Source organism: Nesoenas mayeri (assembly GCF_963082525.1).
Source record: "Nesoenas mayeri genome assembly, chromosome: 1".
NCBI lineage: Eukaryota > Metazoa > Chordata > Aves > Columbiformes > Columbidae > Nesoenas > Nesoenas mayeri.
In genome coordinates, this window is record NC_137541.1 from 104,480,874 (window position 1) to 104,552,962 (window position 72,089).

The following is a 72,089-nucleotide window of genomic DNA, read 5'->3' on the forward strand; positions in this document are numbered from 1 at the left end:
TTAAAGACAGTGGTTTAATAAAAAGATGTTCTAGTGGAACGCTACTTTAGTAGGTTCTGAGCTCATGCTGTGTCCTAACACTGGCTGCATGTGAGCTGCCTTCCCATGGCTCCCTCTGCTAATACTGAATCTAATGGTTAATTGTAAATATTACTTCTTCTGACTACTACATAGGCAGTGCCAGTGGGCTGCAGTCATTGCCAGTTTCCAGAGGATTAGAGGGAGTGTATAGTGTCACTGCTATGCTTGATTTTGAAAAAATCCTGCAAATCTCCCAAACCTTATAAAATCAGAGACTCGTAAACCAGCCTCCTTTTGAATGTTAGCTTGAGTATACTTCAGATTTAAAGGAGTCAGAAGTGGCAAAATCTGCTTTTAGTTGTTAGTGAGTGTTCTCTGTGGCCTTTCTCAACGGGATTCATCCATCCCCTCTTTCTTGAGCTTTTGTGATTCCAGGTACAGTTGGGGCATGCTGGGGTTTTTCTCTCCCATGTGATCTTCTGTTCAAAGGGGTGTTAGAGGCCATGGATGTTAAAGAGAAATAAGATGACAATTGGATCGCTTTATACTGTCATCTGCGTGCAAAGAAGGGGTGATCTTTTCATGTTTTGAACTCAGCATCTTGGCATAGATTAATGGGAATGACTCATGCTCTCCTATGTCGTTTGTACCTTTTATGTGAAGCTGATCCGCTTTAGACTCCAACTGCTGCTACCAAACCCCTTTCTTAGTGCTCACTGCAGAGCTGTTTGCAAAGTTCATCCAGCAAAATGCTGAACAAAACTGCTCAGATCATTGGTACTGTGTAGTCTAAATGAGAGAAAGGAAAAGATAAAAAATGAGAAGTAATTGGATATAGTTTAGTCAGTGTGTAGATACTCCTCCTGGAATGTAACGTTCAGGTACGATAGTGTAAGGAAAAATATTCTTCAAAATCAAAACTGTTTCTTATTACCAAGTAGGTTATATCTCCAGCAACTGTTTCTCAATCTGTAAATATGAGCAGTGATTGCTTTAGAATAGATATAATTATATATTCAATGGAATGCATAATTTTTCCCAATGAACCATAGTTAATTTTATCTGAAAATTAGTGATTACCATTTTGGTGTTAATTACAGAGTACTAAATACATCTTCAGTGTTAAAAGATAGGCTTATCTCTGGTTTCTATACTCTAAGTCACTTGTGGAATAATCAATGTCACTTTGTGATTTTAAAGGTACAAAAAAAATAATTAGAAGACATGATTGAAAATGAAGGAATAATGTTAAGATTAGGACCTCTGGCAAGTAAAGAACTGTCTTTCCCTTAGCTCTACATAAGGGACCTTACCCTAAGCGCAGTTTTTTGCACTTACGTGTGTGAATATTCTGTGAGTGTCCATGAGAGACCTGGGTCTAGAGGGAGACCTGAAGGAAGAGAATGGTATGAGCTGTTTTTATTCTGGATACACACACTTGCTTCTGTGCTTTTCTCTGCGTGCCACATAGGTAACTCACACCTAGGGAACCACGCAGGAGATTATATGAGGACAGAAAGAGCATGGATGGTCTCAGTGAAGCATTATACAGAGCGGAAAGCTTGTGAGTGGAAGAGTAAACTAACATCTCTGAAAAGGGATGCCTGTTACACAGAAAAAAATCCAAGTCAGTACAACCTTTCCTTCCATGTGCAGCTCACCTCATTTCATGATGGATCTGTGAAATGTGGATGAGAAATGCTGACAGCATTTTCTCCAAGTGAGGGAGAAAAAAGTCTTACCTCCTGGTATATGAGTCACGACAAAATGATCCTGGTGAAGACATTCTTCCACATGCCTCATTCTGAAAACATTTAGGTGCAAAAATGCACTTGAGTTTGGTCAGAGTTCAGTCCAGCAGACTCGGATACAAACGTTTACTGAAGTGCTTTGCTAAGTTCCTGTTGTGGGGTAGGATCGTGTGGGCTGGAGAGGCCAGCCTCGTGTCTTTGGGAGGAGCTGACTCAAATGTATAGATGATCCAATGTTTTCATTAGTACCAGTGGGGAGATTTGAATGTGGAATAATTTGCAAATGAAGAAACCAGACGGGGCAAAATGTATACCCAAGAAACATTAGCGTTCAACTTCAGAGCAACTTCCGTGGGAGCGTATATGTACTCATTGCAATATCCTGAAAATAATTGCATACATATGTATGTTAGCCCCACCCTCCAGTGGTATCAATAGACTTAACCTAAGTTCGATGCTGAGTTGCAAATTAAGGGAATAGACTTTAAGTGTTGAACACATGGCTGCCATCCAATAATTTCAGTATGGCACCCACCCAAGAAAGTGCTCCAAGGCAGCCTAATCAGGACAGAATTCCTGGCAAAAGTACATTTTGAGACAGGGCTTGCTCTCTTTTTCCAAAGTAGAAAACTCCTTTGATGGCAGGCACAGAGAGTGTTTAAGAAGATTCTCAGGTGCCTTTTTTTGCAAACTGAAACTCAAACTCAAAAGAGCTGGGAAGGAAAACTGCAGGACTCTTTTTTTAACACTTTTCCTGATCCAGTTGGGCAGTGGAGGCTGAGTAACACCCAGCTGATTTCATTTCAGTTCTCATTTTTTCACTTCTGTCAATAGGCACAAGCCCATAACTGATTGCAGAAGGTTTTCATTCTGCTCTGTAAACATGAATAGTGCCTAAGACTTTGACTGTGTCATAAAGCTGAGTTAAATTCTCTCACAACAGGCTAGCCAGATTAGTTATCTACCATTATACATTTGAAAATGCTGGCTTGGTTTTTATGTTGGGGTTTCACCACCACCCCCCCGGACACACTATGTTTTTTATTGCTTCCATACTGCTCTTCATGCTTCGTGCAGTCCAGTTCTAGCTAATGGATATACTCAGGAGTTGTAGTTTGTGGCAAAAAAAACCAAACACCACAAAAAACCAATGTGTTGGAGGAAAGATGGGGACGACTCAGTAGCTCAGGAGCGGTGTGACTCGCTTGGCACATCCAGCGGCTGCAGACAGAGGCTGGGTGTCCCGGGCTGCAGGAGATACAGTGGCTGGTGCAGCCCTGCAGGTTCTTCACTGGTGGATAATGGAGATGGGACCAAGACACAACGTTCTCCATCAGCTCAGTGAGGTCTGGTTTTGGAAGAAAGTTCTGCTGGCACCATGGAAACGCTTCACCTCCTTCTGATTTCACAGAAAGCCAAATGCATTAGACCCGCCAGAAATGTGACATTCAGGAATAAAAATGGCACAAGCCACACAGGTCAGATAAGTGAGAACCTGCCAGGAAAGACCCACCAGGATGAATGCAACTGAGGAGCTTGAAAAATAACAATGAGATCATGTTTGATAATGAATCTTGGTTTTGCAAGATTAGTTTAACACCTAGGCTAATAAACATGGTGTGCTTTTTCTTGAAAAAATCCAAACAGCTATTCTAAACATAAGCATATTCCTCCTATATTCATTCCAGACACTGAATTTTTGCAACTGCCTGAGCATATGATTAAAAACAAAAAAAATCAACAACACCCTAGTCACCCATATATATCCATTCTGCAATTAGGAGAGATGAAAAAGTAAATAAATGAAAGTGTAAGTACATTAGTAATCATTTTATGTTTTATTTATAGCATGCGTAAGATAGATTGGAAAGCCTGTATTTTATAAATGAAGATCTCTCTTTTTAAGACTCTTGTTATCTGATTCTTGTTATCTTGCCTATCATGTTCAGCAAGTAGAATAATAATACCAATCCAAGAGAGGAATGTAATAAAACTTTTTATTAAAGCTATATTAAACATGGGCTACTGTCATAGGTGGATTTGGAAAGTTCAGGCCAAACTTAAGTGTTTATTAGCTGCCAGATAGCCTAGAACATTTATTCTGGCCTCCAGTATTCCAAGGAAATAACTTCTTGTGTTTAAAAGATGAACGGGCCACAGGCAAACCAAACATCACATGAATCTGGCAGACAAAATGACCCAGAACTGTTAAAGAAGTTACAGAAACTGCATCTTGGGAAATTATTCCCAAAAGACAATGGCACTTCTGACATGCCTTGGGCCTTCCCTGTTTGGAGCCTGCCTTGAAAACGATGCAGAAGTGCGTGCCCAGGCCTTGAAATAGTGTGGAGGGGCCGACACGTATGGAAGCAGCAACGGGATGATGCTGTGATGAGCTCGGAGGTGACGGCCCAGAACCCTGGTGGTGGATGATGTGCAGGAGGAACAGGAAACCACACTTAGCAGGGGTTTTCAGAGCTGCTGCATTTCTACAGGAGAAGAAAGGCCGGAGCAGAGGTGAACAAGCCCGGCCAGCTGGCAATTACGGCGATAAACCAAGTAGGAGCCAAGGAAAGGTACAGAGAGGGAGGCAAGACTGCTGAGGGAAACAGGGAGAGGAAGTCATGACCAAAACAGGAGACAATGGTTATATTTCAAAAGAAAAAAGTCTTATTACAGCATTTTTTAAGGCACCAGGTGCTGCTTCACCTGCAGTTACGTGTAAGCACATCTCTGTAGCAACTGGATGCATGTTTTGGGCTTGTGTCCTTTCTTTGCTGTGACTCCCACAGTTTTTGGACCCTACTATTATTGATTTTCAGGCTGAAAGATTCCAGCAGTAAAGTTAGAAACCTGTAGCCATTAGACTAATGGGAGATCCCTAGAGAGAGCAAACACTGCTATGAAGAGAATTTATTAGCAGCAGGAATAGAAGCCTGTATCAGCACTTTACTGGTGGATAAATCAGTGGGTTTGCTAATGATGTTTCGGTTCTCTTGATTGAATTGGATTTGTGAGAGAGAAATGCAGCTGCAGACTGAATTGTTTCATATGACAAGAGAATAATGAGTAGCCAATCCTGAACACCCAGAGTTTCTGTATATATGAGATAATTTAGCTTCCGATTTTGTTATTATTTTATATGCAAATGAAATTATCAACGCCTTTATATAATAACTTCCTGGATCACATTTATTCTACACTTTTTGCCTGTTGGTGTGTAAGAGAAATTTCTTCCCCTTGTTTTAGCCAGGGTTTAACACTAAATCCTAGTCCTGCTGGAGCCTGTGGGAGTTTTATTATATTATAGATAGCACCCGTTCAGAAGACATTGAAAGTGAACAGAAAATACTGGAACTGCCTGTGGTTATGAGAGTTCTGTTATTTATTTGGAGATAGGGCCCATTACCTTATGCTATTATCTGCATGTTACATGTGCCGGGTTTTGCATATTTGATGTTTACTTAACATGCATATCAGGTTCTTTTAACAGCAGTGTTTTGAAGATGATCTGGCTAAGTGCCCTCATCAGCCTCTTGCTAGGTTGTTCTCTGGGGTTCCAGCCAGTAAATCTCTATGTGGTTTAAGCTCTAAATAGGCTACTGCTCCCCCTCAGAAGGATCACGCTGAGCTGAAGCGATGCCCACTGGAAAAGTAGAAAATGGGATGCCAGCTGGAAAAGAGGGCTGAAAAGAGAGAGAAAAAAGAGATAAAATCATTTGTAAATTGAGAAACTGCCTTAGCAACGTCCTCATCCACTGGCTGGGAATAGATCATGGTTGCCTGGTTGGTCTCTCAAAGGACTGAGCTCCTAAATCACAGTTATGCCTTGTCGTTGGAGAGATGGAGTTGACAGAGATGTACTGTTAAGACCCTATAAAATTAAGCAGAGGAATTGTGAGGTCCAGGCCCTGTATCCAGTAATTGTTCCTCCCACTAGGGGAAAGTCTTACAAAAGCTTTCCCTGGTGCTCAACAGGACCGTGGCAGTTTCATTGCACTGTGAGTTCAGAAGGGCTTTGTTCACTAGTAAGATGAGTGGGGATATTTACTGTGGGTGATTGACTGGAGTCTACCCAGAGTGACGAACTGGCAGTGACACCCATCCCACCACTTGCACAGCAGTGAGGGAGGTTCTGTGGTTTCATTAGGAAAAAGAGGGTCAGCTTCCCTAAGCCACCGACAGCTCAGGGACAATGCTGTGGGGTTTCAGTACTTTCTGTTTTCAGCACTGATGGTGCCAAGAGGCACTGATGTTTTTCTGGTCATCTAGATTAGTCCTTCTCATTTGTTTTAGTGGCTGCTGAGTGTCTGGGCAACATTTTGTGCCCTACATGTGGGAGGGGGACAGAAGTGTAGGAGCTGAGATGAGAAAGCAGAATCAGGCTGCAGAAGAGCTTACACTGGGGTGAAGGGATACAGCTGGGTAGGAGCCTTGGTGAAAAAGATGAGGGAGCAAGAAGAGAGCATCGGTTGACTGCAAATGACCGAAGTAGGAGAAACCCTGGAAACTGCTCAGCTGGGTCTTTGGAGACCTCAAGTATGATGGATGTTGCCATAAAAATGCATCACAGTGCACATCCACTTAATTGCAGGTAGCTTTGTGGGGATGGCAGTGGTGGGAGAGGCAGTGTAGGCGCTTTTTCGTACATTCAGATGTTATTTCAAGCCCTGCAAAGTGCAACTGCTAAGCCTTTCAACATCTTAAAGGTTGCTTTTTTTCAACACTTTCTCTTCCCAATTATAATTTTGGGCACCCTATTGGGAAAAAAAAAATCTGCATTATACTTGAGATTCTGTTGCATGTTTTCTAGCATTATAGTGGTTTCATGCTTCAAAAGCATGGCACGAAGTTAAACAAAATTGTTCAATTACTGTTTTTTAATATGGTATTTTAAAGTTTTGACAATATAAACTGCGGGCATGTTTATTCCAGCAGGATGTGGTATCTTCTTGGGCTGAAGTGAACAATTCTGTTATGCTGACAGGGACTATGGCACTGCAGGTTATGCCTGGAATGACAGTTTCCACAATGTAATGCAAGACACAAGTGCAGTTAATTATCATCAATGTATTTACCACAAAAAAGCTTTAGCCATGGCCACGCTGTAGAAACGCATTTCATTTTGCTAGACTTGAATAATGCAAGTAACACTGCTGGACTAAAAGAGATACAGAAGGGAAGAGACTACAAGAAAGGCAGCTCTTTTTCCCCTTCCAAACAAGATTTAACTGCTGTTGACAGGGCATGTATAGGACATCTTCCTAGAGCACAGCTGTGTAGTAAAACACACTCGTGAAGGGTAAATAACTAATCTCTGTAAAAGTAATCTATAGAAGCACTTTTGCAATCCGGAGATACATGTTTATGCTCTCACATGGCAGCTGTACGTGACCTGAAGCGGAATTTGCGGAGAGCGCACTGAGCATTTATTTTATCAGTTATTTTCTCTATTTTCTTTGCTGGTAGAGCAGTTCTGGGATAGGGACTTTTCTGGATTAAGGACTTTCTCTAGCACAGCGCAGCTGTTCTTTCTGGTGTGTTCCTGAAATCAATTCATCATCTGGCATTTATGACATCACGGCCTGTTACCCAGTTGTGTCACATACATCACGCACTCAGCATCATGGCTTTCAGAGCAAGAGCAAGTCTTGAAATGGGCAGTAGGGTTTGCATGTTTTGGGTTCAACAGCCGGTAAAAGAAATAAAATAATGTAATACAGACCGCAGGACCAGCATATAATGATAAAAAGAGCCCCCATGAGTGCTGCTCAGCTGCAGGGCTTCTCAAAGGAGGTGCCAAGTAAGGACTTCATGTGTGCCCCTGCAACGCCCAGGGTGGTGACACCAAAACAGGACCACAAGGCAGCCGTGGCACTGCTGAGACACAGCGCTGTGGCAGAGCAATACTAATGAAAACATCACATTACGCTTAGGAAGACTAAGTATAACAAATACTTTCTTGTCTCTAGCGCAGGGTGATCTGGCATCACTGGAAATCCTAAATTCATCAACACATACAAATTGTTAAAAAGTCATGATTATTCCTGTCTTCCCAGATATAATAATTATGTATTGCTTATTATTTTTTTGATCGCTTTTGGTTTACAGTCCATTTCAGATTTATATTCTACAGCCATGTAAGGATTATTCTGTTTGGAGCAACTCATCCAACTTCTGTGTTTTGAGTGCCTAACTGGCTGAATTTTTAGGTCAACCTCACCACTTTGCATGAGAGGAGGAGAGTGGGAGGGGAGCCTTTGGTTATTACTCAACCACTTCATGGAATACGCTACAGACCAGAAGTGTGACCTTTGATGAATTATTTCTTAAGTAAAAACATACTTCAAGTGTTTACTTCTGTCACAACGGTAACTCCTTTTCTCTGCCCAGGGGGAGGATATTACAGCACCATAATTAATACAAAAACTACCCTCAAGATACATAATCTGTACCTGCATTTAGATTTTTGGAGCTCTCTGACAAAGGACAACTTAAACTTGTGTCAGTCTTGGTATTTTATTATGCCTTGCAAGGGAGAAGTGGGCCATGCGGTCTTAACTAGCAGAAGTGAGGGTGCCAGGAAATGGAATTTGTTTTAAAGTGGAGCCTAATTAGTTTCTGAAAGGGATTAGACGATGTGGTTGCTGGAGGTAGTAAAAACTAGACGTGATGACCCAGGAGATCTTTTTCTGTCCAGGGCAAAGGATGGGAACAAGACTTAGCTATGTGAGAAACAAAATTAATGTAATACAAGGCACAGACTGTTTCTTGCTGGATGCTTGTACATGTCTAGACCAAAAGGGCTGACTGAATCTTGGGTCTCCAGTTCCTGCTGGAGTCCACACTGCAGCAAAGGGTATGAACCTGAATCATGCAAGTTATGCTCCTTGGCAGAGTGTCTGCAAACCTGCAAGCTCAAGACATGTTTACATAGAAAGTAGTAATGAAGAAACCAATTAGAAATGTTGAGATAAATCCTTCCATAGGTTTGCCCAAAATCATAGGATCATACAATACCAGGTTGGAAGGAGCCACAAGGATCGTCTGGTCCAACCTTTCTTAGTAAAAGCACGGTCTAGACAAGCTGGCCCAGCACCCTGTCCATCTGTATCTTAAAAGTGTCCAATGCTGGGGAATCCACCCCTTCCCTGGGGAGATCATTCCAATGGCTGATTGTTCTCATCATGAAAAATTTCCCTTCTGTGTCCAATCAGAATCTCCCCAGGAGTAACTTGTACCCATTACCCCTGCCTTTTCCATGTGACCCCTTGTTAAAAGGGAACGTCCATCTTCTTTGTAGCCACCCTTTAAATACTGGAATGTGGTGAGCATTACCTTCTGTGTTCAGCAAGGAAAATAAACACATTTTTCTAGGTGTCTTGTGATAAAAGAAAGCTGGCAAGCATGGCTGATGAAAGAAATGCAAAGGGATTGTTTTTATACCAAAGTAGGAAAAATCCTTGAAGGCTCCAAATGCTACTAAAATGTGCTCAAATATTCTCTTCTGGCAACACTGCCTCATGAATGCTCACGCCTGTGGAGTTTGCCACATTGCATAGATAGATCTGCTCATCCAATTGTGTAGTGGTTCCCTTAATCCTTTTTGCAATAAATAAATGGGGTTACATTAAACAGCTTAGCAGTAGGGCTCTACCGACTTGACTGGTTTTGACTTACAGCAAGGGAGTGATCATGCCATTCAGAGCTGCTGGCAAACCTTGATGGCAATAAACTTTGGTGGACTTGAGCCACAGGAGTGATTTCTGTACCTAGAAAAAAGTAAGCATGGGATAGCTGAAAGCTGAACCTCAAGCACTAATATTTCAATCTTGATCTTCACTTGGAAATGTTCTAAAAATGGCTATAAATAGATCAAAGGTAGAGTCAACTTCCTATGCCATCACCCAATGGCAGCTGTCTAGAGGACAATGTAAGAAAATTCCACGAATAAAGCAATATTTTGTTACCCCTTCCCAGCTTCCAGTATGGTGCAGCTTAGGGACAGCCCAAGACAGTGGTGTAGCTCAATTTTTAAAAGCCCCTGACAGACTTCTGATTCACATCTTCAAAAAACTCACATTTTGGTAAACCACTGCTTTTATCGAAAAGTCTAAAAATTAACGATGATCACCCTGAACTGTATTTGGAAAAAATCCCTACCGAGCCATTTCACTTTTCTCATCCCTCCCCACAAAGGTATTTCTTTGGGATGGCTGTAAGCAACAGTTGAGGGACAGCAGTTTTGTATATTCTGGCTTTTCAAAAGGCTTGGTAGGCAAAAGATCTCAGTGTAGTTTAGGAAACCAGCAGTGGTATTGCATTAGGCCGAAAAGTATTTTATTTTCAAAAACTATGTATATTCTCGCTTATTCTGTTTGCTGACTTTCTTAGAAGAAAATGATTCATGATGAAAGGGGAAAAAATCCTTCTGTGACTGTGTAATTAATAGAATTCAGGCACAGAGAATCTTGATTATACACTCAAAGCTCAAGATGAGCAAGTCTTTTTCCACTTTTGGTCAAGCAAGACCTCTGCGCTGCTCCTGCCCTTCCAAAATTAATAGTTGAGGTTGATGCACGTGTGCTCACCTTCTTCAAAGAATGGACCGAGTCCAAGCAATTCTTCTGCTATGACAGCCAGGTTTCCAAGAGAACGCCCGGATAGCAACATCACGGTCTAACACCTGCCCAGAGCTCCATGGCACACACCTCTGCACACTGGCACAGCAATTCCAGGGACACAACAACATATGAAGGGATGTGAGGCCTTGAACGTCACACTCTGGCTATAACCACCTTCAGGAGCCACCGAGGCTCCCTCACAGGCTGCTGTTCTACCTGGGAGAAAGCCCCTAAGAATCTTTTTCCTTTGGACTATCCAGACGGGATCACAAAGGACAACACAGCAGGTTAGACAGGGTAGATGGCTGATGAATTAGCACACGAACAGGAAGACAAAATTTTGTCACAGCAATAATGTATTATTTATCAAATAGTATATTCCCCAGTAACTTTTAACAAACCAGAAGGAAAATAGGGTTCTGGACATTTCCTTTCGACAGCCTGTATTTCACATTTTGGGCAACAATCTCGGCCCCTCTGTAATACTTTCAGCCAAAATATTCTGACCAGCATGCCAAAAATCATACTTAAAAATCCAAATTCCAGCAGCTGAATCAAAGAGTGTTCTCAATTTCTATTAAAAGAGCTGGACTCCTATTAATGCAACCAGAGATGCAGATGCCAATATTTAAAATAAATTTCATACAATTAATGAGAAGCTTTTGCAAAGAGAAGAAGATGTGAGTGATCAAATCCATATAGATTATATATGTGTTTATTCTTCACAAAGGCTGTTATGGAAACTTAGGTTGCTTTTTTTAAAGCTTCTTCTAGGTACAAGATGTCTGTGGCTAGTCATTATGCAAGGCTACCATCAAAAAGGATGACTACTTTCCAATAAAGCTGATTAAAAGAAAAGTAATGCTCATCAAAATTGCTTAATCTCTTCTCAGTTTGCCTGCATATACAGGTACACTAAACTGTCAGGTGCTTTATGGCGAAATAATTCTAAAAGGAGGAGTCTTCTTCACAATGTCACCAGTGCATAAGAGTAAGCAATTTCTCTTTCGGTAGGAAACATAGAGGTCATTGCTTCATTTATATGTTAAACTTACAGTGTGCCAGTTCTGAAAGGTTTTTTTACATTTATTTAAAGAATGTTTTCTGTAGAAAAGTCCTATTACTATTCCTCTCCAATCTTCAAAATGTCTTCGACCAATTGCAAACTCTTCTTCTGAAGATGAGGCTGATTGGCATGTTTGCGTGTAGCAGATGAGGAAACCTGTTTCTGAAATTAAGACTAATTGTTCGTTTGACAACTTGTACTTGTGACTTCAGGGCATAATTCCTTCTACTGGAACTGGGAAAAGCTCATGAGAAATGGCACCACCAGCAAGTGAAGGAGTCCCTTTGGGCAGGACTGTACAAGCAGGTGGTGGAACTGAAAGCAAAGGTGCAACATCCAGGACAAGGAAGAATCAAGTCTGCAGCACCACAGTTGTGTTCTAGTCAAGAGGCTGGCACAACATTGTATTTGGGGGAAAAACAGCACACATGGTCCCATAATTGAGGATTGCAGCATAGTATGTATGTGCAAGAAAGGCGAATGCTACAGACATTCTGACTGAACAGGCATTTTTTAGTTGCAGTTGCATCGCTTCCGTGAGCACATGTTTTTATGCAAGATATTTCTTAGAAACGTAAGATGACACAGGAGATGGAATAAAAGAACTGCAACACAAAACCCCCAGGTTCCACTGAACTACCAGCAACAGCCCATCACCTGAACTTTGGGAGCAGTATAGAGATTGTCAGCAATTCTAAGTCTGCAGTAGTGTATTCCCCCCTTTCAGGCCCTAGCACAGAGTTCATAGGGAACATTTCATTCAGTTGTTTCTAGTTCCAACCTTATGAAGCATATTACACCTTAGAAACAGTTAAAAGAACCAAAGGCAAGGGAATTTCTTGTGTGCTTCATCTGAAGCAGGAAAGGAATCAATGTTTGTCTTGTATGAGGTCTCTACAAACACTTTTGGAGACCAGAATTTCTGCTTCTGCTAGTAGAACCAGTTGGATGGAGAAACAACCACAGCAAGAACTGGGAACTGGGTTGAAGAGTAAGAACAGCTCAGTCCCACCCATAGTTTCTTTCTTCTGTACTAAACTGTGCAGGAGAGACACCATCACCGCACTGGAAATATTTCAAATAGGAACAGAAATATCTATGCATGTTAATCTGGGACAGTGTTTTCCCCCAGCAGTTGCAACAGCCCTCCCATTCATTTTGTACCATACCATGCGTGTGTGGTATTGTCTGGCATTCCTGCCGAAGTCCTGTCAACACTCTTCATGCTTCTCAATATGTTAAAACTGTCCTTGCTCTAAGTTCAGTCTTCTGTAAACAATACAGCAGCTAAAAGAAAGCTGCAGTGCTAAATTATAGAAGTTTATTTACAATAACATAAAAATAAATTACAAGGTGTTAAAAAGAGAATTTATTTGGTCAATAAAAGGAAGCCCAAACAAAACACTGAGTTTCTGACAAAATCTGCCAAAAACAAAAGTGAAGACAAATGAAGGACTGTTCATAACCCTCTTCCCTCTCCTGTCTCACACAAGTTTTTTCAGATTAATCACACCCTAAGTACTGGAGACTGGGAGCTTTTAATTTCAGCATTCAATTTAACTCCATCTCATTACATCTAAAGTGAAGGAGGTGGAACTGAAATGAAAATGCTGCTTGGAAAAAACATAGTAATTACTAGTAAAAACAAAGCTATTCCAAATCACACCACAGACTTGCTTTGGTGGCAGAGGGCACAGCAAGTGCTGGTGTGTATTACAAACTACACATGCTACAGAGATACACCACCACACACAGTGGGCATGAACTGAAGTTAGAATTTCAGTTGTGACTTTCCTCTGTTGCCAAGTAGGCACATGAATGTTTGTCACAATTAAAACAGAATAAAGTTCCTTTGCCCTGGCAAATGCTGCTTAATAGAACTACAGCCCTTCGGCACACAATGATACGTAGCTGCAGTGCTTCACAGAAAGTCCTTGGAAATGGTCAGGGTATCATTTTCTGAGGGGTCACCAGTACTGTGGGGACAATTCTGCCTCTCTAATATAGACCACTTGTGTGCCTCACTCCACCTGGTCAGCTATTAGCAGGGCAAGCACAACTGACCAAAAGTAGAGCGACCAAAGTGGAGCCCAACAGCCTGAGCAGATGGATGAGCACACACAGAGGCACATCCAACCTGCTTATGTTTAAGCTTTGTGCATGCAATAAGCAGGTGGGCACTGGAAAGCTGCACCTAAAATAAACATAGCCCTCAGGGCTACATAGCTTCCGCACCTCCAAATATAGCATCCGGATGTACCCATAGTCTATCAAATTAATATGTCTTCTTTAAAGCTTCAAATCCATTAGATACTTTTTATTAGAATGGCAAAAAATCACTGTAGGCACTGGCCCCAAGAGGACTTTGTCCTCTTCAGTTTCTCTCTGTCAACAGATAAGGGCCACATCAAGCTTCTCCCTCACTCTCCTTACCTCTTTTCATTAAAACATTTTTCTATATAATGTTGCTTTAGAATTGAACTCCTGCCAGACAATTATCAGCCTGGAAGAAAAACTTCCTGCTTTATTAGAAACCTTTGAAAAATAATTCAAATTGCTGTGCTACAATCATTTGATATGTTGTATCTTGGCCAGTGGTCTCCTTGTCCTCAAAAAATATGCAAGATCAGCAGACATAACACTTCAATCTGTGCTGTGTTCAATGGGATCCAAATGCTACTATGTTAAATAAGACTAAAAAATGGGATCACTCCATTTCCTAAATGGGAAGAGCAGACAATTCATATAGCCTTTTTCGCATCGCTTTAAAGTTTTCCCAGTTCACCGAGTATAAACATCATTATGTTTCTCTCAAGAATGGTCAACGTAGGCAGGTATCAAAAGTGTGAAACTATAACTTTAGAGAGGTCCCTCCTATTACTACTTGACAACTGCATGTAGGTAGAACAGATTGTGATCACTGCTGACAGACAGTGTAAAAGGACTGTGGGGCAAAGTAACATGATGCCCTTGACAGCCTCTCCCCCAAAACCCAACCAAACCCCAAATTTGCGGTCTGTTCTTTCAGCAGCACAACCTGAGGCACCCTTCCCTACAGCTCTGCACCAGGTCAGAGCACAGTCCAGGTACTCACAGCTTAAGGGGAATAATGGGCCAGTATTTGGGCTGCTTTTTGTCACAGTTTCTATCAAAGATGAGCTGCAAGGCTGCCTCCATTGCCTGGATTTTGTCAGCTTCAGCACCATACAGTTTCTTCATTTCTGCCATTCGCCTCTCCCCAGGTCTCTCTGTGGGCGGCTCCACAGTTCGCTCTGTCCTGTGAAGGTCTTGATCAGCATTCACGTACTGTTGCTCAGCTTCCAGCTGCTGCTGTCTCCCTAGACAAATAAACCACAAGGGATGTAAATTACCAGACTATCAACAAATCATGTTTTATTTTAACTTTTTAGTATTACATATTCGTTGAATATTAAATATTATAATTTGTGCTGGATCTAGAGGGATGAGATCCAACATTCTAAGGTGCTGTCAGCTTCTGCAACTTAGAAAACAAACTGCATGGTACTTGTCCTGCTGTGCTCATTATGCATAATGGCAAATTCCTACTAAGTATCATGATGAAGTTGGACTGGAAAAAGTGGGGAGAAAAGAAGAGATCCTGGAATTGAATCCTAAAACTGTAGAAAACATACATATACCCTGAAAAGAAAAAAAAAAAAAAACAAACAACAACCAAAGCAAATACCTCAAACCCCTCACTCCCTACCCAAAAAAGCCCCCCCGCTCCCCGCCAACCAAAACCCATAACCAAACAACAGATTTGTTTCCAAATAAATTACTTCATAGCTGAGATAAGGAAACAATGCACAGGAGAACACAACTTTAGCTGAACTATTGCCAAGCAAAAATGTAATCAGTTACCACTCTATGAAAATGAACAAATTGGTCTGTAACATATCTGCCATCAAGTGCATCCAATGAAATACAGCTGTAAGCGTTGTGTTTAGGTAAACTATCCAACCTCATCCATTTCTCAAGACTTGTGAAGTTCAAAACTGACAGCCTTACTGCTATTGCTTCGTAGACAAACCAAAACAGCACACAACATAAATCCCCACACCACATTTTTTAAAGAGGATTTAAAACAGCTCAGAGACGTGAAACATTTGGACCAATCTGTCATCAAAAATCCTCTTCGGTAAGCCCAATCAGGGAGCAACAACTCGATTTTACGTGCTCAAACTTACCTCCATTTCCTGGGTGAGGCTGTGATGGAACAAATAATGCTCTGTGCAGCTAAAACAGCAAAGTGCTATACAAGACTCCCTTCCTATGGGGACCTATCTGCCCACAAGATGAAGAAAATCACCTGGTGGTTGAACTCTTCTGCCTACCAATAATGAAGGGCGGTTCTCAAAACTTCATCACAGAAACAGTTCTGTGCTAATGACAGCACTTAAAAAAAATAAAAAAAGGCAAAACCGAAACAAAAAAACAACATCAAAAGGGACAGAGTGTCCACAGGTCAGGATGCATTAGTCACACACAGGACATGCTTCTCAGCATTTGGTGCCATGTACATCTTCCCCCCTTCCCCTAAGACAGGGATTTAGCTTCCACAAAACACATGACATCTGCAAACCTTAACCAAAAGTTAAGTATCCTGACATATCTGTGTCAAACATCTGCAGTTTATTTTTACACTGGAAAGTACTGTACAGAGCAGCCAACTGACTGTCTGTCAGCCTTCCTAAATGAATTATCCTAAGTACCTCATTCACAAAAAAATATGTATTTTAAACAGTATAATCAGAATTTTCAATTCTGGCATCTTTTTGTTCGATAGTGACAGAGGAAGCTTTTGTCCTGGCATTTCAAACACCATCTACAGTTTTGTGTTGGTAGTCAAAGGGCAGGAGGGCTTGAGGAGTTCTCAGCAATCTATTCCAGAGAGCTGTTTCACTTTCTGTGGTTTTGCTTTAAGGGCACACCCCATGAAGTGGGCTGCACTGCCAGAATTCATGAGGAAACATACATTAGAGTCCATATGTGTTTTTGGAAAAGTCAGATTTATTTGGTGTCAGGCCATTTTACCCACAAGGTCTGAATTAGAAGAACCAACATTGCCTACAGAGGGCCCAGCACCATGTGGACAGGCTACAGCACCCAGGTTGTGGCTACACAGGTCACTTGCACCCCACTGAAACAAACTGCCTGGGACCCCAGACTGCCCACAGTGAGGTAACAGGCTTTTAAAGGATGAACTTGATGCAAATTACACTGAGTAGTGTTAGACAGAAAAGAAAAATCTATGCTGGATCAATACTGTTTCCCACTGGAGGTTACGCAGCAAAACTCTAGCATGGCAATGAACTGAAACTTTATTTGTTGACTCTTTTGGGGCACAAAAATAATTCATTGTACGTTTGTATTGCACACAGAAATTTTTTATTCACTTGTTCCATAAATCCATGCTAGAGACAGCTGCTTCCTCGCTTGCTTGCTACAGAATGCTCTCTGATAGCTCATTGCACACCGTAGCACTTAAGAAAAACTAATTTCTCTAGAGATAGATAATGAATTCTTCTGTTTGGAAATTAAATGGGTCTCTAGCAGAAGCTTTATGATGGATAAGTGGATTACAGTTCAGTGTACATCAATCTCCATTTTCTAGCACAGAGTAGTTCATAAACCCACAGATCCTAATGTTAACAATCCAAATAATATCAATTTAAATTCCATTCTCAAAATTACCTAATGAACTTTTGGAGTATGTTTTCCTTTACACTAATCAGATACACTGCCCTTAACTTTTTAACTTAAGTTCTGCTATTGCATAGCTACTAGTTAAAAAATCCCCACAGAAATTCTGTGACAGTCTTAGACAAGTAAATCAGCTCTACAGAATGCTGAGAGAGGCTGGGGACAGCAATCTGCTAAAGGGACCCACTGTTTTTTGTACCAAAGGCTGAGTTTGAACACAGAACACAGCAGCTGCTGTGGGTAATACCAGTGCAGCTGCGTGGAATAGGTTGCAGTTTTAAATCAATTATTTGTGGAGAGATACCACCACAATAAACTCCACCTTCAGTCACAGCACTAGTTGCTGTCATGGACAATCAAAAGAAGAGAAGCCATGGAAATAAATGGGTATATAAACTACCACTTTTCCAAAAAGAGTATTTCCCGCCAAAAATAGAGATAAGATATAGATGATAGCAGAGGAAGTTTTGCCCTGTTGAGATGCACAATAAACTTGCTTTGGTGGGGAGGGGGCTGGGAAGTAGAACTGCTCTTGTTTCCAGCAGTCTGACACATTTTAAAAACAATACAAAGCAATGCAACTTTAGCTAAATGTGCAACTATTTCTTCATCAAAAAGATGACAAGCAACATCTGACAATGGAAAAAAAACCCAAACAAACAAAATTATAAACTGTCTATAGCCCTAAAACTACAGAGGCAACCAGAATTTCACTGAAGTAAGCACCAAATATTCATCCATGAATTAGGTAGCAAGGTTTACCAAAACACTGATTCTCTGCCTGCAGCAATGAAGTCCCCAGCTCATTCTCAATCAGAGATTCACACTCTAAATTTTTAAGTCGTTGTGCTGCCATGTTACAAATGTGAAACAAAAAATTTTTTACACAATTCTAACTTCCTTCCACTTCACACACACTAAAATAAATGTGCTTTCTTTTGCAGCATTCCTCTTCAACTACTGGCAAGCTTCCCCCAGTCACAGAACAGTATTTGCAAATGTTCACAAGGCAAGGCAGGCAGCTGAAGTGGTGGTTGGTTCCTGCACAAAGGAAAAGGCATCACTGACATTTTCCTAACTAGTCACTTCCAGGTCTTCCCAAAGATGCTCTTGCTCTCTTAAAGCTCTTTTCAGAATTAACTTATTCCTGACAAGTCCAGTTCTGCTGGAAGGCATCATTACCTGGCCAAAACCAGCTGAGACATCTTCTTCCAAACACAATAAATGGCCTTTTTCTTCACCTTTAAGGAATATTGAGATCTCTACCTAGCTCATACTGCATCTTGGGACATCATCAGTGATTCCAGGCCTTTTAAAAGAAAGTTCTGGTTTGCTGTGTCCCCGCCCCCCACACTTTTCCCGCTTTTCATGGATGACTCTTAACCAGCGGAAAAGTGAACAAATATAGACAACTAACTCCACCCTCAGGGACTGCCAAAAGCGGGATAAACAGTAACGAGTAACTTCACTATTCACTGCATTTGAGGCTTCAATGCAGACACAAACACCCTCTTACATACTTTCAGCAGAACTATGACCTAAGCCTTTAAAGACATAAGCCATTTTCCCCATAGGCACTTAGAAACTCAGATGTCTTGTTTCTCTTATTTTATAAAAAGGAGATTGTCATATATTTTCTGTAGGTTTGATCCAATTTGCTCTTCTTTCTTTGTAATATCCTTTGAGAAGCTTAAGTAGTAATAACAAAAACAAAATCCTCTCTGGAATTAATCATTTTCTTATTAATAAAAGGCCAACCAACCAAACAGAAACCCCGAAACAAAACAAAACACAAAAAACCCCCCACAAAACAAGGAAAAAAACCCAACAAAACTAAAACCCAAACAAATTCCCTTATTTGGAGAGAAGTCTCCATGGAGAGACTTTTCAACATTAAAAGAAGATAAAAGTAGGGATTGTAATTATCTATATTGGATCTTTAATGGAAAACTCATACTCAGCACTGTGTGGCTTCTTGTACCATTTTTAGCTCTTAATATTTATACGTCCAACCCTGAGCTTGCTGTAGCCAGTGACCATACGCACCCTGAAGTTTCTTACACAGGCAGCCTTCCCCACAGTTCTCTGGGTGCACACACACTGCAGTCCGCCACGTTCTGCCTCACATCATGGTAGTTATTTATGGCAAGAGACCAAGGGCTTGCTTCTCCTAAGGGTCAAATGGCCTTTACTGACTTTCAGTTTCTTGCTTAGTTCGCACATGATTTATTCTTCAAGTAAGTGTTGCGTTTTCCTCAGGCTTGATCTGGTTTCTCTTTTCCATGATTTCGGACTGACCTATACCTCCGTTTGCATATTTGTCTGCTTATTTCAAACAAGGAATGATTTTCTGTTACTGCTGCATATGCACTTTCTGAGCTTTCTCATCTTGTCTTAAATACTACCTGAGCTGATCTTGAGCAGCCCACACTAACACAGTTAAAACATCACCCATTTCTACTGATTAAAAACTCCTAGTTCTCTCTTTGAATGCCACTTCCCACAAGCCTATCTGCTGTGTTAAATATTCTGCCCACACAGGCTTCTCGAAGCAAAATGCCAGCTTCTTCATCTCCCTAGAAAAGCTAAGTACCTTTACCATAAACTTACATACAGGTTTTTTTGAAGTGATACCATCAGACCATTTTATTATGCCCATACTTGCATGAACCAGGCACATCATGGGGAAAAACCTAAATCTTTGCCTAAAGGAATTCCAACAAAATAAGGATTTAAATCTGAGGATTTGTAAACAGGATATTCAAGGATTTTAATTTCTACAGAGCTCTGGATTTCCAGAGGGCTGACTTCTCAAGCATTACTCTTTATCAAGTGCAAAGCTTTGCAGGACAAAGGTTTCCATCAGTGGGAGCCTGTGAGATACAAACAATTGTGAATTAACCCCCACATCCGTAAAGACAAAATATTACAGGCTGCTGAAACAGCACGGTCTGATTTGCTGGAGAGTTACTTTGGAACACTAAGCAAGTTGAAAGAAATTGTAGAAACGTACTGAAAGAAGAGAGCGACAATTTTACAGAGGAATGAACAGCCTCATTCTAGCTATTCTAGGAAGTTGGCTTAGGAAAAACAGGTATGTTTAAATTTCTCCTTAAATTTAAGGCCTCTTGCTTGCAAAAAAGGTAACAAAAGGCTTAGAGATGACACAATGTAACTTCCCTCTTCCCATTTTTTAACAGGAGAAGTCTGATCTTCAAAGAAGTAGAGACACCTAGGCTTTATCTTCCTATGCCAGCAGCCTAATCTGTGCAGAAAACTCAAATGCTGTAGGGGGCTTGAAAACACTAATTTGGAATAAAGTGTCTTTTTGGGAGAATAATTGCCTGCAATGATAAGCTCTCAGTCACCAGAGTCACAACCACCATGAAAGAAAATATCAAAAACACTGAACATACTAAAACCCCAAGTGTCTACACTGACAAGTTTTCCATCTGCTAGTTGAAGAGAGAATGAGTTAAAAGAAATTGAGTATTTGGCCATATATATCTACAAGCAATGCAATATTCTCAATAAAAAAAGAGAAAATGTTCTGTTACAGACTTTGAAGTAAGAGCAGATGTGATTCCTTGGCAGGCTCGTGGCAGTGTGAAACCATGGTTCCATGGACACTTTCCTTTCCTCAGTTACAAAACCATCTTATGCAGTTTCTGCTCCCCTCCTTCTCCCTTAGCTGCATGCTCCAGCTCCCAGGCCCCTCAAGGATATCACTACAATTGTCTAAGGGGCTACACAATGAATCCAACAAAAAAACCCAAACCAAACCAACCAACCAAATGAACAAAAAACACAAACTAAAACAACTTCAAACCACCCAAAAGTGTTATATTTAATCCTGGTATAGTTCAGTGTCTTGGCATGGCACATGCTGAACTAAAGGGGCAGCACAGGAGCAGAAGCAGAGAAATTGCTTAACCTGGCTTTGGCACTGAGATGTGTTCATCCAAGCATGGCCTGACTGCAAACCTGCTGGTAAAAGTGGGAAACAGTCTACGTCGAGAGAGCGGATTCCCTGAGAAAGATGCTGTTGCAACAGGCTGTCTAAGCAGACAGCAAACAGATTTTTAAAATCTGAAGTATTCAGTTTGATACCTTCCTCTTTCACTATAATACAGATTTTTCTACACATTCTAAAGAGGACAGGTCTGTAAAAACAGAGCAAAATTACTTACCAAGACAGCAAGCTGAGAGAAACGACCTTTGAAATAGAAATGAACAGAAAGCCAGGAAGTAAGGTTAGAATCAAGGTGTTCCACTTCCAAGTTTGCTATTGGGTGGTATGTATCACTCTCAAGTTAATTAACCACATGCCTCACTGGAATTATTCTGTAACATAAATCTAACACTTTCCTACCTGACAGAGAGTTTTAAAGAATTAATGATCTCACATTATTTTGAAATCTGTGGGTTAAATAACTGGCAGAAAGTTACACAATTAACTGGAGAATAAAGAAGCTAATTTCTGTTTTAGAAATAGGATTGAAACCCAAGAAGGGTTGTCTTGTGGCCTCCAAAAAAACCTGCCAAAGATCCCAGACAGAAACAATATAAGCCTTCATGTCCATGCTTAAAATAGCAGTAGGCTACACCAGTTACTGCCCAACTAAACATCAAATCACCTTTCTTTTATTTTCTTCTATTACTTTGCACAATGAAACTGTTAAGAGGGGGTATTCTTATCTCAACCAGAAAATGAACTGAAACAATCAAATCCCACGCACATGAAGCAACCAGCTAGCCCAGTGGAAACTCAAGTGAAAGCCTGCTCTAGATACATGAATGCTATAAATGTAATTCATAATCAGGTATATGTATTTTACCCAGAGAGGCTGTGGAGTCTCCTTCTCTGAAGATATTAAAAAAGCCTGGACACGTTCCTGTGCAACACACCCTGAGTGAACCTGCTTTATCGGGGGGGTTGGACTAGAGCACCTCCAGAGGTCCCTTCCAAACCAGCCATTCTGTGATTCTGTGACATGTGCAACTAGGATGTAAAACACACAGGCGAGACTGGCGTAACCAGGGGTCTGTGTCGTACCAGAGACATCAAGGTGTCCAGACTGTTTACTTGTGCCATCTGACAGAATTAAACAGCCAGGAAGTTGCTGACCGACCCCCACTGCTTAGAATTAGTACAGGATCAGGCACTGGCAGCTGCCTCTAGTAAGGATCAAGTCTACAGCAATAAGATTAAATACAGACCAGCTGACTCTGCACTCCCATCCCCCAAGACAACTCCAGTCTGTCACTGATGGCAACAATGCTGACGCCAGACAGAGACCAGCACTAGAGTAAACAGAAGGATTACTTAAACCTATATATATAACTGTATCCATATATACACATACATTTATGGTGTAGCCAGGAGACTGAACATGGGAATGTTCAAATTTAAAACTGCTGCTTTAAACGCAAACCAACACATAAAGGAAACATGAGTTTCACCATCATTTGGTACATGTGCCCTGAATAGAAATTAAGCACATGCACTCAGAAAAAAAAGTGTTCCACGATGTACAATGCTAGACAGCTAAATAATACTAATGGTTTGGTGCTTTCAGGCAAAAAAAAAGGAAGTAGCCCGTGTCAGTCTTCTAAATCAAACTCCCACGGTCAAACTTCACACTGAAATTTATTTCTTCCCTCCAGGCACAGACTACATGGCTGAATTCAAGTTTGGTTACTGTATCACGTGACAAAGCAACTCTGTAATATAAGCAAGGAAATCTGCTACTTTATCTAAAACATTTGAAGAATAATATTTTTTTTGAGAGCAACCTGTAACCATGTCACTGTTTTTTATGAAAGGAAACATAGACAGGCTACGACCTTTCAGTTAACCGGCAGGTCCATAGCTTAGTATTACCACAGACATACAGAATAACTGATCCAGATAAATTAATTTCTGCAGGTAAATATGCACTTTTCCCATGTTGTTAGTAAACTACAGCGTACTGCCCGAACATGTTTTGAAAGAGACATCTAGAAAGAGGGTCAAACTACAGGAATCAGCAAAATATATCACAACTTGTGAAAGAAAGGGCTGAGAGATAGCTTTGGAAACTTACTTTGCCTCTGAGCTTCTCATTGGTCATTTCAGCATTTTAGTAAATTAAATGAAATATACTTCAGTATACGAGGATAACTGCTTACCCAATGTTAAAAACACAAAAAAACCCCATTGGGAAAATACACCAAAGAAAACCGCTAGATGCGCATTTATTGTACCTTCCACAGAAAGGAAATGTTTGACTAGAAGTAATTCCAGAGTTGGTTGCTGGAGTAGAAGTCTGAGCACTGTCTCCTTTCAAAGAGGCAGCTGGCATCCTGCTCTTCAGAAAGTCAAGTTGTAGTTGTTAGCAAGTGGGAGCTCCATGTCTCCCCTCTATCACTTCAATGGGGCGTTTAAGTGACTTGAGGAAGAGAAGACTTTACATGAGGAGAGCCATCAGATTAAAGCCCATCTAGCCTGACAGCCTGTTCAGGACAGAGGTCATTAACTAATGGCAAGGGAAGAACACAAAGTAGGGAATGCAAATAACTACACAGCTCCAGCTTTACCTACTGAGAAATGGAGAGACCAGAGAAAGGTAGATACTTCTTTCTGCGCTCCTCCAAAGCCAGCCAGATACTCAGTCATCTATCACCTCAACACCTCCTCCACTAACACATCACACACGATACAGTCTCCATAGTCTGGACTCTCCTACAACTTCGCAGCCTCCTTGCCATCATACCAGTGGCCAAAAATCCCAAAGCAATGATAACTGATGAATTTTAAAGTGAGTCTTCCGACCCTTCTGCTCAGCAACCACATCAGAAATTGTACATCTCCTAGAAATGAGGGTGCTCTGCAAGGCTTGTGCAGAATGAGAGAACAACAGCATTGTCTTGTTAGTATTTGAACAACCATACTAAAATGGAGGCCCAGCATGCTCTTTGGAGACCTACATTCCTTGGCAAAGTTCCTCCAATTTCTGTGAATACAGATCTGACTTTCAGAGCAACAACCACCACTTCAGCAACTACAAATGGAATTAAACCCAGGAGATTTTTTGTGAACAACAGCAATCAATAGTATAACATCCATTTCATTTATTTCAGTACAAATCTAATTTCAATATAAATATTAATTTAGGATTTATTCTTCATTTTACATTGTCTCCATGATTTCAGTGTACTGCAGAGCAGTGTTCTGACACCTTAGACATGTGTCCTTGGCAGGGGGAAGTTCTGACATCCAGGTACAGTTTTGGGTACTTTGGAGGCTAATAACAATTCTACACTGGTGAACAGCTGGATCAATCTGTACCGAGTATTTAATATGCCTGCAGTACAACTGTTTCTCCGTGTGTCACCATATCAACTTTCTATATTTTCCTGAGACAAGGAAGCACTATCATCCCTGTATTACAGGTCCAAATAAAGAGAAAACGGACAAAAATTCCTAGAGCAGGAGGTGCTTCAGATTTGCTTGGAGACACGATTTACTCCTGCTAATTTCGATGGGGTAATGTTAATGCCAAGACTTCAGAGGCACAGTTTGCTTTTCAACATCTCTCACTGTGCGTCGGTTTTATCAGAAGCACCCAGATGGAGTTCATGTCCATTGTCATTAGCGAAATGTGGGTACTGTGGAGGCAGAAACTGAGAATTCAGAGACTTCCATCTGCCTAGGTCTTCTTGAAACTCATTTCTTTACAGGCTCAAAATCAAGTGAGCTGCCTATCTCAGACTTGGGTGGCCTTTACAGACTTCCATTGTGATCTTGAACATGCCATTTGGGACTAGATTCACAAAAGCTTTCAACCTAGGTGGAATTTAGAAACACATATTCAAAATAATAATCTTTCTCATCCAACCGTGCCTTCTAGGAAGAAAGGATCTAGTCATTTATACCCAAAGGAAGATGCATCTTAAACTCCAAGGTGCAAGGGAACATTATTAGTCTTATTTTTCCCAGTGCCTGGGTTAAACACCTGTGCCACCTTGTGATGTGATCTGCTGTCTGGGAGAAAAGGTAGCTCAAATCCTATATTTGTTCAGCAAAGATGATGTCGACAGGATATGTTTTGGTCCCAGGGATGACATCTAACTTAACAGTTAAGCAAAAGGTCTAGAATGAACAATTCTTCTCAGATCACATTGTCAATTCTTCTACCACTTGAGGCTTTTGCTCACTTCCTGCTGAGTTACTCAAAATCCCTTACAAATATGAATAAATTGAACCTCTCAATAAGCCACCTGAGGTACGTATTATCTTCACTATAACAACAGGAACATGCTAGTCAAATAAAGGGTGACAATTTCAAACACACGTCTCCAAAGTTTAATACATATTTTCATATTAAGACAGCTTTTTTTCATTACAATAAAAAGAGGAAAGAGAGGTGTCTGACATCTTGGCATTTCTCTTGAAGCGATGTCTACACTACAGTTACACTGAACCACAAGAGCTTATTTATCCATGGTCCTAGCTATAAACCTGCTGCCACATAAATACCAGTACTACACAGAACACTTAGGAAGAGCTGAGCCCAGCACAGCCACTGGCAGACAGGGAAGTGGCTACTCCAGGGCCCTGCTCCACCCAACTGCCCAGGCTGCATTTATGGGAGCGTGGTCCACAGCATCCTCAGATGCCACCCAGATGCCTTGGGCCTTCCTTAGGAGCAAAACAACATTCCTGGCGTTGCACTAGTGTACTTTCAGAGGTTGCCAACACTGTGAAAGCATCTCAGCCTGAGGCACATAATAAATAATAAAGACTTCACATATAATTCTCAGTTCTATATAATAACTCTCACACAACTCCCCTGAGCATGCAGCAGAGGAAATCCATTTCTGACTGCATCTAGTTCAGTGATAACAGAAAGCACACCGTTTCCTCGGCAGCACCTCAAACTTTCTAACTTCTCTTTTCCAATAATACCTGTAGCAGCAAGTACACCTGTACAGCACAATTCACCACAAAATGTGTTGGATTGATAGGAGAGACACAGGTCCACAAAGCAAAGCTACAAATTCTTGTAAGCTCAAATTCTGTCTCTGGTATGATAGCTAAGGACATTTTCTTGACTATCACATATTCTAGGAATGGCTGTGTTCCCAAATTGATACTCTTAGTACAAAGATAACCTTGTCTCTCAGGAAAGGGATATAAAACTGTGCCCAACTGTTGCTCCACAAATGCAATATTTTTGCAAGTACAGATTAGTTTTCAATATTAAAGAAGTGTAAATCATGGCACTTCCCATTGTTTCTCTAGCAAGAAGGCATTTTCTCAGCTGTTGGCTTCCAGTACCAAATAACACACCGGACACAGTGTGTGCACTTGAGAAGCTTCTGCTGCTACATAAATAGAAGGTTCAATCATCAAGAACAGAGATGTGGTACAAAAGGAGAGCTTTTCTCCTTCAGTTCACAAAAGAATGTGCTTCAAAAGCATTTCTCAAGCACCCACACATATTGCAGAGAGCACTCGTATTTCACAGGCATTACTAAGAAACTTCTGCAATTCAGCTTCTAAAGATGGTGGGAAAAGTTCATGAGACAACAAGGCTGAGAAAGCCAAGGAAGTTGAGCAGATATCGATAAGTTCACAACGCACGCTGCTTTGACAGTTCAGGGTAAGGAAGAAGAAAATAAAAAGATGTTGGTGACCAAGAGTAAGTATTGAACTGCAGTCTGATAGAAAAAGAGACAGATGAAAAATAGGGAGAAGCATTCATCAAAAGCAAAGGAAAGAAGGAGAGCATGGTGGCAAAAAACCTGCATCAATGTCTATTTTCCAAAGCAGCACATAGGCCTTAAACAAAACCAAAAGCTTCACGATCTCGTACTATTCAAACAAGTTTCAAAACATGGAAAATTCCATTACTCCCTCTTCATGGAAGAGGCAGTGGCAACCGTCATCTTTCAGAGAAAAAGAAACCCCATGGAAAAAAAGCTGCAAATTACAGATTTGAAACAAATACCTTCATTCACCATTTCCTTTCAATTATTTTTTAACGGTTTTCCATCTGGCATGAAAATTTTAAGTTGAGACAACATTATTCTGGGAAGAGATGGAGGACATGTGTTGGCAATACAAACAGAGGCTTTAATGGAAAAAACTAGCCATAGCATTAACAACTGACAGACTATTATCCTTCAGTAATGAACTGACATGATGGTACTTCCTTTTGCTTTTCTTTGTTTTTAAATGAAGAACACTGTCCCATTACCTGTTGACTACTACAGGATGGTTTTCAATGTACTTGCAATGCTGTATTCACTCAATTGCAGTTGTCATTTTCTTATATGTAAAAAGCGGACAAAGTAAAACTGCATAACGACAAACTACGTTTCAAAGGAAAAATTTTGAAGTGTAATAAATACATGTAATTAGACAATTTAGAGAATTGTTAGGCTTGTGAATCTTCCTTTCTTGGTTTTTGTCCCTTCAATTCTTGCAAATATAAAAAGGCATCTTACTGTATTCTGTCCTTTACCTCTAGGATGCTTGAATAATTCAGTACACTACCTAGGTCTGACAGGTATGGTAACCCAGAAAAATAACATCATGCTTTTCAACAGCCAGAGGGAAGACATTTAAATGCAACTAAAAACATCCCCAAGAAGCACAGTATCTTAGGATCACCAGTTACAAGAAGAACCAGAACAACAGACTAGCCTGACAAGAAAACTCCTTAAAAAATAGAATCACTAGATAATTATTAAAATGATTGCACAGGAAGACACAACTGGAAAGAAATTAAAACTGTCTGTAAGGGATTTTAATGAAATGTGCCATATATCTAGAACACAAGATAAGTTTGTAGTGCATTAATATGTCTGAGTTCATGCAGTCTCAGAAAAACTCTGCCCACAATTACTTCAGGGCATTCCAGGAACACACAACTTGACTGCAACACGTGAAATGAATATAAAACTAGGAAGAATTTCTCATGAATTCAAAGACAAAAAAAAGAGACTGTTTAAAAAGAGGTTGTCTGTGAACAATTGTATCACCGCTGAAGTGTTAAATCATGCAGCAAGGCTCAGAGTTTGCCAGTTTCAAAGGCCTGAAAGTCAGCCAATCACTGCAAATGCCCACTGTGGAAAAAAGCCCCCCTGCAGCCCCCAAAAACCCCAAACACCAACAACAAAATTACTACAGAAGTTAAGAATCTGCTTATTCTTCAAGTTTATGGCAGTTACCAAAAAATGAAATAAACCTGAAGTTTTCTTCTTTGGGTAGTCTGGTAGGATGGCTTTCTTATCTTTGAAACCTTTCTCTTTGCAATTAGTGTTAATGCTTGTATGTCACCATCCAGACACAGAAGTCTTTCCCACCTACATCTCAGGTCTGTTTAAATCTTCCACAGTTAAAGTTTGCAAGATCTTATCCTCTGAAGTCTGAGATCACACTACCTCCAGCAGACTCTAGATCAGGGATTAGACATGAAGAGTTTGACATCAGCTAGGATTGTTATGTCCATCTGATAATCCTTTTAGATGTTGATGAAACATGGATCATGTGTGGGAATCAGCTATATCTTACTCACTAAATCAAGCCTCTCAATAGGCATGTTGAAAATAGCTGCATTAATGCCGAGTAGCATTTCCTAATTTGCAGGGCTCGGACAGACCAGACTAATGGAAGTCATCCTCCACAAAGATAAATCAGATCTCCACCCTCTGTACCAGCACCCCCTTCCTTATGTGCCAAATTCCCCTTTCTGTTTGTCCCATTGCCCCTCTTTTCCTGTGTGTCTCACACTTCAGCAAGTTGCCAATACATATATATTAAACTCTTGCATAGCACGCATTTTAAAAGAAGAGAAGCCAGGTGTCTTCTCCCAAGTGCACATCAAGGTGCATGGGTTCAAGGCTGTGAACTCCACCTGGATTCCCTTATTTATGTCAGAGAAAGAAAATATGAGACACAGCCTTCCCTTTAACATCCCCTAACAGCTTGCTTATATTTCAACTGATCATCAAGGTCACTGGTATTCCGCTTTGACATACCCAAACATTCCTGTTCAGTTTAGAGAAAATTTAGACTCTCGCTTCAACATTACAAATGTCTCTTCCAGAGATGGATGCCTAAATTTCAGGCATTACTGAGCTTTATAATGCCCAAGTTTCTCTACCAATCTGCTTCTAACGTGGGGGATGGGGAGAAGGTAGGCAGCCTACAACATACAGTTTGTGATTAAAAGGAAGTGGCATCAGAGAGGAAATACTGAAGTAACTGTTGGTTTCTTTTGTGGATGTGCTATCTCCATCTTCCCAAGCATCAATACAGAACGACAACATTCTTCAGCACAGTGTGAAAGATATAACATGATAGCATCATTATGGATTGCAACTTAATGAACCCCTAAATTTCATTTTGTTCAGAAACAGCATCCAGGAAAGTTAATAACACTGCCTCCTAAAGTAGAGTGGTATTGCCTTCATACCAGCTCATTCCCATGCCATCAGGGAAACAGTGATTTTCCCCTCCTCCTGCTGCTTATGTTCCTTCTTTTGAGAAACTTCAACAGAATTAAAAATTTATTCTACTTTCCTTTTCCCCCACCATGCAAGAAAAAAATTATTTCTGAACAAGACCACACAGTATTTTTAATTACTCACAAAATCAGCATTTAGATAGCACTGTTCACCCCAGAGTTCTGTGGCACTTTAAAATTTCAATTAAATCAAGTATTTTTTCACTTTTTCATGCTTTGAGGAACACAGACTATTATTAATATATTCACTTTAATCAGGGAAACTACTAAAGAAACTGAGGCATGCAGTAGCTAAAGACCGGATTCTCCTTAAATTTGCACGAAGATCTGGAACAGTGCTGTTGAAGTGAATGGAATTACACTTACTCAGAACTAGGCTACTACACGGCGCACAGCAGAGACCTAATTATTCCAAAAGGCTCCAAGTACCCCTGTGGTAGAAGGAACAGAAGTAAAATCTGTATTCTGAGTCACAAACCTCTTCCCAATTCACCTGCTCGTCATAAAGAATCAAATCATATTTTTAGCAAGTGCAGCCAGTGAGGGGTCAGGAAAAGATTCAACAGCTACACCAAGGTCATACAGGACATTTGCAACAGAGAACATCTCTGAGCCCAGACTTCCCAATTTCCAGGATACTACTTTAATCACTCGCATACCTTTAAGCACCCCTAACCAAAAAGAAGAAAGCCAAAGAAAATGTGCTGCATTTCCAAAAGTAGTTGAGCATCCTAAAGCATCCTGTATCTCATCAAAGGAAAAGAATCACAGAATCACAGAATGTTGGGGATTGGAAGGGACCTCGAAAGATCATCTTTAACATCTTTATTGACGATTTAGATGAGGGGATTGAGACCATCATCAGAAAATTTGCTGATGACACCAAGTTGGGAGGGAGTGTCAACCTGCTGGAAGGCAGGAGGGCTCTGCAGAGGGATCTGGATAGACTGGAAAAGTGGGCTGATTCCAATGGGATGAAGTTCAATAAGGCCAAGTGCTGGGTGCTGCACTTTGGTCACAACAACCCCCTGCAGCGCTACAGGCTGGGCGCAGAGTGGCTGGAGAGCAGTCAGGCAGAAAGGGACCTGGGGGTACTAATTGACAGGAAGCTCAACATGAGCCAACAGTGTGCCCAGGTGGCCAAGAAGGCCAACGGTATCCTGTCCTGTATCAAAAATAGCGTGGTCAGCAGGACAAGGGAAGTGATCCTTCCCCTGTACGCTGCATTGGTGAGGCCACACCTGGAGTACTGTGTTCAGTTCTGGGCCCCTCAGTTCAGGAAGGACATTGAAGTGCTGGAGCGGGTCCAGAGAAGAGCAACACGACTGGTGAAGGGACTTGAGCACAAGACCTATGGGGAGAGGCTGAGGGAGCTGGGGTTGTTTAGTCTGGAGAAGAGGAGGCTCAGAGGTGACCTCATTACTCTCTATAACTATCTGAAGGGAAGTTCTAGCCAGGTGGGGATTGGTCTCTTCTCCCAGGCAGTCAGCAACAGGGCAAGGGGGCATGGGCTTAAACTCTGCCAGGGGAAATTTAGGCTGGATATTAGGAAGAAATTCTTTACAGAGAGAGTGGTCAGGCATTGGAATGGCCTGCCCAGGGAGGTGGTGGACTCGCCGTCCCTGGAGGTTTTTAAAGTGAGGTTGGACATGGCACTTAGTGCCATGATCTAGTAAACAGACTAGAGTTGGACCAAGGGTTGGACTCGATGATCTCTGAGGTCTTTTCCAACCCAGTCGATTCTGTGATTCTGTGATCCAGTCCAATCCCACTGCTGGAGCAGGAACACCTAGATAAGGTTACACAGGAAAGCGTCCAGGTGGATTTTGAATATCTCCAGAGCAGGAGACTCCACAACAGAGTAGGAGACTCCACAACAACATTTCAACAGAAAACACCAAGCTTATTCTGCAAAAGCATGATGAGAAAGGGATACGTCGGGCACTACCACTGAGTTCTTTAATGCACTTTCCTCTGCTAACTATATCAACTCTGCATCATATCAATGGGAAATGTGAAGTTAAGGTGAGGTATTTCAACTCACCAGATACGCTCTGATAAAAGAACTTAACAGAGTTTTTGTCTCTCCCTCCCAATCATTGTCTTATGCATTTTTAGAAAACCTCCCTCTTTCAGAGAAAGCAGAAAAAGCTCTATTAAACATTCATTCTGGGAATTTCCTACTGGAGACACATGGGAAAAGTTATTTTCATCATGCTGCTTTCTTAAAACAGATAATAAATTTGCCTGCAACATCTGTATATGCAGTGTCAATAAAGCACAGCACAATCTTTCATTTATTTTAAGGATTGCATAGAAACAAAGATGACTAATAACTCTGAGGATCAAGACCTTAGAAAAATCTTAAGTCTTTGGCTTATTATTCTCTGCTTAAGGACTTGGGTCCAGATCAAGATGCAAAACAAAGAGAAACTTGTGGTGTAGTACAGAATGAAGAGTACCCTGGGGATACAGGGGCAGAAGAAAAAGGTCATGAAACTTTACTGTTGGGTTAGTCAAAGAATAAAAAAAAAAAAAAAAGGCTGCTCCATGTTATAAAATACATTAAATACATTGAGGCTTACTCTAGGGTTCAGTGATGTAGTAAAGCACTTCCTCTGGGTTCCCCTCTCAGACATATAGCATGTTAACCAGATTTAACCATAAAAATTCTGGAATTTTTCCTTCAGCAGTGAAGAGAATTTTGTCTTCTGGACAAATGTGTTGTTCTCCTCTTTGCAGTCATATTTTTCTCTCTTACCAAAAAACCTTCAAACATTTTCTGAGACTTATTTCCAGATGATGGTACTTAAGTGCATCCATTAGTTTTGCCTACTCCATCCTGTTTCCTTGCTCACTTACAGGGCCTATTTCTGTAAATTTTTACAAAACCTGTAAATGTTGAGGCCATCCATCACTCAATTATATGACCAGCAAGTACCAGAAAATAAAGAACAAGCATGGACTTACGCAGTTCTTCCCGGTGCCTCTCTGTCTGTGCAAAAAACTGGCGAAGCTCCTCTGTGATCTCCATGTTACTCAAGTCATATTCTATCTCCCCTTCAGACTCTGAGTCCTCCTCCATTTCAGAGTCCCTGTCAGCATCTTCCCTTCCTTGATGGGCATCTGTGTAGTGTTGACCTTCCCCACGGTATGGAGCTCTGCCATGTGGTCTATAGCTGGAAGAATAGTTCTGGGTATGCAGGAGATCATTCCCATCCCAATCTGAGTAGTGGCTCCTTGGAGAGGCTGCATAAGGATGCCACGGTAGGTGATAGAAGGACTCCATGGCTTTCCTGTAGGCTCTTTGGTGTCTACGCATCCAGCGCATGGCTAAGTCATAGTGCCTCCAGTATCTTGCATAGACTTGCCGAGAATACCATGGCTCAGTGTCTTCCTGTGGGCAAAACATGGGGGAAACAAAAAGAACACACACAAAACAAAAAAAAAAAAAGAAAGAGAAGGGGGAAAAAAAAGAGGAAAAAAAAAAAAGAGAAAACAAACAGTAATTGAGGGGAGAAAGACGGTAAACGCAAGCATAAAGTCTGCCTTTTAATCATTAGCCATCCTTTTCCTATGATAAACCATATATATCCAAAAGAGGACAAGTACTAACACAGTGCAAGCTCACCACACTCTGTTACTCTTACAAGATTGTTTCTGCATCAACACAGCTACCAGTGAAGAATTAGCAATAGAAGAGCTGTAGTGTCCAGAACGTATTTTCCAAGTGTTCGTGCTACTACAGTGGCAATCAGTTCTTTTTAGTGGATATGCCATGTGAATATATTCCACAGTTCCTTAGGCGCTCATGTGAGCTGCAAGAACTGAATCATTCCAAGGTGTATGTATTACAGCCTACACCTGATTTCCAAATCCGCAGACAGAAAACATAAGAGATTAAAATTCCTCCATATTAAACAAAGGCATTCATTTTATCCAGTAACATATTTCCTCCATCTGCCTGCCAAAGTAAGTTTCCCAGAAAAGGTCAAATGGCAACTCAGCCAAGTTCATATATCCATCACAGCCTTGATCAAAAGCAAGACTGTATTTAGCCAAGTGCAAGCTGTCAGTAAATTTCCCTTTTGTTCTCATCAGCAACCAACATATCAAAACGGGTAATAAAGTACCACTGATAAAGTCCATGGAAAAACAGTTCTGTAGAACGAAACACACTGTAACACACCTTCTCCTGTCTTCCAGCTGATCTTAGTTTTCCTGAAAAAACTGCTTCATGCTGTTCAGATTTCACGGGCAAGTACAAAGCCCCACAGTCCCTCCAGCCTTAAGCCCCTTCCTACGGCCATTTCATCTCCCTCCTCATCCTACTTGCAAAAAGAGGGGATAATAGAGGATCTTAAAAGAAGGCCATAAAGTAAACTAGAGACTACAACAATAAATAGCAAATGTTTTTTAATTCCCCTACATCTTAATTACCATAGAAAATCTTCTATCTAGGCCAAAACGGATTGCCTGTACTTTAAATTGGAAGAATTTTAATTAAGCCATGTTTTGGCAAACACTCAAAACTATGGCAAGATTAGCTGAGCTTTTCAGAGATGAATGTGACATTTACAGTCCTTTATTAGTTGGGGTTTTTTTGTTTGTTTTGTTTTTTTTAATAACAAAACAAAACAAAGGGCATGCAAGACAAAAATCTTTAAGTATGTTTTTTGATCTGCACTGGCACCATTCCGTAGCCTTAAAAGAATGATTATCTGAAAAAAAAAAAAAATCCCAAAAGAAAACAGGAAAAACAAACCTAAGAAATACTTTCCATTTAATGTTACCAATATCAAGTGAGGTTATTTGCATTTACTTACATTTGTTTTCACTTTCTTGTTCTCAGGCAATAATGCAAATACTGGAGAGTTTGGAATAATAATTTTAACTCTCACGTTTCCCTTCTTTCTGCGAAATTGAGAGCATTATCTCATAAGAGACTATAAATGCTCTTTCTTTTTAAGGTCATTGTAAGTGCTCTCAGAACCAAAATACCTCCAGCTAATAGAGTCCATAAAGAAAATCCACCACAATAAATTTGCATTCCTTACAATATTTCTGATCAAAAATTGCACCCTATTTGTGAAGGGCTGTGTGGCTCAGCTATGTGATTTAAAAGTCTGGACAAATTATCTTTTTTGAAAAGCAAAAATTAATGGAAGTGAAACTTCATTCTGATTCTCCTCTTGGTCTAACATTGCACTGCTACAAGACCATGCATTTCAGAATATTTATTCCTAAAATGAGTGGGTGCAAGAAAAAGCATCTGCCTTCCATATGGAATTTCTTCATTCTTAATCATCCAACCACCTAAAAGCTAGGATGAAAAATGTTTTATTTACTGTTCTTGCTTTGCTTAAGAATGTCACACTGACTCCTTATCCGTCAGCAGTCAGATGAGAATGTCCTGTTGTCAAATCTGATACATTCACCAGTTACTTTTAGAACATCTTGTCTATTTTCTCTGTTACTCAAAATGCAGTTTTGAAACACCATGAAGCTTAACAAAAGCAGGTATCTCCTACATTCTATGTATTTCGAAATAAGACAATATATTCTTTTAAAGCTCAAAAATTATCTCCAGTTCTTCTAAAATGTCTCTAAAAAGGGCCTTCATGACTTTACTGAAAGCTCTGGAATCCAGCTGGCGGATTTGTCTAGCTGACTAGCTCCAGTTGTTAATTTAGGGGAAATGAAGACAAAAAGCCAGTTCATGTAGACAGAACTGTGATGCTGGTGTCTGTCCAACCACTTTTTGTGGCTTTTTTGTTGAAAATGACCCTTGAAAACCCCTTTTACATTTGAATTTTAAAAATACATCTGTTAAAAAAGAAATTACAGAAATGTTTCACATTGGGGTGGAAAAGGGAAAGGAACACTTTAAAGTCTAACTTAGTTCTATGTCTGTGCTTTTTCAGCTACGAAATAAATGGAAATAAGAGATTTCCTCAAGGAAACAAAAGCTATAAATCTAAGGCAAATAACCAAGAGTCCTCTGTTATTTTCCTGTTATGTCTCTGGAGTCTTCCCAGGAGTAGACAAATCACTCACTGTTGTAATTTGAATTCTATTTTCAAAGCAATTTAGCTACTTTGGCATCTTATTTTTACATGTCTGTACTGACAGTTCAATAACAGTGTTTACATGCATTTTGTATATAAAATGTGACTAAGTCATCACATATTAACCCATAAAGACAACTTACCATCTCCTGTAGGGCTCGTTCTGCTGAACAAGGTGAACTACAAAAGAAAACAGTACCTTTTTAATTCATTAAAAATATATGTATTAAGACAGTCTCAAGCACTGAATATATTTTTGTTAAACTTCAAGTACTATGGCCTACAGCTATTAAATATCTCTGTTGTGGCTAGCTGAAGTCTCTTAATTACAGTTTTTGATTAGCATCAGTAACAATCTCATTCCTTAAAATCCCCCATTACAATAAGAAGGTTAAAACACAGCCTTCTACACAACGCAGCCTAAAATGCTGGGACTGAAGACTTTTTCCCATGACCCTTTTCTTTTCTATTTTCTCCCACAGTTTATGCTTCTACAAACTTTAATTTCCAAATAAATGCAAAATAAAAATCATAAACTTAAATGAAACACACTGTTCTCACTTTTTAGTGGTGTCTGCACAGGGATATTATAAAAAAAGCAATTACCATAAAACGATTAAACTTGTCTTCACTCTACTCAAGTAGTAAAGTTTCTTTTTAAACTTACGGTGCACTTATAACCGCATACAATCCCTTCTTTCACTTTATTTCTCTTTTTTTATTTCAGACATCTGATCCTGTCTCCCATAAAGAAAACACAAGCCAATTCAGGTTGCACTCACATTTTTTAAATGTGAGGAAAAGGCTAAAGAGAGGGAACTGGAGAGAACAAACAAGAAAAAAACAGGGGAGAGAGAGGGAGAACACGGTATCTATATCCACGAGGCAGGATTTATAATTACCATCACTTTCAGTGTGATTTACCAGCATGAATCACTGAGAAATATTCTGAATCTTCTCTCTACCTGACAATTATTTTATTACATTAAGATGTTAACTGCTTCATCCACATATTTCTCCTGACACTCTCACCCTCAACTTGAACTTCTTGTTAGGTGAGGGCCAGTGAAAGGTAACAGAAACTCAGCACACTAAACCATCACTGCTACCCCTAAGACATGGCCAAATGCTATTCCCAGCAACATTGGAATATGGCCAAGACAGCACTTACAACTGTTGTAGATTTATACCAGTATAAAACTAGGATTTTTCAAAATGCATATACATACATTACATCCACCAGTTGTGTTATGCCTCATATTTAATAATACTGATTGAATAGCAGCTTTTTGCCTCTTAAGTTGTATTGTGTGGGGATGGCCCATGTTCAAAGAAAATGCCAATCATGCAGCTACCACAGAGGCAAATTACCATCCTTTGCAAAGCCCACACTGCACTCAAACCCACAAACCCTTGGTCACACCAACCTACATACAAGAAGCCCTACATGTGTGAGCAGCCCCATCGCAATCAGTGGGGCAACTCATGCGAGCAAAGGATTGCAGGATCACACAACCAAAGTGTGTGAGTTCATTGTGTTCGCTCCTGCCTGCTTGAAGGAAGACGAAAATTTCGCAGTGAGGTCACTGTAAAACACTATGGTGATTTGTAACACTTGAAACACCCACATACATAAGAGAATCCTTCATTTTAAACATCTTATTTCCCATGCTAGCTGTCTTCAAAACTCTTATCTCCACTCTTGTAACGTACACATATTCTTTTTTGTCCCTTTCTCATATACATCTGGATACTGTCAGGGCTGCCATAACATCTTTTTCTCATACGTGAAAAACCTAAGTCCATGGTAACCGATTCTTCCATTTTCCACTTCAGAAAAATTATGTGTATTTCGTCTTCACTCTAATTCCTAAACAACAAAAGATTTTTTGAACTAGCTTCAACATAAACAGAAATCAGGTTCAGAGCTTAATGCAAATACACTTTTAAAAGCAGTAAGTGGTGAAGTCTAATACTTTATTATTATTATGCAACACACACATATGCTCTTTGAAGCGGGAAGAGAGGGAAAACTCTGGCAAAGTTATCCAACTCTGTTAGGTCACCAAATATGAAAAACCTGTTTTGCCAAACACAGAAACTTCAATTACTTTAATAAATTATTTATGAAACATCAGATCACAAATATAAGGCAGAGCACAACAACTTGCAAGCTGGGACACTAAATTAAGAATAAGTTTGTTTTATTTTCAGCTGAATTACTCTTCCAAAACAAACTACGTAAAACACAAAACATGACAAGAAGCAGAAAATAAATGTGAAAACGCTACTTCTACAATTTATAGCTTTAAAAATACAACATGGAAGCATCTGAACATATGTAACTCACCAGCAAGTGTAGAATTTAAAACAGGAAGAGATTTGTTTGCCTATGCTGACCATTAATGATGGAAGTGTTATTTTTTATGCTATTATTTCCTTTTCTTGGTTTTAAAATATTTTCCCACTGAAAATTAAATATGGATATACTTCCTTTCGTCAAATTATCAAAACTTATCAACTTGAGGCAAGTAAGCATTAGTGAAAACAAATAAATCTGATCAAAGCAATGACAGCATTTAATTCTTTTGGAGTCAAAAGAAGCTGAGACACACATTATGAGACACAACCATGAAATACTGTTTTTTATTACTTGGTAATACAACTCATACTCTGGGAGCAAAGCCCTCCAGTGGTGTGTTAGATATAGTGCTGCCACATGGCTGCCATCCTGGAGGTGACAGGTACAGCTCAGAAAGACCTACCAATGTGGGATCAAGGAGGGTTTGACTTTATTGAGAATACTGATGAGCACAAGATTAATTAGCTTGTTGTATGGCAGTAAGATAAAAATATACAATGTTATTAAAGGAAAGCGAAATTTCAATACATTCATCAGATTTCAACAACAAAAAAAACTCCATTTATATAAAGATCTCCTAAAAAAGCAAACCACATTTAAACTAGAAATGCCCGAAACAACAGATGATCACATCCTTTGCCCACTACTGCTTTTGTTCCTTCCCTTTTCAACTGTGAGAAGTGCCTTCTTTAGTCAGGCCAGAGATGTCCCTAACTCAGTATCCAGTTTCTGGCAATGGGTAGTAACAGATGTTCAGTAAAATATAACACTAGAGTACACATACAGGAATCACTTTTCTGGGTGCATTTCTCCCGATTTCAGCAAGTGGCAGTTCAAATACTCTTTTTAGCTCCAAGCTGGTTTTGGCATTTAAAGTCAGAATATGTAATTTCTCTGAAGCCAGGAATACCAAGTGTTTCCATGACATCCCACAGCAGTAAGTTTCACAATTTAAGGTGTTAAACACCAATTTGTGCTGTGTATTTTGAACTCACTCTACTACATATTCTTTAAAAATATTTGAAGGGTTCTGTAAGAAAAAAGTATGCCATGTAACAACATCAATAGTGTGCATCTTCCCAAAAACACTTATTTCATTTTATACTTCTAATGCTTACTCTCAGAGCACAATTACCAGCAGAAGAGAGAAATATCTGAAATGTGTTTTGACACTCTGCTTCAGATTAATACTGTGCATTGCTGCTGTATGACATTAACTTTAATACCAAAGCGCCCTAGTTACAGTCACATAGAAATATAAGCCTGTGATTGCTGAGACAGTTGGTACCACAAATTATTTCACTTAAAAAGAAGAGTAAAAATTCTCAACATTATACATTATGTTCTTGTTTGTGAATGGCTGGAAATGCAAGACTTGTCTGGTTCTTAGGAGCTGCTCACCATCGCAACAGGAGAGTCAGTGGGACTACAAAGACCTACCTATCACTATGATGTCTTCACAGCAGTGCCTTTATACCAAAAATAGTAATTCCTGTGAATGGAAGGGAAACAAATTACACATCAGACAAAATTATGTTAATCACAGGGCCAATCTACATTTAACCACTAGACCTGCAAACAAAGCAAGCAGATCAAACTTTAGCATTATGTATTACGGCTCTTTTCAGCTGAGCAGAGCCTGAGACTGTGTAATGCCAAAAAGAGGGTCTTTCTACTCTGAGATCCAGGACACAAACCCAAAAGCTATTTGGGCCAAAAATCAGAGGTCAAAAGTTCAGTGCTAAAAGCTGTACAGCTACGAGTAGCCCCAGTAGGCTTACGTTTCATACGTGGATTGTCAGTTTAGTCATAAACAATTAACAGGATGAAACCTCTACATCATCACTTTTGAAGGCAAACCCCATTTTCCTGGTCTCACAGGTGCAGTGCCCAGACTCTGGCCAGTGACTTTTAAGAATCACAAAACCGATGAACTCTTATCCGTGCCAAGTAGGGCAAACAATTACACCTCAGGGCTGGCAGGACACCCACCCCTATGCCCAGGGTCGACCCGGCCGCAGCTCCAGCCCAAGGAGGACACACACCCCTCTCCCTGGGCGCCCCCTCCTCAGGCCAGCGGGGGGCACTTTGCCGAGGAAGGAAAGGAGAAGCCCCGATCCCGCACAGCCGATTTGCGTGCCGCAAACACCGCCCTCCCGCCCCGCCAGGCGCCCGGGCTCCGACAGCAAATCTCCCTCGCAAGCTGCGCGCTTTCGCGCTCCCGCCGCCACCGCTCGCCCGTCCCTCAGCCGTCCCGCCGCGGCCCAGTCAGGCGGGAGACCTGGGCAGAGGCAGCGCCGTCTCCGCACCCACCCGGGCAGCCTGTGGCTCCGGCGGGCAAGGGGAGCGGAGTGAGGCCGCTCCGGAGTTTCCTCCCTCCCGTCCTTCCGGCGCGGACGAGCGCGGCGCGGCGAGCGGAGCTTCCTCCCGCCGCTTCCGCCCGGCCCGGCCCCTCCCCGGTCCCGCGGCGCCATCTCGTGGGGCTGTGGGGAGGCGCCGGTGTGGGAGTGGTCATGGCTCCTCCGACACTGCAGCCGGCGCTTTCCGGGAGGGGGTACCCCGTGTAGCCACCTCAGAGCGTCGGTGGTGCCGACTCCTACGGTCCCCTCCGCCCCGTCGGAACCCCCTGCGGTCCCAGAGCATGTGCAGCGCTCAACAAGCTGAAGTGTGTCTCAAAGCGCTGGAATACTTAGGCGTCTGTGTTTTTATTTTGCTTTGTTTGTTTGTTTGTTTATTTGCTTTCCTTCCTTTCCTTCCCCCAATTAGTTTTTAAACTTTATGTTCAGGTTCTGTAACGCTACCGAGCTAGTCTACATCTTCCTCACAAGGGGAGGCAGTGGGGGCAGGCGCTGATCTCCTCTCTTTAGTGACCAACGACAGAACCTGAGCAAACAGCAGGAAGATGTGCCAGGGGAGGTTTAGGTTGGACATGAGGAAAAGGTTCTTCCCCCAGAGGGTGGTGGAGCACTGGAACAGGCTCCCCAGGGAGGTGTCACAGCCCCAAGCCTGGCAGTGTTCAAGAGGAGACTGGACAACACCCTCAGACACACGGTGTGAACTGTGGGGTTGTCATATACAGGAACAGGAGTTGGACTCGATGATCCTTGTGGGTCCCTTCCAACTCAGGACATTCTGTGATTCTACAATTTGAGTACTTTCACAGGACGGCGTGTGAGCAGGGCCTGTCATGGCTGGCAGAGCAGGGATTGATTTTTCCATTTTGCAACGTTATACACCAGCCATGGTAAATTTGCCTGCTATTATATGGTGACATAATGTTGTTTTGTATTACTTCATGGTCAGTAAACCCTGCAGCTTTACCGTACTGAACAGCACAGTACCCTCCTCAGGCTGTGCTCCCCCATCATCCGTGCCCTTCTCCAGACAACCTATGGCAGGGAGGGCTCCCTGGGATTTCATGCTCACTGGCAGAGCTAATTCTCTTCTCTTCTCTAGTTTCCTTGCTTTTAATTAATACTTCCAGTACAAGAAACTTGCACTTTATTCCTTTATTCCTTTTTTCTTTTTCTTTTCTTTTTTTTTTCTTTTTTTTTTTTTTTTCTCAGCTCTCCTGGTGTGCTTACTGCCCTAGCTGCTTGCCTGCTGAAAATGCCAGCAGACCATATCAAGACAATTTCCCATTGTTACCTGCTTAAATTAAACTCCATTGAAAGGTTTAGATTGGTTATTAGGAAACATTCTTCGTGGAAAGGGTTGTCAGGCACTGGAACAGGCTGCCCTGGGAAGTGGTGGAGTCACCATCCCTGGACATATTTAAGAGACAGGTAGATGAGACTCTCAGGGACATGGTTTAGTGCCAGATTTAGGTTATGATTGGACGTGATGATCTTAACAGTCTCTTCCAAACAAAATGATTCTATAATTCTATGAAACATGATTTCACTTAAAACCCCACACATATTGAGTCTCCTTCATATAACAAATTTCTACATTTGTCTGCCATATATGTACTGAAGTTATTCTTTGAAATAATTTCTACTGATTTGTCTGGTATGGGCATCAGATTTAATAGTTCATAAGATCTTCAGATGTTTTCAGAAACTTCTTTTACTAATGTCAAGTTAGCTACCTTGTGCTCTTGTACCGAGAACTTTAACTGATGCAATTTGTTGATTTCTTGAGTTCAAGAATAATTCAGGATTCAGTTTTGTGTTTCTTTCAGGACTCCTGGGGATATACTGTATGGCCCTGCAGATCTGTTCTTGTTCAGTTTCTCTGTTTTGTCACCTGCTTTACAAACACTTAATGTGAGAAAGATTGTCTAATGCATCTCTCAATATGCTAGCATAGGAGCTTCTCCAAGGTTCTCTATGATGAATACAAATGCAAACCAAAACCAAATGAAACCAAAACAACAAAAAACAAACAGACCAACCATTACTTACTAGCCAAATCTTTTGAATGTTCGAATCAGAAGAAGCACCAAAAAGGCACAATAAGTCAAGATGTGAACTGATCCCTTTTTTACTTCTGTTGCATCCTTTATTTGGTTTATTTTTCCTTCTCAAGATAATTCTGATTCTGTTTATGGCTCTTGCAAAAGCAATAATGGGCTGGTACACATACTTATCACTTTGTCTAAACAAAAATACCTGTAGTGGACAGGTCTAAAGCTATTTATATGTATGTACTGAATTTGATCACCTTCCCACCAAGCTGCATTGCAGTGCAGTTTCTGGTCATCACATTGAGGTGTTCATTTTTTCATCAACAGGATTTGGGCAAAACTTTATATCTGGTCTCTTCAGATAAGTAAATTATAGACAAAACTGGACACTGCTTGCTGTTATCAATGTAAAGTCTCAAATTCAAAGAAGTATACACTTCTTTGCTGCAGCAGTTTACTGCATTAGCACAAATATACAGGAGTGCTAGAGGAGATAGTCTGGCTATGATGGCCCTGCGGTAAGGCACGCAGAAGTTTAGTTATAAGAAGTAAATACACTGAACATTCTCAGCATGTTAAGAGCAGTAAATGCCTCCTCTTGATACATCAGCAGCTTCTCCATCATCTTTATGTTCTTTTCCTCCAGCTACTGTGTCACTGTATGGCTTCCTATGGGAGTGAGGAATCTGTGCAGTGCTGAGAAGTCCACATACTGCAGCAGAATTTAACTGTGGTCCTGATCAGCTTCTGCATGACAAGTGTTTTGTGATTTCGTAGATGGCCTCTCTGTCTCCAAGGCAGAAGAGGTGTGTTATGCAATTGCCAGCCTGCTTTTCCTCATGAGCACCCAATGCACTCAAAGACCCTTACAGCTTTTCTCGCTCCTCTCTGATCTGTGTATTCGTACCGACAGATCTGGGTTGCTTTATGCTGACACATTGGTGCCTGCCTTTACACCTGGCAAACTGGTGGCCGAAGACTGTGGACAGCAGAACATCTAGGTTAACTTTGTGAGTCTGTAGGTTAAAAAAAGGTATTAGGCAAATCATACAAGGAGTATATTTTAGTCATCACGATACAGTTTTGGCTTAGGAAGCCCCTGCGCACTCAGGAAGAGCTGCTACCTGCTTGTCCTGTTCATTCCTGAGGACTCTGACACTGGCGACTCTCAGAGACACTGTAATGGACTGGATGGACCTTTGGCGGGACTCAGTGAAATGATTCTAATGTTACATATACGTTAAAACAAAGGCATGCATTACGGCTCAACTGCTGTAGTTTGTATGCGAGAAATGCGTCAAGGCAAACCGCACAAAGTTGTGGCAGGTGTTTTGCTTTTATTAAGGTTATCAATCTTAAGCAAAGACTTCAAGTAACTCTTTACTGATGCTGCTATGGAGATTTTGAAAATGTGATTGTGCTGTTCTTAGTTTTGTAATATTTTGGTTTAAAAGGTGGTTACTTTTTGGGGTAGTGCTACTTATTATGAAATATGCATTTTCTTCATTCACTGCTTCCTACTTATTCCCTTCTACCTGCCTTATTTATGCATGTTTACACAATTATTATCTATGTGGAAGCACATAAAAAGTTACCTATGTGATGTACATGAATATCATGTTAAATAAACCTCTGATTATATGCATTCTGTGAGCAGTGAGATCAGTACTTCCTGCCAGCTGAAGACTGGTTTCTTCATGTTTCACCTGATCACTTTCAGTGCATCACTTCTGAATCTTTCACTTCACAAAATATCTGCTGCTGTAAACACTGTGTTTTTCTTGGAAGCCCGTGTAGATCTTCTATGTATTTAAAGTCTACTTTTTATCAGAGGAGAAAGAACAGCTTGGCAGAAAGGTTTGCTTTTGAAGGAAACCCCCTTATGCAATCCCTCACATGATCCAACAGCAGAGAAAGTCTCACATTAATTCTTGATTTGTAAATCCTTTTCTTCTACATCCATGAAACGTGAAAAACGTAAACCGGGTCTAGAATGAAGTAAATACTTCTGCAACTTCTTTCCCAAAGCTAATGCTGATGAGGAAAGGGTGGCTCCTGTTGATTCCAACGCAAGATCTTCCCTCCCAGGTTTGAGGCCAGAAGGATCACGGAGGAGGTTTGGTTTTATTCATTAGTTTTACCAATGGTGCCCCATAATGCAGCACATACTTCTTGAACCACTTTCTCCCATGGTTGTGTTGCTTGCAGCTTTCAGTGTCACTCCAACGGTCGAACATTAGTCTCAAACCAGGTTGAAAATAAGGATGATGTTTCCTTGCAAGAGAATGAAAAGTTAGACTAGAACAGTCACTAGAGTAGGGAAATTTCCTTGTAAGAAACAGCATTTGCAATTATCAAGTCTAGACATCTTAGAGAGCATTTGTCAGCTACTCAGATTCATTAATTACCTAATCAATTTAATTGACTTATGCTCCAGGAAGCAAGGAGTGTAATGATTAGAGGTTTGTAAAAACTGTAGAAAGTTTAAATCTGCAACACACTTTACTGCTTATTAGTGTAGTGTTGCTCTACTGAGTTAAACATAATCCAAAATAAGAACTTCAGACTAATTATTGGCCAAAGTATTGCAATTATTGTCTCTGCTTGTCCTTTGTTAAGATGAAATAATATTTAACATTATATTATTTGGAGCAGATTTTCAACCATGATGCAAATTCTGTTTTTGGATTAAAACAAATCCTACTCAGGTCTAGCTCTTGTAAAATCTGAATTTGCTATTCTGTGCTGGTTTGACCGAAAATGAGTTAGTTTTCTTTGTGCAGTTAGAAACCTTTCTTTTTCATAGCTACCATGGTCATTATTTGGACTTAGTTTGAGAACAAGAGATAACACCTTGGGACAGAGCTAATGTTTTTAATTGCTCTTGTCTGAGAGCCAAGGACATTCTGAGCATTCTGCCCACAGGTGTGAGGCATCGAGAAAGGGGGGCATGGATGGGGCAGAGCTTGACTGACATCCAGAATGATCAATGAGAGTATTCCATCCCGTTAGTGTCATGCTCCAGATTTAAGGAGAGTTGGGATCTTCTGGTCTCTTGCTCTCTCTTGAGCATTTTTCTCTTGCATGTTCTTTCTTAGCTCTTTTTATCATAGCCAGGGAAGTTTGGTTCAGGATGTTTAGTTCAGCCTTTTGCCATTTTGCAGAGGCTTCTGGGCTTTTCTGCCTTTTTCCTATTTTTTCTCTCTTTGAGGTCAGCTGTTCAGGACCAGGGTGTTGCTTCCTGGGACTGGCTGCTCAATTGTGGACAGAGTTCGTGAGGAATTGCCTTGAGTATCTTTTATGTCTATTTTTTATATATATATATATATTTACTAGTGATGTATTAGTATTTTGTTATTTTATTAAACTATGTTTATCTCAATCCAAGTTTCTCCCTTCACTTTTGATTCCCTCTGCTGTTGGGGGGAGGTGAGTGGGGAAGGAGATAGGTGAACTGCTACTGTGGTTGTATTGCGAGCTCAGGTTAAACCACAACACATTCATAAAATGCATAGGAAAAGATGGATACCCCTTCCTGGGGTGTGTTTGTGTGCAGGAAACTACATGTGAGATGTCTCTTACTTAACTCTAGCTTTCTGAGAAGTTGACACATTACCAGTGGCAGAGTTGGGACAGAGGTAGAAACATCTTAAAGACAGTTTTAATGCTGAAGAATATATGAAATGGAGCTAGACTTCTGGACCAAATATCAACATTCTTATCCAAAGTTAGATGTAGTTAATACCGCTCTTCTATAGTACCTGTGGCCTCATTGCATGTGGATACAAGTTAATGAATTAAATATCAGCAGTGACTCTGAAGAATTTCCCCAGTGGATAAAGGGGTAGTATTCCCTGTGCTGTCTTTCAGTGTGACAGTGATCCCTGCTCCTGACCTAGTTGCTTTTCAGATCCCATGATAGCCATGGGCAAAGCACACTAATGCTCCTTGGTTGTTATCTGATAGATATTGGTTATCTACTTTGGGGTGAAATGAATCACACCCCAGAAATGCTTGTTTCTTCCACCGACTTTCATGAAAGCCTGAGGCAATTTTCATGAGGTGTAGTTATTGCAGCTGTGTGTGTTTAGCCAGACAAATCCCATCGAGAAAAACAATGAAAGTGCAAAAGCTTGGCAACATCGATTATAAAAGATAAAAGCCTACCTGAGTCAATAGATGGCAGCGTTGTAAATGGTAATGCAAAACCCTCTGTCTGAAACGTTGTTGTGGGGGAGTCTGAAATGGTTGTTCTGAAGGAGTAAAAGATTTGCCAAACAGCCCTGACTCCTGTAGCTCTGGCTTGCTAAAATGCACTGTTTTCTCTTAGCTTTCAGGTGAAAGCTAATAAAGGGGTCTTGGTCATCCAGATTTCCAGAGTCCTAAAAGCAAAAAAGGACTGATCACTCAGCTAATTCTTAAATTTTCAATTCTGGAGGCTTAACACTGGAACGTTTGGCATAGCAGCTTACGATGATTTAGATCAGAATTTTATGTGGTAATTTTATGCAACATACACACACAATAAAACATTATAATGATACATTTTCATCTTGTCTTTGAATTTTATTCTGTTCTTCTTTAGTAATTGGATTTATTTTATGTATCTTTGTTAATTTGGGTTTTATTATACAGCAACAGCATTTAAAGTTTTTAATTAGGAAATACAGATTACATTGTGCTGTTTCTCTTGTATAGAAAAAATTGAATTTTTTCACAGTCATCATCAGTTATTTTTAATTCAGAAAACTCATTATTCATGTCAGACATGCTTTAAATGTGGTCAGTCAGCAGGCAATTTGTGAAGAGGCCACAGTTGGAGTGAAGACTGTAAATCAGAAGATGTGGGCCAGATTTTGATTCCTTTGCCCACAGAGAGACTCAGTGCCTTGGTTGGATCAGGGAAGAGTTGTATAGCCAAATGGCTGGCTTAAGTGCTGCTGCATATGAAGTAAGTGTCTTTTTGATACCACCTCCTTTTGCCCTAATGTGGCCCCAAGAAACTGTGTGTTGAATCAGACTGCATGTGGGTTAAACTGGCACTATACCTGGCTTCATTCTTGCCATTCTCCTTCTGTTTTTTGTAACATTACTAAGCCTCAGAAGATTCCCTAATCCATATGATATGTACACATAGATATACTGAAATAGCCCCTCCTAATTATTAGAAGTTAGTCCACAAATCTCATGATATCTGAATTAATCCCCCAAACTAATGCTTAATCCACTCAGTTGTTTGTTAGTGTTATAAGACATTGCAAGTGATTTATGACCAGTAATGACTAAATTACATTCAGCATTTTAATAATAGTGGGGTTTTAGGGGGGTGTTTATTTTCTGTTTTGTTTGTTTTCTGATTTGACAAACATATAAGGATATTAAGGATATAGCTGGTATCTTAAAAGAATTTTTAGGTTCTTGTTGTTTCTATTCGTACACTGAATTTCTTTATTGGTCTTTGAATTATCATGAACTTCCTAAGAGGTATGAGTATGCAGATTCCACCAAAATGAATAAGCATCTATGTGTGGAAAGAGTTTATGCAAATCCCATGGCTTGGGGTCAGGTTTGTTCATTATTGTGCATATGTAATCTTTTGCATAACCTTAAAACCCAGACTTTGACTGACCAGAAGTTAGTCATAGAAGTGCTGAATAACACTTTGAATTCAATTAAAATACCTCAGATATGTACTTTGTCAGGCCTTGTAGCTGTTTGATTTATCAGCATTGCCCTCCATCACCTTTCTTCTTTTCTTCCTTTCTTCTATTATTTCTGGTACCTGCCTGTTGTGTCCATAGCTATTAATGCTGGCTGCTTGTTGGTGAGCTGTGGGTTGCTATCACTGTGTTGTTATTGCAGACTGCCTCAGTGATGGTGTTTCTGTGACCTTTTGAATTTCCATAATTGTAAATGGCTGTGCTCAGTGCAGTGGGTGATAATAGTTCTACATGTACCTGCATCTGGATCCTGAGACAGACCACAGCATGCTGACCAATCTTCCTGCTACAAGGGGGCTTTGAGGAGGTAAAAGGCTTCCTCTGTGTTACATGTAACCTCTGCTATAAAAGGCTTTAGTCACAAATACTTTGAACTGAGACTAGAAGTGCACTGAGAAGCAGTACGGAATATAGATTAGGTGTGTACTCATGTTGACCTGCCCCAGATAAAGGTAGGCTGCCTGATCCTGCAAATGCATTGCTCAGTCTCCACAGGAGTGACAAGATGCCTGTTACACTCCTTCAAGAGCTAGAGAAAGTTCTAGACACAAGGACACAAGGACAGGAGATGGCAACAGCTCTTGAGTTAGGTACATAGGTGGGTTGCAACCCAGCAAAGTCAGTCTCAGCAGCTTCTTCTAGCAGCCAAGGATTTAGGTGACCTACTGTTATAGGGCCAGCACAACCCTGAAAGATATGGCTTTGAGGGAGAAACCACATCTGAACTGCTCATAAGTCTCCCATAGTCAAGGAGCTACACATGACTCTTCAGTATCGGTTTCTGAGGTTTTCCAGGGTAGTTCCTTAGGGATCAAGTGAAACTTGAAACTGACTCAGGAGTTGACTAACAGAGAGGAGAGGGGAAAAATAGATAGACTTAGTAGAGGACCTAACTGCATGACTTTTCGGTGCTTAATCCACAAGGTGGGATCCAAAGCTGAAAGCCATATCTGAGGTTTTCTGTTCAACCCAGAGAGGCAGTTGGGTGTCCCAGTGAATTACCTGAATATCTCCTGTGTTTATATTACCAACTTGAAGCTTCCAGCTGAAGTGCCTGTACTTCCTTTGTAGTCAGTGAAGACCTGCATCTCCAGGAGCCAGAGGTCCTACCTAGTGTTTGATCTAAACTTTCTGGAAATTGCTGACTCCACTGACCTTAGGCTAAGCCTAGATACAAGCTTAAGTACTTTTGCTCTGTATTTAAAAGTAGGTGAAAAGAAGGTGGAGAAACCACAGTGTGGAGACACCTTTATCTGCAGCTGTTCTCTCAAAAAATAGCAAGTCCTTTTAGGTGGCAATGAAAAATCATGATGAATGTGCCCCTCTGATTATGGAATAGCTTGCTGAGTACATCACTTCCTTAGAAAATGAGACATCTGGATTTATTTCCCTTCTAAGCCTCAGAAGCTTAATACTTAACCCCAGGAGAACAAACAAACCACTTACCTCCTGCCAAGCTCGAAAGTCCAACTTCTGTTTATAGGCCGGCATCAACACTTTGTTTTTCATTCCAGCTTTTGTATGTGTCCACAGACATTATTTGGCAAGCCATTCTACTGCCTTTACCAGAGATATTGCAGTGCTCCAGACATAAAGGTTTTGGCCAACTTAGAGGAAAAAAAGCAGGCAAATTGACTTGAAATTTATGGGAAAAGATAGCATGTTTGTTGCAATAGAAATGAGTAATCACAAAAAGAAAATAATACGTAGGTTCATAAATTTTCAATATTTGGAACATCAACAGTTTGTTTTATTTTATTTGTCTAATCATGACTTGGACCTAGTTTCACTGTATAATTACCTCCATTATGGCATTCCAGTGAGAATGCTCTCCTGGGTTGATGTTTTCATAGAAACCTTTGCTATTGCTCTCAGTGTAGTTTGTTCTTGTGCAGAAGTACCTGGAGACCCACCGCAGTGCGATCTCCCTAGGAATGGGGACATAAACTACTTTCATCAGGATAATCTACTAGATAAACTGCTTTCATCAAGAAAATGTGTGTGAAGGCTGAGGGAGGTAAGTCATGCTGGCCTTGCCTTCAGTATATTCTCAGCTCTCGCTCATGAGATCTGACTGCTGGTCATCTATGAGAAGCTGATTTCTTCTTCGGGGCAGGAGAGGTGAAATCTGAGTCTTGGAAATGTCAGACAGATATATGTGTTTATACTTTGTTCAGTAAATGTGCAGCATTTTGCTTTCATAGCTCTGCTATTGAGAAAGGTCGGATCCACTGTTTATGGGGGTACTGCTGATTTGCTTATGTATAATAAAACCAAGGCAGATTGGACAGATTTGTTCTACAGCAAATTCACTACTTCTTCAGCAGCCTTATCTAGTTCTAGAGTAGGCTGGGTGGATGCTGTTGAGTTGGATTATGCCTAAGCAAGAAAACCTTGGGAGTGTCCTGTCATACAGCAGTCCAGAAACCCCAGAAAATTTGATATATCCCTCAGATTTCCTCCACTGAAAATTCCCAAATAAGAAAGACCTTGTCCAGGAAAGCCTAGATGCAGGCAAGCCCAAATGAATGGCCTGCAGGCAACAAGTAGATAACTGCTGGTTTGGGAGATGTAAATTCCCATTGAGCGTCAAATCCTGAAGGCTTCACTAAATTTTCTTTCCTCTGTCCTGAGTTCAAACAGAATAGAAGTTGAATGAGAACCTCAGGATATGGCAAACTGATATAGTTTTGGAAACTCAAAATATTTTTTGGTAAATCTAAAGGAAGTGTCTGTACCTAAACTAGTTTTGTTACATTGAAAGCAAGTGTATTTTCCTTTGAGAATTCATTAATTGCTGCTTCTGGGTCTCATTATCTGGGTTGCATTTGACTGAGACATTCTGACTTGAAGTCCCAGCTAAAGTCTGAGAATCCTGAAGGAATGTGAACTTTGAACGAGGCTTTTTAAAGAAGCTAGGTGTGTGTCACAATGCTGGGTTGGCTCCTGTTGATCCTGTGTACTTTTAAGATTTCTGCCACTTGAATAATGCTCGTATTGTTTCCTTGATCTCTTTGATAAACCTCTTATGTGAAGCCTGGACATCTTTCTCACAAACAGGGCTTTAATGTCTAGAAGCCTGAACTAGCCAGGAACAATGGTGATCCTTTGGTGTCCCTCAAATGCAGTTGCTCACTCTTTCTCAGAGCTATGACTGTGTGCAGATGCAGTTTTGGTAAATGTTCCAGAAAAAGGTAATTCTTTATGTTACCTTGAACAAGAAATCGGAATCAGAGTGTCTTCACATATACCTGTACTCCAGTTTTCTCCTTGCTCTGGAACTGTCCTTGGGCTTGGAGCGCGCAGAATCTTCCTTCTGCAGCAATGACATCTCCTCTCCATAGAGGGTCTCTGATCTGTAAGGTAGTTAGCTTTCTGCCTCCTCTCCTGGACTCACCTCTGCTTCTCTGCTTAGACCAAAGTTCTCTGTGTAAGTTAAAACCTTTCTCATCCTTCTCAGATGACCCAAGTCCACACTTGATAATCCCATGCTTGGTTACTTCTCCCTTGAAATTTAGGTTTAGGAAAGCAGCTGGCCAGTGTGATAATGAACATTTTGTCCCATTAAATTTCCATGTGAACAGAGTATGACAAAAATTTAATGACTAGAACAGTTCGGCCAGTCTGTGGACTGCATGCTGACACCTCATATTCTGAGTGTAGCCTGGAGATGGGGAGACAGCCTGAAGTGGGCTGGATGAATTGCTCTGGGAGGTCACAACCTCTTCCCTGCCATTCTCCCTCCTGAAGACTGAGTGGGCTTTTCCACCACGAGACTGGGGATGAAATGTATTTATTGCAGGTGGCATGCTTCTTGCTGTGGTCTGAGATGGGTACGTGAAGTCACTTAGGATATGTGATGCACATGTACAATCCCACCACATGGCGAGAAGTGGTTTTTGTGATAGTGCACATCATGACCATGGTAGAGGAAGGGCCTTGATAATGCTCCTAACATGCTGCATGTGTGATTATAGGAGTGAGAAAGTTAGCAGTGAGTAGCTGCTGAATGTTTCCATAAGGGGTTATGTGATACATGCTGACAGAAAGATGGCATCACTGCTCAGCTGTTAGCCCTGAATCACTGTCCTTGGGAATCTGAGTACAAAATAAAAATGAGGAGATAAAACAACCGACAGGGAGAGAAGACAAACTCTGTTTATGAAGTGAAATTGCAGTCTTCACAAATTAAACACAGGGAATTCAGAGTATCAAGCTGTTTTAAATTGTACATAAGGAGATTCTACAAATCATTGCATAACCATCTACAGCCAGTCACACTGAAGTAAGAGGCTCAAGCTTTGAAATTTGTGATTCTTTTATCTCCAAAGAAGCTGAGCATTTACTTTATTACTGACATCATCCTTCATACAATTTGTGTGGAGAAGTCAGTGAAGGACTAATGACCTAACTATGTCAGTCATACTGGGATGGATTGAGCCAGTGTTCAGTAGTGACCCTATAAAACAGTATAAGGCATACAAGTGCATGTACTGCCTTTGCAAATATTCGATGATAAATTGAGGTGGCATTCATTTCCAAATAAGTAATTATTATTAATTGTTCATCTGTTCTCTGTTAATTTGAAAGTTCTTTGCGAGTTCTACCTTTCCAGTTTGGTATCCTGTGATTTATAATGGAAGCATCTTGCTGTTAAAAGAGAGTTTGCTATTATATTTCCTGAGAGACTCCTATAGAATGAATAATGAAGTACTTTTTTATTAGATGACTGTGAAAATCAAAATTTCACTACCAATATTTCTTGGAGGGTTGATCTTGGAAGAAGATGCACGTGGGGTTGAACCACTGTGACAAGAAAATGTCAGGCGTAGAGATGATAATCTCTGCCTCTACAAAATGAGAGAAATACTGGTGTGATAAATAAGAATTACTTTCAAAAATAAATGCAATATTTACCTGTTGAATTTCCAGGCTTGTATCTACATACAGTATTACCAGACAAACCAGCTATTACTTCAGTTCTGTTATACCCGGAGACACCAGACAAGCTGTGATACACAGTATACAGACACCAGATACACAAACCAGCTAATCTGCTAGCATAGAAATGAATATGAATGCCATCTTATTGTGGGAAATGCGACAAAGAATGTTATTTGTGTTGTACGTAGTTGGAAGGTGTTCAAATACTGCTGTAATGGATACAATACGACATAAGTGGATAGATCCAGAGGTGGTTCCAGGGATTTATTCCTGAGAACATAATTCCACTCTATGCATCAGCATTCTGTGATAGACTTAACCAAAAAATTAAAAATGCTTATGTGTTTGCTTTGTTATTTTACAGGTTTATGAGGGCACTGTCAAACTCCTTAGTTGAGATTTTTTTGTTATATTTAGAATAATTTCCCTAGAAAGTAACAATTAATTTGTGAGAACACAAATGCTGAAAATCCTTCTCAGAATCCTGCTGGCTGGCTTAGTTTGTATAGAATTACCAAGGCTTATTTTATTACTATCGATTTAACGGTGTTAGGTTTTTGGAAGGTATTTTCATAAACTAATGCAGACATCTTTCTAGTTTGTATCCTTTTTCAGAACGGCAAGGTGTCTTATTACTGTGAACAATAAGGAGGCCAAGCTGTTCTCAGGTAAGATCATGATAGTTTCTGTAGCATCTTTTCAGTGTTGCGTTAGTCTTCAGGTGAGGTAGCCACCTTTGCAGCTGCGGTCACTCTTGGCTTTTTCCATTTACCTCAGTGGAAACACTCTCAGTAGGTCAGAAGGTGTGTGGGTGAGCTAGCTGAGGATTAAGCAGGTGACAGCAAGAGGACAGGTTTGTTTGCTTGCAAGCGTGAGCATTAGAGGAGGAAAAGGCAGCAGCAACATGACAGCGTGTTTGCAGGGCAGCAGCAGGAGATGGCAACTACTGATGCATGAGCTGCTGAGATCTACGGTATGTGCCAAGGTCTGAGTTATTTGAGTACGGGGTGATCCTCAGAACAGTTTGTTCTACCACATGCAGTTACTTGCTTGGATATAAATAATTTTTGATGCATCAGTCTAGTGCCAGCCCTGTGGGTTGTTAACAGAATAGTCTGCACTGCGTACTTTCATTAACTTTGTATCCAAGAGTTTCAAGGGTTATGTGGCCCAAGGGTACCTCTGATCACCTTGTGGGCTAGGAGAAAGACTCTCATTTTGGTGCATATTCATGCTATTCCCCAGGAAAGCTGCAGCTGCAGAGAAGATGGGGTAGCAATGCTCATGTGGTGAGCAACATGGGCTATGCTGAGCAGTGATAACGCGCAGGGCTACTGCCTCTCCCTGGTCACCAATCCAGCCTGGAGGTGGGCAGTCTTACTGCTTTCAAAGCACCTTTTGCTGCTTTCAAAGGGCTCCTCACCAATGTTCCTGGAAGCAGTGGGATGTGAAAGCAGTCAAAGGAAACTCATTTTCTGCTAGAGCATTGTGGCTCTGTGCTGAACTCTCTCCAGCAGTTCCCTGCCCTTCTTGAACTGAGGGGTCCAGAACTGGACACGATATTCCAGGTGTGGTCTCACCAAGGCAGAGTAGAGGGGAAGGAGAACCTCTCTTGACCTACTAACCACCCCCCTTGTAATACACCCCAGGATGCCATTGGCCTTCCTGGCCACAAGGGCACAGTGCTGGCTCATGGTCATCCTGCTGTCCACCAGGACCCCCAGGTCCCTTTCCCCTACACTGTCAACAGGTCATTCCCCAACTTATACTGGAACCTGGGGTTGTTCCTGCCCAGATGCAAGATTCTACACTTGCCTTTGTTATATTTCATCAAATTTTTCCCTGCCCAACTCTCCAGCCTATCCAGGTCTTGCTGGATGGCAGCACAGCCTTCTGGTGTGTCAGCAACCTGATCTAGGTGTTCCTGCTCTGGCAGGGGAATTGGACTAGATGATCTTTCAAGGTCCCTTCCAAACCCTAACATTCTGTGATTCTGTGTGATGTCCTGCAGTCAGGAGCTGGTGTCCTCAAATATGTGTTTCCAAGGCAGAAGACTTCAAGGTTGCTGCCCCAATTCCCCTGTAAACACTTTCTTCTCATTCTTCCCAGAGTCTTTATTGCAGTATGCTTTTCCAGGTGAAAAAGTGCTGTACGGCATATACTAACATCTTCACAGAATTCCTTAAACTTCAGACAATATCCTTCAGGAATTCAAAGAAAGTAAACCATCAAAATACTTGTGGTGGAGGAGCCAAAACAAAAAATAAAAAGTATGCAAGTCCCAGAAAAATGCTGGTAAAACCAGAAAAACTGCGTGCAAAGCTTGGTGTCATAAGGATCTAAGAAATTAATTTATTCTTTCATTCCTGTCCTCCCATTTATCTCGTTACAATTTTCATTGCTCTAGAATTTACAGTAATCTGTAATTTGGTATTTTTCATTTTGAAGTAGAGCTCTCTGCCTTTTCTTGGCATCTAAATACTATTCAAATTTAATTGTGTTAGATTGTCTGGACATTGCTTGTAGGACATTACATTTTTCAAACTCTCAAGACACATAGCCTTCAAATTTTTTAGTTTAGATTGATTTTGGCTCATTTTATCTTCCTACAATAGATTTAACTGAGATTGCAATGTCTTCATTATCTTGTAATGATTATAGAAGTCTTTTCTTAGCACATTAATACAAGTTAAAGTCTTTGACACATTTATAAGAGTTAGCAACTAATGAGATACAGTTTTCACGTGTATACAACCAGGCCACATTCCATCAACCTTCATTAAACAAGGAAAATAGAAGGAGCACAATACTAGCCGGGCTGTGCTGGTGCACAGCCACAAGCTTTTCTCTTAATATTTTTTCTCTCTGCTGCTTCAGGAATTTTGATGACGGAGCTTGAAATATAATAATATAAAGTATATTAAATTATAAAGCATTTAAAAATCATTGTGAACACTGCTTTTAGTTGAAACATTCAAGTCAGGTTAGAGTGGGCAACCCCAGCAGTGCAAAGGCAAGGCAAGGGCTGCAGGGAGCAGTGCAGGTGTAGGGAGGTGGTGGCAGGGGCACTCAGTTCTTTTGGGCAATGTTGGTGTAGCTGGTGGGGCACCAGAAAGGGAAGCAGAAAGGGATAAGTCCCAGTGATACCTGGGAAAGTGTGATTTTTGGGGTCATCTGGGTAGATGTTGAAAGGCTGAGAGAACTGGGTCTGTTCAGCCTGGAGAAGGCTGAGAGGGGATCTTATCAATGCTTATAAATATCTCAAGGGTGGGTGTCAAGAGGGTGGGACCAGACTCCTTTCAGTGGTGCCAAAAGACAAGGTGAGGGGCAACGGGCTCAGACTGAAGCACAGGAGGTTCCATCTGAATATGAGGAGAAACTTCTTTACCTTGAGGGTGCCAGAGCACTGGAACAGGCTGCCCAGAGAGGTTGTGGGGTCTCCTTCTCTGGAGACACCAAAGACCCACCTGGGCACATTCCTGTGCCATCTGCTCTGGGTGAGCCTGCTTTAGCAGGTGGGTTGGACTGGATGATCTCCAGCGGTCCCTTCCAACCCCAACCATTCTGTGATTCAGCGATTATGTGGAGAGAGCTGGCTAAGAAGTGAGAAGGTATTGAGGTCTGGAGGTGAGGCAAAGTGCCATCAACTCCTCCGGGAGGCTGTGTCCTGACTGGGATGCAGGGAGCTGGGATGGACAGAAATGGCGTGGCTGGGGCTGCAAAGATTGGTTTGGGAAAAAAAAAAATGATAATAGTTGCTAAATTTAGGAGGGCTGGGAGAGAGCCTGCAGTTTGGATGGGCAGGAGCATAGGGATGAGTAAAGTTAAGCATATTTTTAAAGGGGGTGAAAGTAGGAAGGTAGACAAGCTAGTGCAAGAAAAGAGGAATGAGACCCTGATATAATTGTTAGATAACTTTGGAAATACAGTTGTCAGCTACTTAATGCTGTTGCTATAGATATAAAAATAATAGCATTCTAGTTTTCATCAAATCTTTTCTTGTTACACATTTTGACAACAACTGAACTTCTGCAGTAGTTTAATTTCTTTAAACTCATCATCTTTTTGTACTTTTCAGAATGTGACAAAAATCCCCAGTCCTTATGTAGGCTATTATAGGTCAAAGACAAAGCATCTGTCAACTCACATTGACACGAGGAAACTTTCAGCTATGATGGTGGTTCACACAAATTGTGGTATGACCCTGCAAGAAGAATGGTCATAAAATATGCCAGCTGTTCCCAGATGTTTTCTTGACCATGAACAACAGAGCTTTCATGATCACGCTCCATAACATAACAAATAAGCTGAACTGGAAACTACAAGAAGTAATGACATCAGAGAAGAACAGCTGTAGAAAATCCTTTCTTTTCCAAAGTCTAATTACATTCAAGGGCTTAAAAAACGTGTGATATACAACCAACACTTCAATACCTTTGAACTGAGCCTGTATATTCCTATGTTAAATTTGGGAACTCTCACAAATAGACAAAAAACCCAAGTTGATTTTGCACCTAACTAGCTGGGGGAAAAGTTTCACAAGATATCTGTGGAAACAGCTTCCAATCTGGGTAACAGGAAAAAGACATTTATGCAATTGTAATTTGATTTTCTCTGTATTCTGCCTTCTGTTTTCCAGGAGTTTGTCTGCAGCAGAGGTATTACTGGGGCAGAATTGATGAAGTCTGGCTGTTTCAAAACAAACAGACACTGAATTTCTCTCACAGAAAGTTTTGTTGTGGTCTTTTTTTTTCTTTTATTTTTTTTCCCCATTTTTCAAACTAAAATTCCATCATTCCTTTCTGTGATTAAAAAAACCCACAACAATTTGAATTGTTTAGATTATCATGGTTCCTGGCAAGGACATACTGGGTTTTTTATATTTCAGTCAGGTATAATCAGGCCCTGTAGCAAACACTTGCAAGATAATCTGCTCTAGAGCAGTAAGATGAAGCAGAAATCACCCCCATTGGAATACTGCGCAGTACAACCTGTTTTACTGGTGTTACATATAGCAGTGCTGTGGCTCATTTAGAAGTGCAAGCAGGAAGCTAAGCCACATTAGACATCAAATACTGGAAAACCTGGGTTATTTCCAAATATTGCAGTGCAGAGCAATTGCTCGGACTATGCTGTGTCAAGGTCTAGTTTTTACTTTTGTTTATAAAGGGTGATTAAAAAAAAAAAAGGAAAAAAAATCTCCATTTGCTCCTGGTAAGCACATCATTGCTTCTGAAAAGCTCCAGTTTTCCACTCAAGCAGTCGATTTCCTTAATAAATATTTGATTTACTTTGGTAAACATCAACATTTAAATGGCAATCCCTCTACATCTATAAAAAGCGCAGCAACTCAGGGCTTGTTTTTCTTCAATGTTCCCTTCTGGACCTATCCTACTTTTTTCTCCATTTTTGCCTTGCTTCTCTTAGTAATAACTTCTACCTCCTCAGAAAATCAGGCTTATTCCACAGATGATTCTCTCTGCTCTTTAAAGAGGAAGGAGAGCCTGTGGTCAGCACAATATCCAGCATCCTCCTGAGCAAACTGTCTTGGCTGCACACTGTCCCCTGCAGCACGGAGGCATTTGAGAACAGAGGTGCTGATGAAAACAGCGTGGCTGAGTGCTGACTTGGAAGTGAGAATACTGCAAACAGGCAAGATCAGGATCTGGGAGGGAATAAGGTTAATGTCCCCAAATGCATCAGTCCCCGCTCTTTTGAATCTTGTGTTGCCATTTATGCTATGAGAAGCGTGTAAAATACTGAGGAGCTTTCTTGTAACTAATACTCATGAATATCAGAAAATCAGAATCAGACCTTTATTACCTTAGACGAATCATTTTGCTCTGGACTTTTGCTATGCTTTATGGTCATAATGACAGTAAGAAGAAAATGATGGAAAACTTTGCCTGAAGCACTTTCCTTGACCTGCCATTTTTTTTTCCCCTCCTATTTATTTAGCACCTTTTTACAAACACTGACTATTACATGGTTAATTTTAAACAGGCGAAGAAAGGCTTGTTTAGCATGGGATATGTCAACAGAACAGTATTTATGTAGCAAGGTAATGTATACCTGTTCAATAAACACTGAAACAAAGGTCCTGGCTGCATGTGGAAGACAGGTAGCTGGAGATGCTGAAAGTTCAAAGATCAAAAAGATGCTCTGAAGGCTGCAAAGCACAATTTTTGAAAGCTAAGGATTGTTTCCCCACTAACTCTCCACAACAACTTTAAAAGTAGTATTAACCCTAATAAAATACTTCTCTAAAAATGCAATTTGAGAGAGAATGTGAGGAGCTGTGTTTACCTTCTTTGCATTTATTTTAACAGTGTTCCTCTTCTCCCATGAGTTCTGAAGTAAATGATTCTCTTTCTTGGTAGTGGATTTGATTTTTGTCTGCTCCCTAAAGAGGGAGTCCAAATTTGTCCTAGTAAGATTTTGACTTGAGGACTTCATATGAAGTTGAAAATTCTTTCTGTTCTCAAGAGCTGATATGAAATACAAGTAAACCAAATAACAGAAAAATGACTGTGCAAATAATCTTGTGACATGTTCAGCTGAAATTTCTTCCAGTTTTGATTTAATTTCTTATAAAGTCTTGGACCATACTCCCAGAACTCAGCCATTTGTGCACTGCAACAAATGTTACTATCCTGTACTCTCAGTGACTTGGGGCAGAGATTCATCCCCTCCTGCTTTCCCCCTTCAGGAGCAGAAATGTGGCCAGGGACAATTCCTATGACTGGAGCAACAGAGATGGACTTTCTAGGTACATCTACAACAATTAATTGAAACTGCCCGGGAGTCCTGCCTTGTGCTGTTACTGAATGACACGCGACACATTGTGTCCACAGCACTAAACCATCCTCTTCTCCAATACAAGCTGCTGCATGCCAACTGCCTATCCCTGCTAACTATTGAACCATAGCTGGAAATTTTGGGGTAGCTGTGACAGTTGCACATCCCCCTCTGAGAACTGGAGCCTTCAATGGGGCAGTTAATGCCTCTTTTGTGGGACCTGGAGTTGGTTGACAGGGTCGTTAGCAGAGGAGGGGAGGCCCAGAGAAGCTGAGAAGCTTCTGGAATGCCCACAGCCAGATCTGATCAGACTATAAATGGGGTTCCCACCAAAGATTCCCTGTGTGTGGTCTTCTCAGAGCAGCGGGTCTACTGAGCTGGAGCCCTCCCCTTAAACTGGAACACCGTCTAAGGAAACTTCCCGAGATTGGGAGCGCCTCACCTCCTCTTTTGGGTGAGTGATAGTTTACTGGATATGTCCTTGCCTAACCAGGCAAGTGTGAGTCCTTGCCTAACCCAGGTGAGTGAGTACCCCGGAGTCAGAGAGCTCTGGTGTGTTTCTTGTGAGAGTGTGCATGCACACTCTGAATCCTCTTTATTCTCATTTTGCTGCACCCCAATAATCTCCTCAACTGATATCTGAACATTTATTTTTGGTTGTCAGAGTGCTAACTAATTGTACAAACCCCGTTTTGGTCAGTTTATTGGTTGCACTTTTCCAGCCAGAATAAAGTCTGTTTTGGAACTTGTGGTCTGCCTAAAACTGACTTTGGGGTGCCTCCGTGACAGTAGTGTGAGTTGAAATGGTCCTGAACAATACCAGGGATCGCTAACAATTTCATGGTGTAAAGAATGGAGCCTGGCAGTGCTGAGTCCGAGATGTGGCTTTGTGCTGTTTAATTTACAAGTATAGGCATAGCCTTTCTGATATTCAGCTGTCCACCATTAAATGCATCATTAGTTATATGTTGGATTTATTTGGTCATGCTTTACTTCTGAGATCAGGAGCTTCCTGCCCTGTTTCTTTTCCCATGTGGATGGCTCTTTCTCTTGTACACCCTAACCCCAGGTCACCTGTTTTCTTCCTACTTTGATAAGTACCTTAGCAATTGTTGAAGTAAGAAAGTAATCCTTCTACATCCCTTACAGCATTGCCATGACCTGTGGATGGAGCTGAACTTCACCCTTCATTCACCAACAGTCACCTATGTCTCAGTTTATGAGAACGCTGCAAAACTCCTCTTTTCTTTTTCTTCTCTGGTGCTAGAAGGGGAGGCTGAAAGAGGCAGAGGAATGTCTTTTATTTAGGCTGTCATTTTTTATTGCTGATTCAACTCATCCAGAGTGCAAGACAAGTTCCCTTTTAGGACTTTAAATAAATAATGGCACTCAATGTCCCAGCCCATCATCACTGAACACACTTTTCGTACAGGGTCATGAACTCCATACTGGTCTCATTAAAGCTGTGGAAATTCCATCAGTGCTTATGTTTCCGTGTAATGATTTAATTGAATTTTCTTATTGCCGGAGCTTGTCATTGTGCCAGTGATTTTCATGCTGGCTCCCTAAACTCACAGAATTTTTGCTCAAGTCTAAATAATCCAAAATTAGTTTTATCAGTGTGTAGTTTGCTGGCAATGTACGAGGCCTGAATGAACAAGCTGTTAATTAGAGGGCTGGAGCATTTTCTGAGTTTTGTCTTTTTACTTAAGGACTTACTTAATTTTCAACTCTCTTTTTTTTAAATTTTATTTTATTTTTATTTTTATTTTTTTTTTAATTCTTCCTTTTAAGTGGAATACACAGTAGACTTTCCAACCTGTAACGTAAGCCTTAGGAAACTCCCAACATGTAAACAGAAGAAGCTTGGACTCATTAGAATGTACTAGGTAAAGCTGGATTTAATTTTGCAAATAAAGGCATGTGACAAGAAGCTGGGTGATACAGAAGTGCTAAGCTCTAATCTAACATTGTTCTGGGAAAGCGCAAACCTATTCAAGACACAAGACATTAACACAGGATTATGGCTGAGAATTTAAATGCTGCAAAGCCAGATGAATCCCCACAACAATCAAATTTCAGGCCTCTACAACATTTTTGTATGATAAACCCATTAAAAGCTTTGATGAGGAAAGGCAGCCGTGAGGTGGAGGACTTGGTGGTGACTTGTGAGCAAGCAGAGATCAGAAATACAGGATCCTGATGCTGAGGTGTGTTATGTCTTGGCACAAAATGTGTATCAATGAGGAAGCGGTCCCCAGCGATGGGGTCATGCATGCTTCAGCTGGCCATGGCTGAAGAGATCAAAATCTACAGCCAAAATACAGCCCACTGTATTTTATATCTTGGAGTATGAGCCGTGCCTTTCAACTGATTCTGTGTAATAACCAGTTCTTCATCTTATCTCACCTCAACTATCATCTACTGCTTTGGACACCAGTGGTACTGTGCAAATGACACAGGAATAAATGGAAAATGCTAATCATCTTACAATTGTGACTTGATGTTCAAAGATATTATTCTCTTTTTACAAGCTCTCTAATTTGATTTGTAAGTGGTAGTCTTCTTTCTACAGTACACTTGCTAGTTTTTGAGGGTAAGAGAACTCATGCTGCCACGCAGGTGCACAGCCAAATTTTGTACCATCCAGATTTTTCTTCATGACCTCTGCTTACTGTCCTTGATACAGTGAGTTTTATTTATGGTGTCTAAAAGACATTGAGTCCACAAATAATTATGGCCATATCTTCAGGATGTCTGTATTAGGCAACCAGACATTTATGACTTGTTGATGAGGCTGGGGCCAGGCAGGTAGCTTCCTTGGAGAAGAAAAGAAAATGTGGCTAAACCCCATAAAATCTCACCAAACACTTTCTAATACTGCCCCAGATGTTCTGATTTTTCTGCTGAAAAAAAACCCCAAACATTTCACAAGGGAAGAAAGTACTATTTCACAGGAAAATAGAAATTCAAAGAAGACAAGTTCTGGAAAAGATACAGTGGGAAGACTCTTGGGGCAAATATAAGAGAACTGACACACATTAGAGGTTATGTGGTCACATTCTGCATACTGTTCTTGGATCCAAAAGGACTGTTCTTGGAGAAAAGGACTGTGGGTCTCATAGTCTTTTCTTTCTGGCATGCTGATGACAACCTGAAAAATGTTTGTGACTTCATCAAACAGGGAAAATACTGCTAAAGCTTTCTTAACGGTATTAGGTGGTAATCCACATTTTGTACTTCCTTGTGATGATATAAGAACAGTGTCCACTGAATCCAGTTAAATTGTTCTATATTCACCTATACTAACAGAGTAAAATTCACTCTGATACTTTTACAGGCTATTATTTGGCAGGCCAGCTTAACTTCAGTGTAATTTGCTGTAACTACGAATAGAAATTATTTGTACATCTTACTATTTTTTATGTACAATGTCTGTATGTCATACTGATTTAGAACAGAAATACTGGGAAAACCAAGTGATGAAATGAAACAATTCAATCAGAACCTGGGGAGACAGGATTGGAGGTGCTTGCAAGAATTATGTTTATTCTACATTCATGCTACATTTATTCACACTTAAAAATGGAAGCAGAGGAAGCAGAAATTCAGTTTAGCTGATTGCCTTACATCATTCCAGCTCTTGATGAGATTTTCACTGCAACACTATACTTTGTTGAACCTCTTTATTGCATTTGTTCATGCTACTCTGAGATTAAAGGTTTTCTTGCAGTGGCAGGTGCTTTAAGGAATGCAGCCCAGAAAGACTGAAAAAACCTTTGAATTATATTTTTGCTGAATGAATAAGATCTCCGTTTATATATATTCTATTATATAAATATTTATAATAAATGTGGCTATTTGTAACATGTATGGCAGAATGTTTAATCTATATATTATAGATTATATAAATATATAGCATATGTATATTCATATTTTATAGTGTATGTATATATATATACACATATATCTTGTAGGATATGTGGAATCAAAGTTTCACTGTGTTGCCAGCAGCGCATGAGCTCGTAGTTTGCAGCTGGAGGCTGGGACACAAGCCACTTCACTTAATTAGCGGATTGCTCTGGGAAGTGTATCTGCTGTGCTGCTTGGGTATGTGAGATTGAGCAAAGGTAAGCAATGCTAGGTGACCTCTAAGAAAGCAGCAAATAGCACGCCCCTGGGGAAAGAAGGTGATGGGCTCAGCTCCCTGTTGACCCCAGGGTTGGTGCTGGGAAGCAGCAGGTCTTGCTCATCCCAAGCTGTTGCTCTACTTGCTGGGGCAGCCGGACAAAGGGGCACCTGGGCAGTGTGACACCCACACAAGACAGCTCATCATTCCAAACTCATGCAGACACAAACATTTAATGCAAAACTTTGGGAGAAGCACCTGCTGGGACCCAGCCTCCTCCTCTCCTAAGGATATTGTCTCTTCAGCAATGCGCTAGCACTCCCGGAGAAACTTTCTGTATTACTTCTTCATTGTTAAGGGGCTTACAGGCGACAGGGGAGAGTTGGCTTCTTCTTCAGTGCTTTAAATCATTCTTCAGGGGCCTTCTTTCTGTCCTGGTTCTTTCCATGGTCTAAGTAGCCCTAAGCTGAGTATTCTGAATTATTTAATTGTTGATGCCTGCTGTGTCCAGGCATCTGGTTTTGAGATGTTTAACACTTGTGTTAGGTAACTAAAGTAGGCGGTCTTAATAGATGCCATTGTGCCAGAGGACTGCAGGGAGAACAAGTGCCAAATTTAAGATTATATTCTACAAACATAAAGCTTATTGCTGCTCTCTGGCTCAGCAAGCCGATTCAGAGCCAATCCCTTGAGCCAAAATTGAACTGGCTCTACTTATTTCTAATTTTGAGTCCAAGCACAGAAGGCAAGCAATTTGTTTTGGACTTGTATTTGCAGATGGCAAAACGAGCGTACTGCGTCTGGGTGTTTACCTTACTTATTAGTCATTTTATTTATGAAGAGTCGTGGAAACTTAACAACCAGTTAGTGAATTTCTTACAAAACTTGCTTTAAAGTTTGTATGTATTTTATCTAATTACCAAAGTATGGGTTTCAGCATGTTCCTTTTTCTGTTTTCATTGCTTTTTGTTCTGTGAGAAGGTCTTTTTACCTGTCCTAGAAAATGAAGCATTTAGACATGGGTTTTTTTGCCTGCTTTTGGTATTAGCCTATTGTTTTCGGTTTTGTGTGCTTATGACTGCTGATGCACATTGTGAAAATAAACCAGCTTCTTAAAAAAAATCTGTCTTTTTTTCTGTCCACATGCTTTTGACCTTTTTGGGAAAGAGCACATGGATGAGGAGGGAACGTTTATTTTGCTTCCTGTGTACAAATACACATCTTTATTCTTGTGCAAACGATGTAACAAGATGTAGCTTGAATTATGTGCCTTTTCCCTTTGCAGGTCAGACAAGTCAGCACTTCTTTTTGGAGAGAGCAGAGGTGGCTTGAGGGCGAGTTAGAGCTGCAGCTTGGGCTCCAGATGGAAACATAAGCACATACTTGCAAAGGTGGGCTAGCAGGAGGGGTGTCCAAAAACACTAGATGCTTTAAAGAGGAGGGTAAGGAGGCTATCGCTGTGGCTTCTAGACAGCTGAGGTTCTATTTAAAGAAGAATAAACATTGGAAGGATCATGGTATTGGTGAAAGCCATTTTTTGCTGGTGCAGACAATTCCCCATTTACATGGGCATGATATCACTAGCATGTGCTGTGAGGAGAAAAGTACTCCTGGAGAGCAACTTTACTAGCTTGAGCTGAAGGTTTGGTAAATGGGACTCAGGTGAATATGGATGCCTGAAAAGATAGCTAGTGTAAGGCAGGAAAACTTTGAAGGGCAAATCAGGCCTCTGACTTAATGAAGAAATAATTTCCAAATGGAAAACCAGTCTAATATTTTAAAAGCATGGCTGTAAAATCAAACTGTAGCAACTTTCTTGCTTAAGATTCAAAACATCTGCAATTCTTTTAAAAACAATGTAGACAAGAACTTTTGCAAAATAATTTGAGGTGAAATATGTTCCACTGTGAAATCAACAGCTGGACATTGTATTGTTTTTGGTGCTTTCTGTGCAATGCTTTGAAGGGGAGAGAAGGATTGTCTTGTGGTTACTCTACCACTTTGCTGCCTTTCTAATTTGCTGTTGTGGGGACACAAAATTACTTGTGCAGTGTGTCACTCAATGTATAGCAAGGAGCTTGAAATGACTTTTATTGAAAAAGCAATTACCACTCCAGCAGCAAAAAAAGGCATGTAGATGTCAGGGCGTCTTTTCTAGGAAAGCTGCTTAATGGCACAGGACATGTACATAAAAAAGTAATAAGTCTATTTTACAGCCTTGTTACATACTGGACTTTTCACATTTCAGAATTCTTATTCCTGAGGAGCTTTTGCTTATGTGTGGGCGTATGTGTGTGGGTGTGTGTGAGAATCGAAGGAACATGGTGTCCTTAGCTTTAATAGTTTATTTGATGTTATTGCTTTGTGTTTTGCAGTCCCTTTAGCCAATTGCTTTGTGTTTTGCAGTCCCTCTAGCCAATCTGCTTTTATGAACTGAAGAGAATAGGAGCCAGGGGCCTAATATTACGGTAAATTAGGTACTGAATTTCTACTTGAGTGATTTAGTTTTGATTTTAGCCTTTATTCTAACTCGTTAATGTACAGAGATATCATATTGGGAGTTAGGAGACTTACCTCTTTCCTCAGCAACAAGAAGATGGTAGCCAAGGAGTGAAGAAGAATGCTTCACTTTTAAACTCTCTCTGCTCTGAGCTTTTGGGATGTTTCTCAGACTTTTATATGGCCTCCCTCAGACATTCAGGAGTCCAGTTGCTAGGGCTACTGGGATTTTTAATTGTGACTAGAGCAGGAGCAGAATGATTTCTATCCATAGAGACGAAAGTGCAGTGGCTGTGCTTTCCATATTCATTTAGAGCAAGAGACTGTTCATGTTACGAGTTTCAAAAAATTTGTTTTCTTTGATGATTTTTTTTGGACTGTTGCTAAAAGCAAACTGGGTTAGCAGAAAGGAATTCTGCAGCTCATTTTTTGTTGGAAATATGATCAGATTAGACTGCTTGTTCTGTTCCTTTTTCAGCTAATATAGTAACAAGTTTATGGGCCTGAATTTATTCAGATTCCTAGGAATATAGCCTTTTTAAAGGAAAATTGTGCTCTGGTGCCATTGAGAGGAATTCGACTAATTGTCTAAATAATTGCCTCTTTTTATCCTGTAAATATTGCAGAACTACCTGGGTCAAAAATTCACTACTTTTGAATTTCCAATGGCATCATGCATCCAGATTCAAATTTTCATAATAAATTGTCATGGATATTTCACATGAAAATTGTTACAGCTTTTCATCATCTCACCCCTACTCATCCTTGCTGCTGGGGTCACGTCAACAGGAGGTTTAAGCGCATGAGATTTTCAGGAATTGCAGTAACATGTTACTGCTGGGATGATCATTGAGCTTGGCTAAGAAGATTATGTGGTCCCATGTAACGGGCAGAGGCTTCCAGGTGCACTCTCAGGATCATAGTCCCAAACTGAAAGCTAATTGCTGAGATGAGGGCAGCCCTCTTGCCTTACATGAATGCAAGTGTTCCAGCTGGCAGATCCCCAAGAGATGTTCCAGGAAATCATCCTGGAACTCCAGAGAGTGGGTTCAGCACCTCGATTTCCAGGCTTTTCCGTCTTTCCAGACATAAAATGAAATAACACTAATGAACAGAAATCTTAAAGTTCTGGTAGTTCTTCATACCACACATGGTTACTAGAGTAGCTGAGGACTTCTCTGCCTCAGGATCTCGTGGTTGAGAAGGATTTACGTAAGTTCAAAAGGAACTGGATGGAAGAAAAAAAGCCATCAAGTCCTATTGGGTAGAAATAAACCTTCGGTTCTGGAAATCTTGAACTGCCAGTTACTGGAGTACTGGAGAATATATGGAGGAAGTATCACTATATCCTTCCTGTGTTCTTCTGCTCTTCCCTACGCACTTGGTGGTGGCTACCCTTAGAGACACAGTGGTGGGTGAGGTGGGCTGTCAGTCTGGTCATCTACACTCTTACGCTGAAAGAGAACTACAGCAGTGTGTGCTGTGGCTGGGTGACTGAGCCTTCAGCTTGGCCTTTGAGCTACTCCAGCGCAGCAGTGGAGGCCCAGGAAAGGACAGAACCCAGGCAAAGGGCTGGAGAAACTGTAGTGCATGGACAAAGGACCAATTTGTAGATATTTGAATAGTTACATGCCATTAAGCAAGCTTCTAAGGTGTTTATGTGATGATGAACTACATAGTATTTGTGAAGCCATCAAGAGAAAAGAGATGACAGAACCTCAGCAATCCCTAGCACTGCACATCTAGCGATGATGCTGTTCCAGTGGCCAGGGCATCAGGGAGAGGAGACAATCCCAGAGGATCATCTGTGGAGAGTCTGCGTGGAGCGCTCAGGGCACGAATGCCTGTGTCCACAATGCTTTTGTAGTTCTATAGGCTTGAACACAACCTAGATACGACACCTAGTGCACTATTTACCCGTTCATTGAGCATCATTGGCATTGTTCCATTTTCTTGTTAATTCAGCTGGGACAAGCCAACCTATCCACAGATGTCAGTGGCCTGAGGTTAGTCCCACACTTTGCAGACAGTCTAAGGTCTATATTACTGAATTCAGAAGCACTTACCATATCCTGGTTCCAGGTGGATCTTCAGGACCTATCCTTGAGGTATCAGATTTGCACTAATCCCTCCCCGTTCAAACCTCTTAATGCTTCTGTGGAAGTATGCCAAACCCTGAAGGGTAAGCTATAACCTAAACAGCCATAATGTGTGAATGCAAATGAATGAAAATGAGGGAAAAGCCCATATAAAAGTCCTTCTCCCACCATCCGTTGTAGGAAGAAGATGAAGACTATCTCTGAGACAAGCTTCTGCAGGCATAGCTAACATATCTAACATGGTATCCATGCTGGCTGTCTCAGCTGTTGGCTGGCAATGGACGCTGCTGGAGGACAGAGTTTTCTAAAAGAAGGATTGAGTCAAACTGAGAGAGTTTGGGTTGTTCATCCTGGAGAAGAGAATGCTCAGGGAGACCGTATTGTGAAGAAATATAAGAAGAAATATAAGAAAGATGGGGACAGACTTTTTTAGCAGGGCCTGTTGAGATAGAACAAGGGGTAATGGTTTTAAAATAAAGGAAGGGAGATTCAGGCTAGACATGAGGAAGAAATCTTTTACATGGAGGGTGGTGAAACACTGGCCCAGGTTGCCCAGAGAGGTGGTAGATGCCCCGTCCCCGGAGACATTCCAGGCCAGGCTGGGCAGGGCTCTGAGCAACCTGATCTAGTTGAAGATGTCCCTGCTCATAGCTGTGGGTTTGAACTAGATGACCTTTGAAGGTCCCTTCCAACCCAAACTGTTCTATGACACGATTCTAGAATTCTGTCCAGACTTTGATGGACATGAGGCTGGACCTTAGTGGTGAGCGTCATCTGTCAGTGATGACCAGGGGCCTGTAATGCCAATCTTAACTGGATGATTGGGAGAGTTGAGGTCCATGGCACATCTCATCCATGAAAGCTTCACAGCAAAGTGCTGTGATACAAGTAAGGAACAACTGCTGAATTCCTCAGGGCTGCCTATTTTCCTTCCAGACATAAACAGAGGGGTAGCCACAAAATACTTGCATTTTCAATGTCTCATTGGGAGCTAGTCTATGCATGGCTGCCTTGCATGGGTCTCTTTTAATTTTTTATGTCATTTAAATGTTTTTGTTTTGGTTCATTACAAATCTTTAAACAAGATACTTAAAGACGAAGTAGTTTTTTATCTAGTGACCTACAAAAAGTAATTGCTGCCTTTCCAGACATTCTGTTTAAAAATTAATTATCAGAGTAGTCCAGTAGCGAAACTCTTCTATTAAAAAGGAGATATAAAACAAACAAACAAAGAAAACCCAACCAAACAAAAACCAAACATGCACCAAAGACATTTACAGTACTACTCAGGAGCAAAACAAGCTGCCTTTTTTTTGGAACTGCATTAAGAAATGTAAACTGCAGTAAATAGTGCAGCCCCTCCTGTCAGCCTGCTTGTGATTTTTGCTGCAGTACACGCAGGTTGCAGTGGCTCCCTCCCCACTCCTTGGCAAACCCCTGCCCCCCAAGAAAAGTGAGTGCTGTGGTTCCCGGGGTCCCTCTTGCTGCAGCCCCTGGATGACCCAGCTCCCTTGGATCCCACCAAGTGGGCTGTTCCCTCCCCATGGCTGCATGCTGTGCCCTGGCGAGAGGAACATCTCCCAGACCCAGGCTGGACCATGCTTCCCAGCAGTGAAGGATCAATTCCTTTTTATAAATCAAAGGCCAGATGCCAAAGCTGCCTTTTTCAATACCGCTCTGGTGAGGCCACACCTGAAGTCCTTTGTCCATCTCTGGAGTCCTCAGCACAGGAAAGACATGGACCTGTTGGAGAGGGGCCAGAGGAGGCCACAAAAATGATCAGAGGGCTGGAACAGCTCTGCTGTGAGGACAGGCTGAGAGAGTTGGGGTTGTTCAGCCTGGAGAAGAGAAAGCTCCGGGGAGACCTTCTTGTGGCCTTTCAGTACTTCAAGGGGGACAATAAGAAAGATGGGGACAGACTTTTTAGCAGGGCCTGTTGAGATAGGACAAGGGGTAATGGTTTTAAACTAGAGGAGGGGAGATTCAGGCCAGACATGAGGAAGAAGTTTTTTATTATGAGGGTGGTGAGACACTGGCCCAGGTTGCCCAGAGAAGCAGTAGATGCCCCATCCCTGGTGACATTTCAGGCCAGGCTGGATGGGGCTCTGAGCAACCTGATCTACTTGAAGATGTTCCTGCTCATTGCAGGGGGCTGGACTAGATGGTCTTTGAAAGTCCCTTCCAATCCAAACTATTCTATGATTCTATGAATATTTACTCTGGAGTGAGCAAGCACCACCAGCACAGCAGGGCAGGAAAGGCTCCATCTGCATACGCAGAGAACTTTGCCTCCAACCGCTGGACATGGACCCTGACCACTGTACCTAGAGGACCACCGCCAACCCTGGTCCCTCCTCAGGCACCTCAGAATCATCCTCTAGCCCTCTGTGGATTTGGGACCCAGTAAAAGGTGGCTTGTTTTCCTGTACAGCCCCTCAGGGGTGGGAGGAAGCGGCACTGGAAAGCAGCAGCTTTGCTACCAGCATGAGCCCTGGCTCGCTCTGCATCGAACGGGTTTCCTCTGGCCCCTGGTGAAGCACTGCATATGCTTCAGCACGCTCCCGGCACCTCTGCTTGAAGAGAAGAGCGGTCCAAGGCCATCTGTGCTTTCTCTGTGCTATTAAGGGATCAGCAGCTGGCCATGTCAGCTGTGCCTGCTCTAATAAATTAAGCAGTGCCAGGGCACATCGCTGGACTTGATTATTTATATTGTTAAATTATTGAAATGCCCCCTGGCTTGCTTTTGGCCAAGTAGTGGTCTCCCAAATGATTCTCAGGCGCAGTTCAGAAGCTGGCTCAGGTCAGGCACTGCTTCCAAATGAGATGTAGCTGCAGCCACCCTATTTTACAGATTAAAAGAGTTTTATAGTATGGATGCAGACTGTTCCATACTGGTTGGCCTTAGCATCAGGGAGTAGCTTCAGGAATACTTCATTGAGCACTGTAGGTGTAGCTTTTGGGTCCAAGCCTCCTTTGTGCCATTAGAGCAGCATGAGCTTAGGAATCCAGTCCTGAAAAATAAGTCCATCTCGTACAAACAACTGTGGGATTTTTTTATCCTCATTTCTTTTTGTTCCTGAAATATCTGGCCGCTTCACTTTATTTGAACATATTTTTTTAATATAGCCACTCATATTATTATGCTGTTCTTAAAAGTCACAAAGAGGCATTAGATTTTGCCCTTAGTGTTTTAGGGGACCTCTTCAAGGATGGAAAATGAAGCACTAAAGCTGCAAAAGGGTTAAAGTGTTTTCTTCCAGCTTGGTAGAAAAATGAATAAATAATAGCTCCCTGAAAAGCCTGTTGCAACTACATTATGTAGCCATACACCCACATTATATGTATATGCATACACACA

The 72,089-nt window shown here is 41.0% G+C and overlaps 1 protein-coding gene across 1 annotated transcript; it reads right to left on the reverse strand.

Annotated features, from left to right (window-relative positions):
• Window positions 1-14,513: 14,513 nt before the first annotated feature.
• Window positions 14,514-33,368, reverse strand: GEMIN8 (gem nuclear organelle associated protein 8). Its single transcript, XM_080359495.1, has 2 exons — window positions 32,675-33,368; window positions 14,514-14,800 (listed from the first exon to the last, which is right to left on the reverse strand). The coding sequence occupies exons 1-2, from the start codon at window positions 33,114-33,116 to the stop codon at window positions 14,553-14,555; spliced, it is 690 nt and encodes a 229-aa protein (XP_080215621.1). The 5' UTR covers window positions 33,117-33,368; the 3' UTR covers window positions 14,514-14,552.
• Window positions 33,369-72,089: the final 38,721 nt, after the last annotated feature.

Excerpts from the sequence above, each read along its gene's own strand:
- GEMIN8 (XM_080359495.1), bottom strand. The coding sequence starts at position 33,116 with ATGTTTTGCCCACAGGAAGACACTGAGCCATGGTATTCTCGGCAAGTC. Across the intron at positions 14,801-32,674 it reads GAGGCACCGGGAAGAACTGC|GGAGACAGCAGCAGCTGGAA; the intron begins GTAAGTCCATGC and ends TTATTTGTCTAG.